At 50.4% G+C, this 71,194-nt stretch overlaps 1 protein-coding gene across 1 annotated transcript; it reads left to right on the top strand.

Annotated features, from left to right (window-relative positions):
* Positions 1-29,213: 29,213 nt before the first annotated feature.
* TGFBI (transforming growth factor beta induced) lies at positions 29,214-57,456 on the top strand. The gene is made up of 17 exons (XM_037016458.2): positions 29,214-29,387; positions 33,836-33,934; positions 41,153-41,217; positions 41,896-42,056; positions 42,405-42,569; positions 42,816-42,962; positions 44,900-45,041; positions 47,208-47,420; positions 48,226-48,363; positions 48,980-49,125; positions 49,946-50,082; positions 50,862-50,992; positions 53,245-53,369; positions 54,588-54,690; positions 55,247-55,326; positions 56,342-56,366; positions 56,824-57,456. The coding sequence occupies exons 1-17, from the start codon at positions 29,254-29,256 to the stop codon at positions 56,862-56,864; spliced, it is 2,052 nt and encodes a 683-aa protein (XP_036872353.2). The 5' UTR covers positions 29,214-29,253; the 3' UTR covers positions 56,865-57,456.
* The last annotated feature ends 13,738 nt before the right edge of the window (positions 57,457-71,194 follow it).

Genomic DNA, 71,194 nt, shown 5'->3' on the forward strand with positions numbered 1-71,194 from the left:
TCTTGTTTCCAGACTGCCGTGTTGGTGATGTCTTTCTCTTAGGGTCTTTCCTTTCTCCCACCACTTCCGAAAGGTCCCCTGAACTGTTTCTCCTTCCTCAGCATTTTTGCAGCTTCCTTCATATCTGTTCAAATGCTCCCTGCTTGGCCCCTTCCTCTGGGGACCATTCAACCCCTTTCTTTGTCGACCTGCCTTTGCAGCCCTCTGCTCTGGACCCTGTCCTCCTGCTTTCCTGTATCTCAGGGCTTCCGTGTGACACTTCTCTCCTGGGACTATCTACAGCCTCTCTCTGGCTCTCAAGACTGGTGTCCCTGCTACACAACTGCCGGAAGGGAGGACAGGCTGGGCTGTGTTGGGCTGTCACACAGTGACCACACACAGTGATCTAGACTCATCTCACAGACAAACCACTGGTCACTGCAGGTGGGGACCCACGTGCAGTGCCAGGCAGAGAGGACCCTCAAGCAAGCACTGAAAACCGTTGCTGCTGTGAGAAGATGCTATGCACAGAGCATGCCCTGGGGTAAAGAGGAGGGAAATAAGACATACAGAAAATCTGGTAAATATAACAACGATTATAGCCAATAGTTAACAAGCACTTATTATGTGCCAGGCTTTCTGTAGATACTTCCTATGGATTATCTCCTGCAGACATCATTTTTCCCATGAGGTAACACAAGTCTCATGCCCATCTGTCTGCTGAGGAAACCAAGGCTCAAAGTGTTAAAGTAGCTCATCTAAGGCAATGCAGCAAGTAAGCAGACAGCAGGGATAAGGTCCTGGACGGGACAGTGGGCTGCGGAGCCCAGCAAGCGACAGGACCTCGAGGCAAGGGGAAGGAGGCCCTCGCCTTATGTTCCACATGTGAGACAGCTGTCGCATCATTGCCAGTGGTTATTACAGTTCCCTTGGCTGCAGGGTGGGGTGCCTGCTCTGCCAAGGTCCCTCCACCGTCCTTCTCTAGCTTTTCCACACGGTGCAAACTGAAGAAGCCCCAGCTTGAGCCCTCCTCCCCTGCTGGCCTTAAAAGCCTGGAGCCTAGGGCCTCAAGCTACAGGTTCCAGAGCTGGCTTGCCTCCGTGGGAGGTAGTGCAAGGTGAGCTTGAGTTTACAGCTCCGTCACTGCAGGCATCCTGCGGGGTTAGGCTGCCTTGCCTTTCAGAATAGAGGACAATTGAATTATTCTTGCATTGACTCCCCCAGCACCCTGAAAACTATAGCCTCTTTCCCTCCTTCCTCTGTGGCTTTTCTCAGCCTATAAAATGAGAAGCAGATTGCCTTGCCAGGGGCTCAAGTCAGGCGGTGCATCCGAGGTGTGTGAGGAGAGGAAGTGTGGCGTGTGCACACATTGTGGCCATCTGCTTCGCATTACCTGCGGCAGAGCCCTGCTTGGACAATGGGCCAGTGTGCAGCCTGAGCCTGGAGCAGTGCGGCAGTGACCCCGGGCCTGCTGCCTGCCAGGCTGGGGAGGGACCCTCCTTTGCCCCACGTGTCCAGGGGTGGGAGCTTGCTTCCTAGAGTGTGCGGGTGGTTCCCCCTCATTTGGCCATTTCTTCCTTCCTTTCTTCCTGAAAAGATGAGTTTCAGCTATTTCTCCAAGACTCCTGGTAACCTCCTTATAAGTGATACTTATTGTGTGCATGTGTGTTAACACTGTAATTCGATGCAGAAAACCTAGAAGAGTGAAAAGAAGCCAAAACCAGTGACAGCCCCACTACCAAGGGTTTTAGTGTGTGTTTTGCCAGTCTAGTTTTCATGACTATTTTTCAGCATTATTTTAAAAACAATGACCTGATGCACACTTCTGAGTCAGGCAGTGTACTAGGTACCTTGATGATCTCAGGCTGCATACAGTACATCCCTCTATGGTAAATACTTTTATTAACATCATTTTTATAATGAAGACACTGAAGTTTAGAAGGGGCGTGGAATCCTTCCAGGATTGCCAGGGAAGTGGGTGGGGCCAGGACTCAGTTGCAGGCTGGGTACTGCAGATGCCAAAGCTCAAAACCACCCCCTAATACACATCTGTGTGGAATACAAACTAGTTTGTGACCTCCTTTGCACTAAACAATAGATGAGGACTACTTTCTCATTCAATTCATAGACCTGTAGTATACATTTTTACAACTGCGTATATCCCATTGCACAGACTTACCTCAACCTAGTCAATCCCCGGATTGCAGATTCTTCTAAATTTTGCCATTATAATCCTGAGACGATCACTCAGTACAGATATCTGTAAGCCCATCTCCCATGATTGAGGAGTAGAATTTCTGTGTGAATGGCTATACATCCCTGAAAGAGTTTTGAAAGATGTGGCAAATTGCTTTTTAAAAAGTTAAACTTGCAACACTGAGTATTATACAATCTTTATCAAATTGGCAAGGAGTTTTAAAAATTTATGTCTCATTTTTTAAACAAACTCATTTTCTTCAATGATCCATGGACTTTCTTGTTCATTCATTGTCAATTTCAATTTATTTGTAAATTACCCAGTTTGCTATTGCATAATTCATTTTTAATTGATTTGCAGAAGCTTATTACATTAAGGATATTAATCCTTTGATGCCTACCTTGAAAATATGTATTTTACATTTGTCTTACTTTTATTCAGTTTCATCATAATGTAAAATTCAGTTATCTTATGATATTTTTGTAGTTTTGTAAGAGAGGTTTACAAATGCAGCTGATTTATCAATCCTTTTTTTTGTACCTTCTTCCTTTACTATTTTAGTTTTTAAATTTTCCTTCTGTCTCCTCAACAATATTATATAAATATTAGCATTGAATACAGATTTTATTCTGATGTTTAGAACTGAGCTTGTTGCAACATGAATTGAAGACCTAACTTGTTAAAATGAGTAACTCAGTGATTGAGGAAAATGAAGTGAAGAAACCTTATCAGCTGATGGCCCAGAACACTGAGAAACCTGTCAATATTGAAACTAAGTATAGACTAACAGAGTTATTTTTCTTATAACACAAGTATAAGATAAATTTATTTATGTTCATGATACTACATGTTTTTGGTCTGATTTTTGAAACTTGTAAGGATGATCTTGCTAAGTCTTATCTAATTAATGAGATTCATAACTGTTTTCTTTAAATATCAGAAGGTATTGCTTAATTTTCCTCATCATTATTACAATTTCATGACTTTAAACATTTTGAGCTCTGCACTGCACCCAGTCTCTATGTGCTCAGAGTTAAGATGTGTTCTCTCTGCTGCCACAGAATCCAGAATCAAGTGCCATCCTGACCACAGCCTCTGTTCCTCAGTCCAGACCCCTCAGTGCATTCTGGATTTCTTTCCCATGGGAAGGAATAGAAATCTTATAGGTGAACAAGTTTGGGGTGGATTCCAATTTGTAAAACCTTTAGAAATGACATAATTTACTTACACACGTGGGGAATGATATCCAAAAGGCAGGAATGAGCGACAAAATGTGTACATGGGTGATCCACCATACTGCTGAGAAATACCATGGAAGGCCAGGTTGGTCCAGTGGTGCATTTCCCTAGCCTCTCTTCCCGTCCTCCCCCTGATCTCTTCCATACATCCCCACTGGCCACACCCAACCAGAAACCAGAGGACAGGAGAGCCAGGGCAACGTGACCTTTGGAGGTTACAGAGCCTGGGTCACAGAGCAAGGTAGAGAAAAGTGGAGAATGGGTTGGATGGCGAGCAGATATGTAAACAGAGAATAGCCAGGATAAATAGTAGAAGAAAATTAAAAATTACTCCAAAGTCTATCATCCAGACATAACCTTGGTTAAAACCTTAGTAGATTTCCTCAATGACTTTGTAACGTGCCATCACTTTTATACAGTTGAGATCATATTACATAATTGCTTTTTAATCTATAATTAACCAAAGAACAGTGAGAGGTCCAAATGAAAAACTATTTAAAGAACGACTTGATGACAGATCATAATTGCTTTTGAGTGGTTTGTTAACTTTCCCAGTACATTAACACACACACACACACACACACACACACACACACACACACACTCTCTGACCCAAGTCACTCAATGGGCGTAATTTTTTTCCCAGTGTGAATTTTTTGAATGCAGAAAATTATTACTCAAGCTTCTTGGAATGTAAATAGTCATTTCTTTTACTATGCAGCCATTCTTTTGTTAGGCAAAATTAACATATTTTGTTTATTAATTTTTAAGCCATAATATCCTGAGTATGTGACCAAGGAGAGCAAATAAGTGGTACATGTACCACTCTTTCCCCCACACCAGGCATCGCTCACTGACCCGCCTCATTCTTCCCCGTGCAGGTCCAATGTGGCCCGCATTCCTATGCAGCATAACAGTCAGTCCTCCGCACCGTAACTCTTAACAAATTGAGACTATTGCTACCTTTGTGCTTCACAATCATTAAGGACAGAACCACACTGCCTGTAGTTCCAGTGGTCATCGACCACGGCAGTAGATTCCTTGTGAATGGAGAGGTGAAAGACACGGCACAAAAAACCCATTTCTTGGTCTCAATAGATTGCAGAGGCAGAAAAACAGCTGAGGTAAATAGTGAAGGATTAAGCCTAAAACTGCTGAATTCTCCAATAAAACAATTCAAATGGATTTCTATTGGGATCACCATAAAAGAAGAAAAGCATATCCAGAATTCCTTATTCTCACATTCTTAGTTTGCCATCTCAGCCTCTAGTTGTAAGTCTGTTTTGAGTGCTTACATATCTAAGGATGTCTATCTATCGCCTTTGCTCTGAAGGCTACAAAATGATCAGGTCCCAAATTTCTCCCCTTCAAAACCTTCTGAACTCTGCCCCGTACAGAGTGGTGAAGGAAAAGTCTGAAGCCAACCCATTTTTGTATTCTTTGTAATAAGTATTTTTTCTTCCTCGATGTTTATAAATGTACAAGTAAAGTATTCTTAGAATTCAAACATTTTGTTAGAATGTGTCTTAAGTGAAGCCCTGTGCCAGGGGTCCCCAAGACCATCACTATGTTTGGAAATTCACCAGATGATTCACAAAACTTTGCGTAAAGTGTACTCATGGCTGAGTTGTATTAGGGCCACGTAATAAGAATGTATAACCAGCTTATAAGAGAAAGAGCGTCAGTGGAATCTGGAGAATTCAGGCACAGGCTTCTTTAGACTCCCTCCCTGCCATTGCAGGTAACACAGAGCTCGCTCTACCCCTGGCAGGGAGAAAACAACAACATCCATGCCATGCATATGCCCGAGGAAACCCAGTAGAGACTCAGTTCTCAAGCTTGTTTGCTGGGGTCTGATCATATAGGCAATCGTCTAGCATGAACCAAAATTCCAGACTCCCAGAAGGAAAGCCGGTGTTCAGCATAAACCACCGTGTTTGTAAAAACAGTTTGGGCCCAGTGAGCCACTCTGATCAGTTAGGCGAAGTTTTACGTCAGTTTTGGGAACTGTTAACCAGCCGGCTCCCAGACTCCGGCAGGCAGGCCCTGGTAAGCAGAACCGTTCCAGGGCTGCTTGGTCACCTGTCCCTGGCTCGGTCCTCTTCAGATGCGCTTTGACTTAGAATACACGGAGCCCTTGCGGGGTGCACATTAAACAGTTTTCTTAGATCTTCCCTTGTCGCTCTTGGCCCCAGTTTCTTCTTTAAGAAGTCCTGTAATTCTTGGATCTGGAAGGACAGAGAATGGGGACGCCACCTTGTCCTTTTTCCCTCCTTGTCATTTCGTTGCTTTGCCCTTATCCTCCCCATTCCCTTTGCATCCCAGGCTTGTCCTCCACTTTATTGATTCACTTTTCTATGATGTGAGCTAATGCGGGTTTTTGTTTTTGTTTTGCATTGCATTAAAAATGTTTAAATTGCAAACCCGAGTGCCCTTTTCCAGTGCTCCATGATTATGTTCTTTTTGTTGTTGTTTTTCCCCCTCTACTCATCCTCAAACAGTGAAAAATCTCTGTAGATCCACTAATTTCAAACAGAAAGGTTGTGGGGCTTATGCTTGTTGCTGCCTCTGTCATGTGGGGTGTCTGTCAAAAGCCCTGTTCAGTAGTTGAGTCATAGATTGTGGTGTGATTTTTCTGTCTTATTCCTAGTGAACAGCAGGCTTCTATTTACAGAACATCTGTTAACTGAAATCCCTCTTCTCCTACCCCACCGGGCAGCTCTCTGGCCCATTAAAGAGATGGAGTGCATAGACACGCCTGCCCCCAGGGCCTGCCATCCACAGGCTGCGGCTATGGCGCCATGTCTGTGAAGACGCCCCTCCTGGGCTACAGTGGAGCCCCTCTCCTCTGCAGCCACAGCTCCCTGGACCAGCAGAGGGGCAGCGTGGGCGCAGACAGCACTCTGCACAGAGCTGCCTTGCTGTGGATAGATCAGCCCTTGTGTTCCTGGTTTGGGGGACTGGCTCCCTGGCACACAGAATGGGTGCTCCTGAAATGACACCTTGGATCCAGTTTCTCACCTGGCATTTGGTTGACTATTGTTCCTAATTCACAGAATGACATTTTTACATTTCTCAGTGTTGTCTTAGGTATTTTCATGAGAAGTTGGGGCAGCTCGATAGAGGGCTGTTAACCGAGCGTCATTTTAGAGCTGCAGTCCTAAGGGGCCTTCTAATTAAGGGATTGTCAGGGGGATCCCAAAGAATAAAGCACTGTGAATAGCCAACAGAGACTAGAGTCCCATTAGGCAGCTAGGACAGACACGCACAGAAGATAACTCTCAGTGCCAGACAGGGTGTCGTGGTGGGTGTGCTGGGAGGGCAGCAGGCTGGGATGCAGGAGCTCTGGCTTCTCGTTCCTGACTCCAGCTTGGACTCTCTGTGTGACGGCAGACACGGCAGGGCTCCCTTCTGGAACTCTCCTGCCTTGTTTACGAATGCGGGGATTGGTCTAGACCATTTCCAATGTGCCTCCAGCTGCAACAGTCATCTTTTTGAGCTGCTGTGGTCAGTGGGCATACTGTAGAAAGGATCAGCTAACCCTGGGCTTACAGAGCTTTCCGGGCCAAAGAAACAAACTGCAGTTACTTCCCAGGGCCTGGTCTCAGCACCAGCGAGTGCCCTGCGTCCTCCCAGGGGTGCCCATCTCCAGCCTCTCCTGCTCACCTCTTTGCTAGATTTCCTTACACAGGATGGCCTATAAGTTGCATGAGTTTGCAGTGTACAAAGGTCTCATTTGTTTGAACCACCTGCCTGTGTGAATGTGCATGTTTAGTGTGGTGGAAAATGGATTTCGGGCTCTCTTTCAGAAGTGAGAAATCTGTTCTCCTTTTTATGACTGATTCATAATTAACTCTAAGGAGTTGGACATTGCTTCATTCTGACAATTAGTCCTGATCGTTTTGTTAGGCCAAGTTTAGACAAGGGTCTAAGGCACAAGTGAGTAACTTCTGATACACCACGGTGAGCAAACACCTTGGGACCTGGCCTGGAGCCTGCTGTCCTCTGGGTGGATTTTCCTCCTGTATTTAGAATTCTGTATTCTCTGTGAGTGTCTTACAGGCGCAGGTGAGTCACACCCAAGGTGAAGAACACGGTAGCACCCCACTGTCTAAGGAAGCTGGCCTTGGGTGTGAACCCCCTCGGGGCAGTGGGATGAAGACCGGGGACCTCAGGGACACCACTGGCCGGCTGCACTGGCCCCGAGCCCTCAGTAGGCAGAAGGCCTTGTTACCCTCTACTATCTCCTGTGACGGAGTAGATAGGAGGAGCAGTTAGCTGATTTAGCAGATTATAAAACACCACCAAAAACAGATACTCAGATTAATGCAAAATCCATTTGAGGGATATAAATAATCTAATTGGCTGCTGACATGCAAACAGACTAGGTAATCACAAGCTCTCCGTAGTACTTGGTGTTCCAGCTTCTCCTTCTTTCAGCACAGACTGCTCATACGAATGTCTCTCGCATATACCCGTGCTTTAGGGAAACAGAGGACGGGGAGAACTGCCTTAGTAATTCATATCCGTGAGATGTCGCAAGAGGGCAAGGGGTACGCAGCGCAAAGGATCTTTCTCTGTGGCTTTCCCCGACTTCCCTGCTGGGATTTGGTGCCCAGTGGAAAGACTGCACCCTCTTTATTTCCCTCGCTGGCTCGCTGCATTTTCCCGATTGTCCCATATTTGTCCATGTGTCTGTCTCTCCCGTCAGTCTGCACTCATGGAAGTTAGTTAAGAACGATGTCCAGTTACTGCCTCAGACGGAGCCTATGCAGAGTTCTTGCCCAGCAATGATTTGTTAAGCCAAATAAATAAGTCGCCTCTAGACTCGGCTAAAGAGCTGAGAGATGACATTCCCCAGAAGACAAGTATCTGTGTCTGTCAAACAAAACATCTTGTTGCATTCCGTTTATGCAATTGATAAATATTTACTGAGCACCTACTATGTGCCAGGCATTCTTTTAGATGCTGGTGATATAGCAGTGAACAAGACAAATAGGATTCCTACCCACAAAGAGTTTAAATATAACAGGGAGACACACACAAGACAACCAACAAAACAATCAAATCACAGCAGCTGTTAAAAGGAATAAAAAGAGGATGGTAGAGAGCAATTGGGGTCTGGGAAGACCAGTTTCCTTTAGAGTGAGATCTGAGGACAGAAAGAAGTGGGCCAGAGGAAAGAGCACTCCAATGGAGGAGACAACTAGTGCAAAGGCCCTGAGGCAGAACTAAACTTGGCATGTTAAAGAAACAGGAGGAAGTCCAGAATGTCTGAAGAGCACAGAGTGGGAGTGGTGAATAGATGGCATGGGACTGAAGAAGCAGGCAGGCTGGAGCCACATACACAGATAATCTTAAAGGCACTGTGAAGCCCCTAAGGTGCTTTGAGCTGGATGAAGGAAGGTGGCACAAATCTGTTCATTTTGAGAAGGCCTCATGATAAAAACAGTCTCATCTTCTATGGGGATGACCCTTAACATTTTCATGCTGTTTTCCAGGAAAGAAAATGACTCTTGCTACACTTTCACTACTGCCGTCCAGTGAGTGTTCAGATCTGCAGAGGAGAGGGGTGTCCTTGGCCGTGGGACTGGAAGGGAGGGAATGTCTCCCATGAGGATGGAAACCACAATTCTGGTCGTGGAAGCACTGAACAACCCTGCAACAGCCAGGGCTCTTTTAGTTGCAAGTGTCAGATGCTATGCAAAGTAGCAAAAGTCAGAAAGGGAGTTTGCTGACTGCCCAAACTGAACATTGCAGAGACTGAACTGGCTTTACAGGCTCAGAGTCAGCAGGACTGTCTATGTCACTTGTTTCCTCCACTGTTTCTCTCTTCGTGTTAACTTTTTTGTCTCCTACTCTAGGAGAGCTTCCTCCCAAATTCCCTTATCCAGCAAAGTGGGGTCTCTGTCCTAGGTCCCAAGCTTTGGAGGAACTTCCTTGACCTTTTCTAAGTCTCCTCTGGTGCCTGAGACCAGTTGGAGCCATCAGTCCCATCTGTATGAGCTTTGGCCCTAAGTTCTTCCATTTAGGGTACTCTCTGACCCCCTTCACCTATTGGGGTTGACCAGATGCTCTGAGAAACTTCAGGACTTGCATCCATGGAATTACTCTGGGGCGCTAGGACAGGCCCCAGTTCCAGGATGATGGCCTGGTGAGTAGATCACTCTTGCAGGGCATCACGGTATTTCTTTCACAGGGTCTCACAAGACTGGGCTGCCAGAATGGCACTGACATGTCGATTGCAGTGACTTTCAGTCCCATCAGACATAGGACGTGTTCAGAGCTCTGGGCTACCCTGACTCTTGGGCTCAAGCTGCTTGTGAAGGCCCGGATGTCAGTCTCCCCTGTCCATGTCTGATTGTGGTGAACCTTTAGTTTATAACCACCAAGGGTTGGTGGCACGCGTCCTTTATCCTGTTCCCTGTTGCTGCACCCCACTGAACACCCGACGCAATCCCGCATGGGGCTCCAAGCCTCACGGCCATGCCTGTGTCCTCCAAGGGTCTCGAGACCATTGCTCTGTGACCCCAGGGCACCAGTGCAATCATATATGTGCTGACTTCATGCCCTCCTGGTTAGTTGTGACCCATGCCAGACAAGGGACAGGCATTTCTTGGGCAGATCTAGATAATAATATAGCTTTGACCACTGCCCACAACCACTAACATCTTTTTAGCCTATGTGTTCATTTACCTCTCCTCCAACCATGATTGGGTATATAACTCCTATAAAGCCAGGACCAAGTGGTACAGTTTCAAGAAACACAGTCCATCTATCTCAATTCATTTCAAAATCACTCCAGTGTTTTATTTTTACTCTTTGCAAAGTCGGCAGGGAATCATGTCTATGCTCCACAGCAATCCTGTACATTAACCCAGCAGTTCACAGCTGCTCCTGCACATCTCTCTTCAAAATTCTTCCCCTTGCCAAAACTCCTAAGCCCACAGCCCATATCCTATTTTCTTGTTCATTTCTATTTCTCCTGTTGAATAATTTATTATGTATCTAGATTCATGCTGTCCAGTATGGTAGCCACTAGCACAAGTGGCTGTTAAGCACACTTAGTTAAGATGTGCTTTAAGTATAAAATACACACTGGATTTTGAAAACTTTGTATGAAAAAACATGGAAATGAGCTGGCTAATCATTTTTTTTATACTCATTACATGTGGAAATGATAATGTTTTAAATATATTGGGTTCAATAAAGAACATATTAAAAATTAATTTTACCTTTTTCTTTTTGCTTTTTTAATATTGCTACTGGAAAGTATAGAATTACCTACATAGCTCACGTTATATTTGTGTCAGACCGCGCTGAGTCTGATCAGTGAGGCCTTCCCAGTCCTCTCCTTGCCCTCCTTCTCCTGTAGTGTTTTCTTCCTTGCCCTGACATCTTGACTCAAAAACACAAATGTTCCAGTAACATTTACTCTAGAAGAGCTTCCTTCAAAATGCCCTTATCCAGCAAAGTGGGGTCTTTGTGGCCAGGCAGAAATGAAACTCTCTTCAAGATGGGAATCTTTCAAAGGCCAAAGGCCCTAGAAACAAATACATTCATCATTTCTGTCTCATCACATATATGTTACATAAAGTTTGGACTGAAATAGACATCTTAGGAAATAACTGACTTCATGCCTATTGAAATTGCTGCAGAAAACAACACTGACTAGAGGAAAGACAGTATTTTTTTTTCCTCCGGGAATGCTTACAAGTCCATATTTTGCTCTAGCGTTTAAATTATTTCATTCATGTGGGCGCTCCTCTCTAACGTCTGTTCTGCCCAGGCTCTGCCATGATCCCATACTTCTTAGTTGACACAACTCATATAAGACAATAAGTTCTTTTCATTTTAAATTGGTAGGCTGCATTTTCTCATTTTGCTTTTCTTCACTTGGATAAATGTCTAATTTTCAATCCATCATCACCAATAACTTCAGAGCCATTCATTCTTCACCCCAAGGAGACTGTCCCAAACCGTGAAAGCAATGCTACCATAACTCACGCTCCACATAAAATATGGCTGGATATTTGGGAAAACAGCCAAAATAGCGCTCAGCTGAACCCTGTGATAAGAGACAGAAAGTAGTTGGGAATATAATAAGATGATTTGCTCCAAGATTTGAAATATTTTTATTGGATAATCTTTAAATTTTTTGAAAATGGAAAAGCAGTGCACGATGACAGCTAGCAGGAAACTTCTCCCAATGTCTTAAGTGTTCACATATGTGAGAAAATTGAATGTGGGCTGAATAGATGCATTTGAAATAAATCAGGACCAAAGAACAAGAGAGGATCTTTTACTTGATAATTATTCTCCCTAGGTTAATAAGGAAGCAATTTACCCTGGGTGGTTGTAGCCAAAGATTTTAGAGCTAACTATTTATTATCAGCCTGTGGTTTTGAAAATCAGAAATGAACTTGAAAAATGGTTCCTAGAATCTTCAAAGAACTTGGGGAGGGAAGAGGAAAATTCCTCTACTTAGTCTTTTCTTTCTATAATGCCATATGCTTTTCTTTACCCGTGAAGAGCAACACATACATAATTTTAGGATTTTTTTAGTTAGTATTTGCTGTGATTTTGTATATTTAATGTTTAAGACAATTGCTTGTTCATATTGAGGAGGAAGTAGCGTATTGTGTAATTAAACGGAATCTTGAGAATTAACGCTGATATTTGGTAAGCCATTTCCTCTTCTTACTCTAATTCATGCTTTTCCAGATAAATAGCAAAATTGCAGTTCTCATCAGAAATTTTGAATTCAAAGTAAATATCTGAGTGCCTAGTTAGCTTTGAGGTGGAATTTTCTTCAAGATTTTTTGGAAACAAGGGGCAGTTCAGAATTTCGATCTTCAGTGATTGTGTCGTCCGTGTAGAGAGGAATGTACAGGCACGTGTAAACAAGTTTCCTAGTGTTTGGCCCGGAAAGCTCAATTGTTCCCCTCTGGGCTGAAGTTGCTGTGTGATCATGAGGCCCTGCAGTAGATGGAAGCTGTACAGTATTCTGGAAGTTGGAGAAGGACAGCAGCTTCCCCCAGCTCTGAATGAGGCTGGCTGCACACTTCACGAAGCGCCCACCCCTCCCCTCTCTGCAGCCCTTGTCCTCAGCGGAGTGTAATAGATGGCTGTGTTCCTAAAGATCTCCGCAGGGCACCACCTAGCAGCTTCCGCCGTCCTTTCAGAGCCTACCACTCGAGAATCTTTTCAACATTATCATAGACATTTTGCCCTGCTCTAACCTGGGACCCCGTGGAGGTATACCATGTGTCTAGGTGAGACACAGAGATAGACTGACTCATTTTTATCTGTATTCAGTATCCTTCCTCTTAAGTAATGTGTGCTAAGGAAGAACACTTTCTAAAATTTCTCTTGAGACCTGTGGTTTGTTGCTAAGAAGATAAGAATGCAAAAAAAAAAAATGCTGGCACTTTAATAAATCCTGCCATACACCTGCAACCTTATCAGTACAAGTTTTATTACCAGAGAAAAACTGAACTTTGAATGTGACCTACATTGATGCTTATCAGAACCCCATCTAAAAGATGGGTTGGCAGAGCCACAGGAAGAGTGGGTACCAAATCACTCTCTGAAAAAGATATCTGCACCCCCATATTGCTGCATTATTTACAATAGCCAAGGCATAGAGACAACACAAGCATCCACTGAATAGATGGACAGATAAAGAATATGTGATATCTATATACATACCATGGAATATCACTCAGAAAAAAAGGGAAATCCTGCCATTTGCAACAATACCGAGGACCTTAAAAGTGATTATGTCAGATAAAGACAAATACTGTATGACCTCATATATGTGCAGAATCTAAAAAAATGAACTCTTAGAAACAGGGAACAGATTGGTGGTTACCAGGCTGGGTGGGGGTTGGGAGAGGTAGTTGTCAAAAGGTACAGACTTCTAGTTATAAAATAAGTAAGACCTGAAGATGTATGTAGAGCACGTGACTATAATTAATAATACTGTATTACGTATTTCAAAGTTACTGAGTGAACCTCATCCCAAGAAAAAAAATTATGACTATATATGGTGAAGTTTGTTAACTAAACTTATTGTGGCGATCATTTCACTGTGTGTGTTGTGTGTACATACATATATGTACCTATATATAAGATCATGTTGTACACCTAAGCTAATACAAAGTTATATGTCAGTTAACAAAAAAAAGAAGAAAAAGAGTGGCTGTCTGGCAAAGGCGGGAGGAGCAGCCGCTAGGATTCCATGTCCCTGGGAGGCAGGCCAGTGGTCAGCCCTTAAGAGCACATGGATGGCAGGGGTGGTGGGCGTGGTCCTCCCACATCCTGTTGCTAGACATTAAATATCTGGTTCACTGCCCAAATTTTCTAAGAGCAAATTACTAAATGATTTCCATAGCATGAACAGAAAACAAGAGGCATCCAAGCCCAAACGCTAATGCAAGTCTCTATGTTAAAAGAACGTTTACTGTGGGCTTGAACTGAGGCCAGGCTCAAGCTGCCAGAGTGAGCTGGGAGCGGCGATTGGAGAATGCATCCTCTGGGGTTCGGTGGTTGGGTCCTGCTGGCTGTGGCCGGGAGCCTATCTTGTCCCACCAAAGGCTAAGGCTGTTATTTAGAAGGGAGGGGCCTACATTTGAAATTCTGTGTTAGCATTGCTACAAATGATAGAAAACTTTTTATTTCTAGGCGGCTTTCTTGTTGCAGAGACCAAAGCGACATACCCAGTGTGGGTTTTGCCCACTCTCCTTAGAGTAGTAATTTTAAAAGAGCTTAATTTAATGAAACAAATCGGCATGCCGACCAATCCCCAGTAGCGGTGGAGATGGTCTGCAGGACTGAATTTTCCAGGCTCGGGAATTGTCCTGGGCCTGTCCTCTGCGGGAAGAGGGTGCAGTTGTGTGTGACTGGCTCTTGTGTGCAGAGCCGAGAGTCCGAATAAACAGGGGTGGGACCCCACTATGCCCTATGGCCTAAGGAGGTGGGTGGAATGGGGAAAGAAGACATGCGAACATGAATAGAAGCAGAAAATACGAAGGGCCGTGAGAAAGTCAGATCAAACATGATGGGGAGACCACCCCAGGCAGAGGGCACAGGTAGGGGAGGCATGTTTAAGATGCACCTTCAAACATGGGCGGGATTTGGGCACGAAATGAAGCAGAAGGCAGATCGGAGGGGAGCTTGTGGGGAACGCTGAGGCATGCCTGAGGAAGGGCTGGCCGTCAGGTTTGTTTAGAAAGCAGAAGTGTGCTTGGCGGGAAGGCTGGGAAGGGTAGTCTGGGCCAGGTGGTGGAGAGCCTGCATAGGGTGGGAGAGCGCTTGGTGGCTGCCCTAGCCCCCCCACCGTGAGAGGAGATGGGCACACCGCTGTGGCTGGGGCAGAGGCCTCGCGGCGCTACTGCAGGTGCGCCTGCGACAGTGACCATCAGGCTTGGCTGCACAGGGGAACCACTCTTGGGGTTTCAGAACTGCTGCTGGGACCACGGGACCAGAGTTCTGGCTTCACTGGTCGGAGGTGTGGCCCCAGGCATCAGGACTTGTGAAAAGCTTCCCAGGTTAGTGATTATTCTAAGATGCTGCCAAGAACCACTGGTCTGTAGTAGATCTGATTCTGTGAGGTGAAGCCTGTTGGAGAAAGCTTGAGGCAAAGCCAGGGATCCTGTTCCATGAACCACTCTTTGAGCAGCAGGGGTCTGCAGGATGTGGCCATGCCACATCAGCAGGGCACTTGCCAGCAGTTCAACATTGCTGGGGAGGAAAAAGTGAGGAAACCTTTGACCTCTTTCAGCTGGTGTGCTCTGGGATACTGGGCCCCTGCTGGGAGCATCCTCATTCACAAGTGATTGCTGACCTTCAGTGACAAATGGGGACAGTAAACTGAAGTAGGCATACGCTGGGGCCCCAGGAAGGCCTTCTGGGAGTGTGCGAGCGTGCATAATTCTTATTAGAATCACTTTGTCAGCTTCCACGCAGGTACGCAGGTCTGCCGGAAAGCCCTCCTCCTCGGCGCTGACTCCCCTGCCCCACCTCCCCTCCCCAAGCTCCTCTCTCACACTGCACAAAAGCGAGGCTTTCCTCTCATTGGGCGTACCGTGGGGCCTTGTGCCAGGACGCAGAAGTCTCTGGGATCCCCAACAAAAGGCAGCTGGAAAATGCAGGCTCCTGAGATCTAAGCAGGAAGTGAGGAAAGAGCTACACCTGGTTCCTCAAGCCACACAGCCTCTTCAGTCTCTGCTAGAAATTGGAGTCCTTGACAGATGGTTGTCAGGAGGACAGGTAGGAGTATGTTATTTGAGTTAAAAAGTTAAGTCACACTTCCTGACCAAAAGTAAGGCTGCTTTGGCTAATGTTGACAATGAGGACTTGCTATGCAATTAGATCATATAATAATAATAGCAAACACATAGCTGTATGGTCCAGTCCCTATTCTAAACACTTTACATGATTAATGCATTTAATCCTCCCAACCGCCCCATAAATAGGTGTTATTATTATTCCCAATTTATGGAGAGCATTGATATATATGAGAGTAAGTAACTTGCCCACATGGCTGGTAAGGGGTGGAGTTGATATGTAGCAGACATTTTCTATAAATTGCATGAACTAAATCCATAGTTCCAGTAATTTGACAAAAATATAATGCATATATTCAAAATATAGTACTCTGGCATCTTTGGCAGTTATTTAAGGATATGATAAGAAAATTTTTAAATATCAGCCTTAAAATTTGGCTCAGAGATGATGTGGTCTTGGCCCAACCCTACCGTTTCTGAAGTTCAGTCCCTCATCTGTAAAAACAGGGGCAACCATGTCTACTCCGCAGGGTTGTTGAAAGCATAAATGAGAGGTCTGGCCTTCAGGCAGCTCTGGATGAATGGCAGAAGTTGCTAACATGGTTGGCATCTGGAAAACCACCTTGGTATGCGGCAGGAGCTCCTTGAGTATGAGTACCTTCCCCCTTACTAATGTTTTATTCCCCTGGAAGCCCAGACATCCCATGGGGGAGGTAGCATGGTGCAGCTAGGTTCTAGGCCTCCTATTGTCTGACCTTTTCAGACTTCCTCAAAGACCTCACGAAGCACCTCCTCCAACATGCCTCCCCTGACCTCACAATGACCTTTCTCTTCATCACTTGACGCTCATGCTAGGTACTCCATAAATAAGTTCATCAATCAATGAATGAATGCCAGGAATACGGCAGTGAATGAAGCAGGCATTTCCCCTACCCTCTCCAAAATTGTCTACATGTCACTAGACAATGACAACACTGACAAATGCCACAGTAGGAGAAAAGGGCCAGCACAAGTCCAGAAATAAGGGCATCAAGGAAGGGAAGGCCTCCTGGAGAAAGGGTTGTTCTAAACTAAAATCAGACGGGCAAGTGGAAGCCAGACAGCGGGAGCAGTGTGTTCACAGGCCTTGAGGTAAGAGAACATGCCGAGTTCTATGAACAGAAAAGGCCTTGGTAGACTTGGCCATAGAGATGAAGTTTTCCTAATCTTAAACTTGATTTTTTGCCTTTAGTTGGCCCTCCCTAATGATGATGTCGTTCCTGAAAATATGAAGAATCTTCTACATCTATTGTGTTTACCCTCACATTTGCTTAACCGTGCAATACCCACAGCTGACACTTTAATAAATGCTGACTGGGTGTCGAATTTACAAGAACAGGAGGCCTTCTAGAGCTCTCTGGGGCTCATCTTGTACATCCCTGGGTCAGGGCAGCACTGCATGGAACTGTCTAGCCAGGAACAGGGCTAACAGAACCAGATCTACTGAATCCCCAGGAAGCCGTGCTGTGAAATATCTTTTCATGCATTGTTCCAAAATCAGGATTATGTAGGAGCACTTCACCTGCAAGAGTTGTGCACACCCAGTGGCCTGGGGGGCAGGGGCTCTGGGCCTATGGGATGGATGAAATCTGTGGCTTGTCAAGACCTGCTTTTCCCATCCAAGACCAGAGAAGGGTACAGAGTCCACAGCTGGGATGAAAGGGCAGGATTGTCCATTTACACTCTGGTCATAGCTCTGGCAGGTCAGATCCTGTTACTGGTAGACCGACTTAAATTTTCTTGCTGCCCCAAAGTGATCCCGACCAGCCACATCCTCTGCCTCTCTCCCTCACTCCCTTCAGGGCTTTCTGTTCAAGTCCACAAAATTAACTCCTGCAAATAACTCAGGGGAACAAGCTCTGGTCACTGACAAATCAAAACCAACTCAGATCAGATGCATCCTCTGAAGCATGAAAACAGAGATTTTCTGTGATCCTTCTGAGCATTCCCAGCTGCAGAATCTTCCTGGAAATCCACAGATCTGTTTTTCTAGAGCAGATTGTTCTAGAAAGCAATGAAATTCATTCTTATGGTTGGTTTCCAGGTGGCCAGTGACTCCACCACACAGGCACACCTATTCCCTATCTGCTAGAGAAGGGCACAATTAATTCAAACTAATTTATGTGTTTTCAGTTTTAAAAGTTCTGAGTTGATTCCCTGGGGCATGGATGAGCAGGTTGGCTGGCAAATAAATATCAGCAGAAGAAGGATACTTTCCCAAGTCAGTAGAGGACTGAAGCAAAATGTGAGAAGCCTGGGCTCCATTGGCCTGTTCTCAAGGCCTTGGGCCACTTGCAGCCTGACTGGTACACTGGCCAAGGGCTGAGGTCCAAATTGAAGTTCCCCACACATGGAGACAGGCGATTTGCATCATGTCACAACTGCCATTTTCTAAGAGTGCCTCTTTTTGCTGCTGAAAGCAAGCCTGACCATCCTTTGTGAATCCTCTGATATGCATGTTTTCCAGGATGTCTTCCTGGCAAATCTGATCTGGCCCCTGCTTGTGTTTCATGACTGTGGGCCCCATCGGAGATTGTAATACCCTGAGGTCGAACTGTCTCTCATCTCTCCTCTAAGGACCTATAGAGAATTCATCTCGTCCATGACAAGGTCAGGGTCCTGGGCTGAGGACTACACGTGTAACACTTCCTGAGTAATGGGATGTTTGACCCCAAATCCAGCCCCCATTTTTCTCCATTGCTTAGGACTACTGTTATAAGTATACAATTTTCCAGAACCTCCTCTCTACAGAAGAACACAAGAACCTCTCTGTGCAAGCACTGAGAGGTTCTTGTGTTCTTCTGTAATCAACTCCATGGCCTATGCCAGCTAAATGTTCAGCAGGAGCCATGCTTCCTGCTGAGTGAGTCCTCTGAAATGAAAACACAAGCACGCCATTCTGCTGGGACCGGTAGCCGCCTGCTGTTAGCTGGGGAGGAAGGACTTTAATTAGTTCTTGTCACCCAGCTGGCACTGTGCCAACCCCCACATCTGGAAGCAGTTATGGAGAAAGAAGAGCCATGAAAGCTTGGGCCTCACAGCCCTGCCATCTTCCTTTCTGCTGCTCTATTTATGAATTTGCTGGTTTGGAGTGATCAGCTCAGGCCCCCACTGTAAGTTATAGAACCGGAGTTAACTAAAGAGGCCGTGACTGTCAAATACTCTACAGAAACAGGCCGCGGTCTTATTTGCAGGGTCCTGGATGAACCTGGTATCTAGATAAACATGTTTTGAGCTTGTATATTGTCTTGGATTTTAATCACCCAGCTAAGCTTTGTGCTCCTCCCCAACTTAGCCAAACTCTGCCACAGCCGTCGTAAGGGCTCTATAGGATTTACACTTACTGGATTTGGACACACAGAGCATGCTATTTGCACGTCGCACAGATACACACAGAGATGTACACTTGTTGCGCCCCCTTGCCTTCTTTAAAATGTAAGCAACTAGAAAGTTTGGAAGGAACTTAAACTGCACTTACATGACACCAGCCACTGGTTGTTGATGGTGCCCTGGACATGAACTGGAGTCCACAAGCCCCAGGGGCCCACCCACTCTGGTGCTTACTGGTTTTGGAGTTTGGGAAGTGCCCGCATAGAAACTGTGGGTCTGTGTTTGAGTAGGGCAAAAAAAAAAATCAAGCCTTAGGTTATTTCGTAGATTTCTATACCACAGAAAAAAAGGGGGAGAGAAAGGAATAAAGTTCTACCTATACTCTTCAATAGAATCATCAAGGTGGCATTTTCCTTGGCTATTAAGAACGGACGTGCAGAAAAGCAGTTCTTGAGAAAGCCTGAACAAGAGCCAGACACCCAGACCAGCAGTGCGCCTCTGGCACCAGCCCTGCCCCTGACTTCTGGTTTGATGAGCTGCAGTCTGCCTTGCTGACTTGGCTTCCCCTTCCACCAGGTGATGAGTCACCTCTTCTGGGAAGCATCCCGAGCCCCTGTTGCTCCTCCCCACCCTGTGGTTGGGTACTTCCCCTTGGAGTTCCTTTAGCAGAGAGCCAGATAAAAGGCACTTGTTTCATTGTATATATGCCTGGCTCTCCCACCAGACTGAGCGTCTCATGGCCAGAGAATGACTGACTCATTTCTAGAACTGCAGCAGACAGACCTCGGGCTTGCACCATGAGTTGGAATGAGTGTTTGTGGAATCAGTCCAGAATCACTTTCCGGAGCAAGCTCTTTGGCCATACATTGTCAGTAGCATTTTTTTTTTAATGACGTAGAGCAAGGACTAACTTAAACTCTAGTTCAAATGTGACTTCAGAAATGTGCTAAATAATCACCGTAGGCAAATCTTTTTAATGGACACCAGGGATCATTTTATTCTTCTGCTGCCCTGGGATTTTGTTGCCTTAAATGTTGATAAGGTGACCGTGCTATTAGTTTAAAGAATTCTCAGGTGGTGACAATTGATATTTGATCAGTAATTAAAAAGGGAATAAAAGAAAAGTAGTTTGGGTTTATTTTTTTTAATGTGCATTGCCAAAGTGTTGTCACATCCGGGGTTGTGCCAAGTCCCAAGAACTTACCTTTCACTTCTTATTTTACGTGCGCTTATTAGTACTTTCAGAGAAACAATGACCGCTTAGTGTATATTGGTCCATCCCAAGGTGAAATGCATTAGGAAAGAAAATGACCCATCTCGCCAACCGAAGAAGGCTGCAGAGGGTTGTAGGAAAGCAGGGCAGAATGGCGAGAATGTGCCAGCTCCTGCTGCAGTATATGTAAGAATCCCACCTGAGCTGAGACCATAAATTAGCACCTGGAACCTGGAAGATACTGATGGTAAACGGGGGCACCGCCAGGGAATGTTCACTTTGGGAGGGCCCAGGCCATAGGTTATCCAGTCAGTGTCTGCTCAGACCCTGGGGAGAAGACCTCCATGGATTCAGGAAAGCAATTCTCTTCAGACCCATACTAGCTGAGTAGCATTTTCATTTGTCTCACTCAAATTCTAGAGACTTCATCAGAGGAGGACCCTGCAACTGGATGGTTTGGAGGAGGCAGCAAGTCTGAGCTGCAGGAGCAGCAGGTGCCCTTGGCTGGTCATCCGTCCCCGGTGCCTGGGAAGCGCTGGTTCACAGACTGGCCGGCAGTAAACACAGCGCGTGCTTTTGTAGGCTGCGAGTGGCCACGGTGAGGTCGTTGAGGATGGCTGAATAATTCTAGTTGACCCACTCAAAGAACACTGGTTTTGTGGTAAAAACAGCGGTTCCAGGAGCTCAGTTCCCATCGGTCCAGGGCAAGAGGGGAGTGGCCAGGCTCCTGCCGGATACTTTCCTCACCAGGGCTGCTCATTCACCAGAGTGGCTGCTGGGGGCTTGTGGGGATTTGCTCAGTGAAAATCTGTGTAAGGAAGAGAAGGATCCAGAGCTTTGAAAAAATGAGCAGCTACACTACCTGCGGAGGGGCATCGTGCAGTGGCCTATGTAAGGCAGGTGCTGGGAACTGGGCTATTCAAATGCTGGCTTTTCTGCTTCCTAGCTTTGTCACCCCTGTGGAAAGTTCCTTCACCTCTCCTGGCACCTTCCTCATCTGTAAAGAGGAAAAATAATACCCAACTCCTAGGATCATATTAAGGAAGAAATGACTTGACACAGGGCAAGCACTTAGAGCAGTGCCCGCTGTTGGTGAGCTGTGATCATTCTTTAATCGGCTAGTGTTCGTGTGCACACACGCAGGGATCTGCTTTCCTCTTCTGACTGCCTTCCTGTACCATCGAGCTCATGGCCTTTCCTGGACATCATCTGGGGGAACCTTGAAAGCTAATCCCTGCTTTTTCTGGCTCCAGAAGCAGCAATCCAAGCCCCTTTATGTGCCCAGGTGAAACATTAGGAGCCCCCCAACCCCCCACCGCTCTCATGGAAGACTGAGGAAGCAAATGCTGGGGAGGGGAGGCATGTTGCCGCCAGTGGATGCTGCCAGTGCACCCTTGGGCCCGGGCCTCTGGATGGGCCCAGAGCCTGACCGCTGGGTGACAGGGAGTGGAGGGCGCAGACAAATCGGGCTGTGCATCCTGGAGCTCTCCCGTGGGGGTCAGTGCTGTCCTTTCCTTCCAGGGTAAAGGTGCTGATCTAGAGAAGGAGCATGTTCTACAACGTGAACACCAGCAGGCAAAATGCTGTGCTCTCATCTCGTGAACTCTCTGTTCTGCACGTATCTCCTTCTATACCATGGATTCCGATGCCCAGGGTTCTTCTGGGTGAGGCAGGGTGGTGTCAGGATCAGAGCATTTCATAGACTCTTTGAACATGGCTCTCAGAATGGCTGTGCAGAGCTCCCTGTCACGGTGGTTGCAGCCTCTTCCCCTTTCTGCTCTTTGTTGCTGGCCCAGAACTGCAGCTGAGGAAGTGGAGGCTTTCTTTGCACCTGGCATGAAGGGACAGTCAGAGAATCAGGATGTGATGTTGGGAGCACCCAGACCCGCAGAGGCTGCCTCCTTCCCATTAGGTCTGAGCAGGGGGGTGGAGAAGAGACCCAGGACCAGTGTTCCTAACGCCCTTCAGTCCCTGCCTGACCCAAAGGACCACCTAAGTCAGTCTGGTCCGAGGTGTGCTGTGGAGCAGCCACCAAAGGCAGTGCCAGGCTCTGTCTACTCCAGACCAACCCACTGGGGTAGGTGTGAATTGCACCAGAGGAATTTAGGCTAGACTTTGCAGACACAGACGGCCGGTCAATTAATGAATCCAAAAATATTAACTGGGCTCAGTGCTGAGTTAATATGAGGCTATAAAAGCAGCACATGTGTAAACACGTGGGCTGACTGTGATGACAGACCCAAGGGCTAAAAGCTAACTTAGACACGGAAAAGGAAAGCCTGCATAAAGAGCCAAGGCTATGGAAGGGAGACCAGCTGAAAAAACAGCAGCCCAGAAAGGCTAAGGGATTTGCCTGAGGGCACACAGCTGCTCAGTAGCAAAGGTGGCCTTGAGGAGAGCGTGTTACACTTGTAAGTGGAGTCAGAGAGGAGTCCAGGGCTCTGCACAGGGTTAGCGGAAGTGGGGCTGTGTGGGCTGCAGGCAGGGACATTGGAGGAGGCAATGCCCTGCAGGAGTCAGGGCAGATGCCCGGACGTAGGAGAACGCAGGCCAAATGGATCAAAAGGACGAATTCTATAGAGGACTTGGAGGTCAATCACAATAGGACACAATAATCCAAAGTACCTTCTGGTATGGGGATTATGGATGGATCATTTTTATCCTCTTATCTAGCGTTTTCTGTGTTTTCCAAGCTTTGTTTAATGTGCATGCATCCCTTTTGTAAACGGGGAAAAAAAGAAGATAGTCCATTAAAATGAAAGAAAACAGGCAAAGAAGTCTGGATTTTCTCTCATAAACAATAGACGCCATGGGAGTGTCCTGCGAGAGCTGTGCTTTGGTAGAGGTGGTATTTGGAGAAGACGAAACAGGCAGTATTGGGGAAGATGGATGGCTGAGGGTGGGGGTAGGGGTGGGACCTGATATCAGGAGCCTGGCTGGGGGCAGTGGGGAGCCAGGGTATTTGAGGGGTAAATGGGGGCGTAGAGATATCTAGGAGAAAGAAAACTTGTAGGGTCGTGGTGACTGTGTGTGGGCAGCCAGGAAGGGAAGAGAGGCAAAACTGGCTGCAAGCTTTCCAACCTCGGGCGGTGCCATTGGCTGGAAGACAGAAATGAAGCAGGGCTGGACAAAGGAGCCGCTGTAGAGCCGGACTTCGGAATGCATTGCCGCTGGGTGTGGTCTATCTCTCTGAGGCTTCTGCCCTCCGTGCAAGAAAACTAGGGGAGCAGAGGAAAGGCGTGGGTAAGCTCTGCCTCTCCAGCCAGCAATTGCCCAGGAAGTTCGCTGCTGTGGCATCACTCCTCGAAAGTATTTGAGGTCAGGCAATTGAAGCAACCTCAGAAGTGCCTCTGGATCCTTCTCTTTTAAGATATTTTATCTGAGCCAAATCAATGCAACTCTCTTGTGAAAAATCAATTTCCCCGGAAAATACAGTTGGGTTCTAACCAACAAGTAGCATTTGGCAAGCCCTGATTAAGAAAGCCAGTGTTTGGAGAAGTTGAGAAAACAGCAAGTCATTTAGGAAAGTAAACACTGGGGACCTTATGCCATTTTAGGGCCATGATGGCTGTTCGTCTCCATCAGTTATGGAGACTGAAGCTACAGGTTTAAGTTCTTGGTGTTACAAACCTGTGGACATCAGGCCCTCTTTGTAGGCTTTGGGAGGGGAGAAGAATTGAAAGTGACCTGGACTGAATACAATTTCCTTCTCCTGTTCAATCTGTGGACCTAGAGAAAAAACCACTTACCAGTTATCGAGGCATTAGACCGTCATTCACACGGTGAGCTGGGCCTCCGAGCCAGCCGAGGTTTCCAATGTGGTCTCTCATTGGAGTAAATTTTCAGGTTTATTTCTTTTTTGTCAATGGCCATATTTGTTTAAATTGAATCCTAGCTCAGGATCCAATACCAAAGGATAGAACTCTGCTGAGCTTTAGCTATTTCACATAAATAGCTTTTAAAACTGACACGCACGCAAATGACATGTGATCTTGTTACAATGCACAGTCAGATTCGGTCTGCATGTGCGTTGGGCAGGAGCGCGTGTATCTGAGACTCCGCATCACTAGGCAGCCCCAGGTCGGAGCTGGTGCTGCCGTTGCAGATCACTTTTTAGGTGGCAAAGTTATGGAATATCCTTGAAAGACCAAATCCAAATTCCCTAAATAGCGCCACAATCACCGCTTCATTTTAGTAAACAGGGATGTTTCTTGCACTTGTTTTTTGGGTGAATGGATAATTGCTTTGTGTCAAGTGCTGTGTATTGTACAAAGAATGGAATCAGATATGATTCATGTGCTCTTTTAAACTGTACATCTTACACCAAAACCCACCCTTCTTTCTCCCTAGCAAGTCTTAGGGAACGAAACTTTAAAAGCTAATGTACTACCTGGCGGCCGGTTAGGAAGGCCAAGTGTCCTGTGGAAATTACTTTGGCCATATTATGTATCTTCACTGGTGTCCAAACATCACCGGGAACTTGGAGGAGGATGGAAAAAGGGAGGCATGAAGTCGGGCAGGCTGCAAAGGCCAGCGCCCCCACCGACAGACCCAGAATCCGTTTCTTTCATAGTTTCCTTTGTGGGGAACTAACTTACTGGAGCTACTAATTCATCCTGATGTTTAAGGCCTGTTGTCAAGCGCGACAGGGTTATTTTCAAAATTGTTTTTAACGATCTTGTTTGAGCCACAGAATATGAAAATAGTCATTTTTACAAAGTGCCTGAAAAAGTCTAGTAATCATTGTTCCAAACAAGCATCTCTTTCTCTTCAGTTTGTCTAACCTGGAAAGAAAATGAAAATCCTTCCCAAACACAGTCTTTTAGTGAGCTGTGCCAGGCTGGCTGGCTCCTGGTCAACAGGGGACGGAGCACCCCTGCTCCTTCCCCAAGCGGCCTCTTATGTGCAGAGCCAGAAAAGCCCCAAAGCAGCGATCTGTGTGGAAGAACATGTTTACATTCACAGGGTTCTGCGTTTTATGGCTTTGGAGAAGGGGCAGGGGTGGGGCATGGAGGTGAAATTTTTTTTACATCTCAACAGTAAATGAAGTATTTCTGTAATCTCTTTTCTGAGTTTATGGAAACATCCATCACGAGTGTTAGGTTTAGAGATGAGGGAGGTTTTAGAGTGAGATTACCATAAATCTAGCTGGAAGGAGAACTGGGCTGGGAGGGCAGGGCTCCCAGTGATATCTTACCCACAAGTGGTGTCTTCCCTAAAACTGTGATGCTGCCACTGCTCCGGCCCCAGGGGAAATTTCAAGCCGAGCTTGATTGAAACTCTTTGAGTGCCTCCCAATGTCTTTTGCCAAAGGTGATGTTGAAACAGCCGTGTTTTCTTGCAATCAATTAAATGATCATTTTCAGATGATTACTTCCATAGTTGCTAAACTATTACATCTTCCCAGTGGCCTCTTATATGGAGCAACTGCTGGGAAGACATAAACAACTTATATTTCTTGGCCACTTTACTTGAACTATACTATGTAATCTACCCTAGAGTCCTGTAAGGTAGGTTTTAGTATCACCTCTATGGTGATTAGTAGCAGCAGAGGTTCAAAGGAGTTGATCTGTGTGCTCAAGGCCACACAGCTTATAAGCAGTAGAATTAGAATTTGAACTCAGGCCCTGTCTCCAAAGCCTGCACTCACAGCTTTGCTATACTAGTGTCATTGCTCAGGCATGGCTGGCAATCTACCTGGTGGATCCTGACTGGGGGTCCCAACCTACAAACCTTATCCATCAAGCAAAATTGCCAGAAGCTGCTCCTCCCCTCTCAGGACATAACCTTCCCAGAAGCTTCCTATCATTTCTCACCCTTCCCTTCTGGTCATGACCCCCTTGATTTTATAAAGGATTTATTTTAGAACAGCTCAGACTCAGATGTGTACTCAGACTTCAGCCTGGGCCAATGCAGGTTTCCCAGCTCGTGATCTTAGCAGCCATCCATATTGACTCACTGAGTAGGGCCGTTGCCAAAGGCCTCTCTCTTTGCATGAGCACTGGCTAAGCAGAAAGTTAGCAGATAGGATTTTTCGATGTGGAAATCATCAAAATAGTTATTCCTGTCCTGTTGTCTGGATTTCCTCCCAGAAGCTCCAGAAAAAAAAAAGAAGAAGAAAGAAAATGATAGAAACACCACAGTGAGGAAAAGAACTAAATAAAATGGCACTAAATCCCAAGCCTAGAACCTCCTCTCTCAGAAAGTTGTTCTCAGGAAAGTCCACTTATTTTAGACTGAACCATGTGCTTCACAGTCCTCACCAGTGAACAGGCTGAGCCCTGTCTGGTTAGAGAGGGCAAAGGGCCCTCAGTACTGGGACTGGCCCCCACAGCAGATAGGCGAGTGCATGTCCCACCCCTCCCTTCTGGGGAGACGGGGAGGGGAAATGGCAGGGAAAGCATCACGGAAAGGCGCCTGGTCAGACCACCCCAGAACATCCCTTAGTCTTCAATGCAGAAGATCCAGGTGGGGTTAGAATGTTCCAGGAGGCTCTCTGAGCCCTGTGGTCTCTGGTTTCCTGAGCACCAGCCACAGGCTGGGAACCACTCAGTGACGGATGCAGCTGGACCTCTGCCCCACCTGGCAGTAACTGTGGCTCTCTGAAGTCCCCCTCTCCACCGGCCTCCCCTCAGGGTTCCTTCTCTGCCTGCCCCTCACCCTCTCAGATGGGGGTTCTCCAGGAATCTGGCCACTCCCTCTTGTCCTCTTCCCCTTGTCCTTCCTCTTCTTTTCCAACACATGCCGCCGAGCGAGCTCACCCAGCCCCTGACTTCGGCCCCTGCCTGCTAGGGCGGTGACGCAGCTCCGCACCCCAGTCCTCACACCTGCCCTGAACTCCAGACCGTGAAGGCGGCTTCCTCCTGGGCAGCCCCACCTGGAAGTTGGTGGCTTGTCAGGCATGAAGGGAGCACACCCGAATCATACCCCGCACCCCGCAGGCCCCCCAGGGTGCACCCTCACTGGTGTGCCTGTCAAGCACCCAGTCATCCTGGCTACAAGCCTTGATTACCCCTGACTGCTCCCTTCCCGTCCATGCCCAGGGGCTTTTCAAGTCCAGTCAGCGCTGGCTGACAGCTCCTGAAACCTGCCCGCCCCTCCACTCCCTCTGCCTTCCCCCAGGTCAGGCCCCCAGCAGCTTTTACTCCCTCCATCCTGTCCCTTCCCCAGCCCCCAACTGCTCTACTCCACGCCTCTCTCCACCCCTCACTCTGCTCATCCCTGGCCAGGTGGCATGACATCCTCCTTCCCATCAGCATTCTAACATGTCCGAGCTGCTCTCGACTCTGTGCTCCCTGTCTTCCGCCCTGACTCTCCCCTTCCCTTTGCAGACAAGCTTCTTGAAAGATCATATACCTGCTACCTTCATGTCCCCCCTGCAGAAGCTTTCCATCAAAACCCCAGGGTCTGGCTGCAGCCCTCCCGCTCGCCACAGCCAAGTCCTCCGTGGCTCCCTGTCTGCAGCACAGCACGTGATCTTCAGATCTTCCTTCCCGTTTCCTGCTCCCCTGTCCAGACCTTCACCTCCTTTGTGACTGCTCTCTGCCCTGCCTCCTCACCGTCACTGTCACCACCTGCCCCTTGCTGCACATGCCCTCCCCAGACCATTCACCTACTCGCACAGCTTCACCTTCCAGCAGGCCTAAGGGGACTCCCATGCCTCAGCCTCTGTCTCAGATCTCTCGCTCAAGCTCCAGATGCTTGTATCCATGTGTCCCAAATCACTGCCCACTCCTGCAAACCTGCAGCTCCTCCATGTCCCACATTCTACAGGTGGTACCACCATCCAGCGAAGTCATCCCCAGTGCCTCCTTTCCCCACCCTCGCGTACAGCCTCTAAGTTCTGCTGAGTCTGGTACCACCTGTACACCCCTGGAGTCTGCCCATCTCTGCTACCATCCATCCAGCTCTCCCCTGACCCTTCCTGGTCACCTGACCATCCTGTCTCCAGCCTTGCCTGCTTTTATCGTACCTGATCCTCTCATGGCCTGTTCCCGACACTGCTCACATCACTTGCCTGCCTCTCCATCACCTGCAGGGCTCAGCGTGGGTCTGAGCGTTCCCTCCATGGACTCCCCGAATGCACTCCTCAATGTGTCTGCTAACTCTTTCTCTGCAGGCCTAACAGCAGGCGTCACCTCTGCCAGCTCCAGGTGACCCCTCCAGCTTCTAGGGCCGCAGCTGGCCCCTCGGTAGCACATTGCTGGCTGGCCTACGGATCTCTCCATGTGAGCTTTTTCAGAAAGCTCATCCACCTTTGTCTCCCCGTGGGCTAGGAGGGCCAGGTAACTGGTAGATTGATAGGTGCCTGGGCGAATACTTACCTCCCTCCCATGTGACTATTTGTTTACTTGCTCTGAGCTCCTGAGGGCAAAATCTTGTCTTTTTCATCTCTTTGCAGCATCTACCTGGCCACAGTGCTGCAGAGACGGTTAGTGAAAGAGAAAACGGGTGTGTCCAAGATGATGAGCCCCACCCTCACAGGTTTCCGCGAGTTGCTTGGAATCTAACAAAATCTGTCACACGTTTGTTTTTTCTTTGGCTTCTGTCGGTCATAAGATTTCCTCCTTTATCCATCTTTCAGCTGGCAAGGGGGCAGGGGGTGCTTCCGGAATGCAGAGGCAGGGGTGAAGGCAAAGTGTGGTGGGGACGAGCATGTCTCCCTCCGGCCCCCAGAGTGGGGTGCAGCCGCCGCGAGCGAGGGGACTGCGGGCTCAGGGCCCTGAGGGCGTCGAGCTCGGGGCGAGGCGGGAGGGGAGCCTGGCACCGCCACCCCTCACCCCCGGCCGGCCTCGCCGTGCTCCCCGAGGGCCGCCGGGGGGAGGCGGCCGGGCGGGAGACGGGCGCGGGGCGCCGGGCAGCCCGCCCCCGGCGCCTTCGGCGTCCCCGCCCCTCGGGCCGCTCCCTCCCGCGCGCTTACTTAGCCGGCCGGCGGCGGAGGCGCCCTCACTCCCCGCCGGCCTCTCCATGGCGCTCCTCGTGCGGCTACTGCCCCTCGCCCTGGCGCTGGCCCTGGGCCCCGCCGCCGCCCCCGCGGGCCCCGCCAGGTCGCCCTACCAGCTGGTGCTGCAGCACAGCCGGCTCCGCGGTCGGCAGCACGGGTAAGCCGGCCGCGCGGGGGGCACGGGGCACAAAGCCTGCAGGGAAAGCAGGCCGCGGGGGGCGCTTTGAGGGCCCGTCCTGCACGTGCGGAGGAGAGGGACGTGGGGGACCCGGAGGGAAAGCTCTGCAGGGGGACGGGGAGAGTTCACCGGTGACCGCGGACTCAGGCCAAGAGCAGAGGGGATCCCGCCTCGCAGCTTCTCCTCCCAGCAGATGAGAGGAAGGGGGAGTTGGCAGCTTTGCCCAGAATCACCTGGGAAGGTGACCAGGGCAGGCAGGAAGCCCACCCAGCAGGGCACATATTCCAGTCCAGCCGGGCCTCCAGATGTGACACTGGGGCCACACGAACTGGCAGCATCGCGGGCCCCCAGGCTGCTGTTCACCTGGCCGGGCGCTGCGCCCGCCACCTGGCACCAGACAGTCTTTCTGGGCACAGCAAAGGCAGTGTGGCATCTTCTCCCCTGTCGGATGAAGAACTGGAGAGTCCACTGGGCCTCACACATCGTACAGATGGGGAAACCGAGTCCCGAGAGGACACACCGCTTTCCCACAGTCCTGCAGTATGCACTGGAGCCAGGATTGGAATTTCTTTTAAAACAAAGCTTGAGTTTGTAAATTTGGGACATTGATGTTCCTTTGAGACACTGAAGATGTTCCCTTTAAGATGCAGACCCAGGCAGGGGGTCTGACCTTGTCAAGACCCTGGCACAGACGAACTAGGCCATCCGATCTGCTTCATAGCCAAACTTTGCTGCAGCTTCCAGCCCACCTGGCTGCACCGACCCCTCTCTCACAGCTGGGTAAATGGTATGTGCATAGAGTTGTGTAGCAGCCCAAAGGCTCTGGGTCTCAGGCGGAGCCCGAATGTCACGGGATCTGGCATTCGCACACAGATGGTGCCCAGGCTGCCCGGGAGTGGGCAGGTTTGCACTCAGGTCAAACCTCCCAGTCAGAGGTGATGATAGAGTCAACTTCGTAGGATCCTGCCAAGTCAGCTCCCCACCCCTTGGAGTGCTCTGGGCTGGTGCAGGCTGCCCCCTCATAGGAAGGGATTGTCCTTGTTCCCTCTGCCTGTGACCTCAAGGGCTTACTGGCCTTCCAGGTGCCTGAGGCTGCAGGGAGTGAGTCTGGTCTCACTACAAAGTGAAATCAAGCCAGGTCATGCCCGGCCTCAGAGCCCTCCTGCCAGGAGGCAGCACCTGGGGGTGTCCTAGGGTTGTTAGGGAAGCAGGAGAATCACCTCTGACAGCCTGTGTGCAGGAAAGGATGAGGGGGCAACCAGAAAGATGGGGAGGCATGAGGCAGACAAGCCGGAAGTTAGCACCTTGTGGTTTCATTGCCTCTGCCCAGCTCACCTGTGTCCCTCTGTCTTTCTTGCCAATGAAGCATATTATGTTTGTGTGCCTCAATCTGTGTTCCTTCCGTATCTTGGCCACCAAGTCAGGAGGAGACCCCTGTAGCATGCCCTGCTGCAGTGTCCCCCAGAATGGTGTCCCTGTGTGCACCCCAGTGACGCTTTCCCAAGAGTGTTGAGGAGGGTCCACCAAGAGCCGTCTCTGCAGCAAACCTCCTTCCCTCAGGAGCTCAGAGGAGACTCCACGGAAACAGGAGTGTTGTTAAGAATGCAGAAGCTCTTTATTATGCATTTCAGATAATAGATCAACTTCCTCTCCACCATTCCTCCCAGACCCCCACAGGCTAATCTTGCTTCTTGCAGTGCAGTTAAAAGGCCTGAGTGATCTGTGGTGGGCAGAATGGTCTAAGAAGTCACGTGTACACCCTCTCCCCCCCATAAAGTCTGGAGGCATGGGCACATGAGCTGTGACACAACGGTTGTAGGCACAGTAGCGTTTACTGTGGTCTGTCCCTGAAAATCGCACAGAGCTGCCTAGCCTTGCACATGAGTGTGGTACCCTGTGCAAAATGGGTAACCTTGTTCAAACTCCAGCCCTTCATTCAAAGTCAAAACTTGTGAGAGGGAAAGAGAGCGCTGTGCTGTTTGCAGGAGACGCAGCATGCTCCCCGAGGAGAAGAGAGAAAGTAGTCAGTGGGCCTTTGCTGGCATGCAGCACCTTGTCACCCACCGCTGCTTGTGCCCCCTTGTTTGCCGGAACTCAGTGAGACCTGTTGTTCGTGTTCCCGTTTCACAGATGGAGAAACTGCAGCTTAGTGAGAAGAAGTGACTTAGACCAAACGCAGAAAGCTGCCTGGAGAGCAGTGACTATGATGTGGTCTCTTGACTCCTGGCTGTGTCAGTGTTGCTATAGGGAGGGGTAAAAATAATCCCGAAAGAGAAGTAAAAATGCAATCGCACTTCCGAATATCAACAACCAAAAGTGGACTGGATTTCCTGAAGCACTTGATTTCCAAATCCAAATTGAACAGCAAAGCTATTGTGCTTGAGGCAGAAAGCCCAGAAAAGGCTTGCTCATTTTGCTTAACATCAGCGTGAGTTTCCTCCATGCACAGCCCACCCCTCACACCCCGAAAGAGAGGGAGCAGGTCACAGCCTCTGCCTCTGTCTCAAAGGGCAGCAGCAGTGCAAAACCACTCCGCGAAGGAATGTTGGAGCCACATCCACATGAGGCTCACTGAAGACCCGCCAAACGCCTACAGGAAGTTGCAGGGGATGCAGCGACGGCCATTGTTTCCTGCCTGGTCAGAGAGAGGACCTTCTGAGACTGCTCAGCATAAACAGCGCCTAGGGCTGGAGTGTGGCCATGGGGACTCTCCAAGGGTTATCTGGGGACGTCAGTAACCCGTGAGTTCCGTGCAACAACCAAGCAGCAAGGTGGCTTCTGTTAGACTCCTCAGGCGGAACTGCTGGGACAGAGGGGACATGGGCTGTCCTCCCTGCTGGCCTATGGTTCTTACATCGACTCACTAATAGTTACTGTGCCTCCTTGGGCCACTCACCTTTGCCCTTGAATGCACAAAGTGGGCACGTGGTGACAGCCACGTGGTATGAGAGACAGGGTGGAGAAGCGAAGGGCCAGTGTGCCCCCCACCCAGTAAGCTGACTCTGAGCATTTGAGAGTGGACCGCGTTCCCGCTGCCGCCATGGCGGGGAAACAGGCATGGCCCCCACTGCAGCATCAGAGTCTTCAGGAGAAGCACCTCACATGATGGCTATTGATCACATTTTAAAGCGACAGAGGAACTGACACTTAAAAATGTCACCGAAGTTCCTGGCCCAGAGGATCTGTGAAAGCCCTACCCTGCTTTCCTGCGCCGCACGATGCAGCCGGATGGATCCCCCCTCTCTGGCTCAGGAAGACCCCCTCCCAGTTGTCCCCACCCAGCCACAACTGCCTCCTTTCCCCAGGGGTCCCAAGGAGGGGCCTTCCACCACAAGGCCTGAGCGGTGGTTTGGGTCAGGACTTTACACTGAATAAAATACACAAACATGAACAAACGCCCATGGCCCTGGGGGAGAAGGCTTCTCAGCAGAACCCCGGGGCATCGGCATCCGGCTTTTCCACAGAGTTCCTGAGAGCTGTTCTCAGCTGGGTGGTCTGGGGAGCAATATTTTCAACAAGGTCGCTCCAGGCTCCCTCTTCACCCTGACCTGGCACGAGGCCCCATCTAGAAAGCAAAAGAAAGAATAAGCCAGATCATCCGCCCTCAAGCTTCTTTGGAGGGTAGTTGACAAGAGGAGACACACACACCCTGATCAGTTTGGGGTTCTTCTGTTTGGTACCCAGCATCAAAAAAGGGCTGCATCCCAGGTCGGAGGTGGGTGGGAGCGTGTCACCTGGCACTGGCAGGATGCTTGCTTAGGGAACTGGGGCTCAAGCTGAGGCCTAAGCAATGAACAGCTCAGGGTTCAGTGAGAGGTCATTTCCTACCAGGACCCTGACAACAGCCAGCATAGTCGGAGCCAGGGCACTGGCCGAGAGATGAAGAGTGTGTCTGTGTGGGAAGTGGGGCCAGGCCTTGGCCTCCCCTCATGGCAACAGGGCCAGCGATGTGCTCTGGGATGCCAGGTTAGAGCCACTGGGCATTCTGGCTCAGTGTGGGGTGGGGATGCAGAGAGAGGCTGGGGACTTCTCCCAAAGCTGCTCTGCTTAGCAAGCACACCGCCTTTACTGAGCTAGGTTTCTCAGTCTGCAACATGCAATCTAAAATTTTAAGATGCTTTTATTCACACTTACCAGATGTCTGTGTCAAAGAAGAATACTTAACATGAAATTACGTCAGTATGTGAGATAGACTTTGACAATGCTGAATGTAGAGAGAAACTTTTCAGGGTTATTAATGGAACTCTAGGTCAGGAGGGCCCCGCCAAAGTCTACCCCCAAGCCACCCCTGGTAACAAGGCTGAAATGAATGTATCTTCTCTCTATCTAGAATGTTCTACTGACCCAGATGGGCCCACCTGGTAGGAAGGCTGTAGAGGTGGGGCAGGCCTGCTGGCATCTCACTGACACAGCTGCTTTGTTTTCAGCCCCAATGTGTGCGCTGTGCAGAAGCTCATTGGCACCAATAAGAAGTACTTCACGAACTGCAAGCAGTGGTACCAGAGGAAAATCTGTGGGAAATCAACGTGAGTATCTGTAGCCACACCAGCCACCAAGGAGGCCGCGCTGTGTGTATGCTGGCTGCCGGTGCCCCAGGCCTGGGCCAGCCTTCTGAAACTCCAGGCTGCCTAGGGAGCCGTGAAGATGGCTGTGCAGACATGTCAGGGAGCTCTGCACTCAGGAGTGGCAGGCCTAGTAAGCCAGCCAATTCTGGTTTGCATCTGTAAATCTCCTGACAAGGCTTGGATACATTTTTCAGGGTTGATTGAGGATTAGAAGAAGCATGAAACGTGTGTGTGTGTGTGTGTGTGTGTGTGTGTGTGTGTGTGTGTGTGTGTGTGTGTACAGGGTGCTTCTTAATCTTCACTACATGGTACAAATATTCAGTAGAGAAGCCTTACCAGCCTGTAACTCTGGGGAAGACATGAAATTATGTCAGTATGTGAGATAGACTAATATTTATATACCATTCCTGCTCTGCAGTCATAAGGTAAACACCCCAAAAAGACTGAGAGTACCTAGAGATATGCATGTTACAAGGTACCATAGCATATTAAGAACATAGGCTCAGACATCCTGATTCAAAAGCTACCTTGGCCATTTACCTGGGAACGTTGCTTGACCTTTGGAACCCACAATTGCCTCATCCGTGAAATGGGAACGACAATAGGTCCATCTTACAGGATTGTTATGAGGATCGAGTGAAATAATTCACAGGAGAGTCTGAATAAGGTGCCTGGCATACAGTAAGTGCTTAGTAAATGCTACCTGCTATTATTTGCAAATCTAGGCCATGCAAATGAAAGCTAGAGAGCCAGTGGGGTGTGGACCAGTGTGGTTAGATAGGGCTTGTCGGTGCCTCTATCAGCCTGGAGGGAGGTGGTGTTCACCTCAGCTGCCCTGTGGCTGGGGGCAGACAGGGCAGTGTGCGTGTTCCAACAGAATTCTGGGCAAGTCTAATCTGTTTGGGCACCAACCGTGCACAGATCTCAAAGCTGGCTTTCTCCTACAGTCAGGAAGATGTGCTGTGCAAACCTTCCTGAGCCACTTGTGAGGGCCTGACTTTCCTCTTGTCTGTGTAATAGGATTAAGGGACTCTAAGCCACCCCCATGAACCCTTGCCCATGTTAGGGATTTTTCAATGTAGTGCTTGTGACATTGCTTTGGAGCAGACATCTCTCTCAACTTCGTAATTAACTGATGCAAGGGGAAACCCTCTGTCCTTAAAGCGTACATGGAAATAAATGTCGCAGCTTGTGGTCCTGATTGCTGTAGGCAATTTTCAATCCTACTGAATCAAGAGAAATTAGGGATCATGGCAGAGAATTGGGGAGAAGCCAGCAGCTCCCTGGAAGCTTATGGAGGGCAGATCCAGGACCGCTGGCTCCCCACTCAGCCAAGCCCAGCCTCAGAGCTAAGGGTTGAGTGGACAGTGATAATTCTTGCTGCTATGGACAAAAAAAGATTTTGCCAAGTCTATGTATGCCGCATAGCCTTCCACAGTGCCCAAGTTAAAAAAAGAAAAACAAACAAACAAACCAGAATGCCTTTACTACTGTTTGATTTTTGCCATGGTATGTATATTATCTATCAAACTAACAATTAATTACTTTATTAAATGCAGAACTAGGTCCCACATAACTGCCTCTTGGAAGGTGGCCCAAGTGCCTGCACCAAGCAAATAGCTCTTCCACATCTCACAGCCCTGGGTTCTAAGAACCCCACCTTTTTTTTTAATTCTGGTTCCCCTAAAAATGGGACCCACTTGTGATGTCAAGCTGGCAATAGAGTGGCATTGGTCATAGTATTTCAGGTGGCTCTGTGTAGAAGCATTTGCCTGACTAGTTAACAGTAGCTCAGTAACATTCCTCAGCACCTCCAGGCTGACACTCCGTTAGTCAGTCACCTCGGCTCATGGGCTCCTGGTACCCAAACCTTGTCCATCCACATGCCAGGACGAGGGACAGGCTGCACAGCTGTGTTTTGGCAACATGTTCCTGATGACCCACTTCCGGGCAGGTTTGGCTCTGAGAGCGTGATGTGATGGGGCAGCCCCCTCACACTGCTGAGCACGGGGGAGCCCAGGCACTGGAGCAGAAGCGGATGGCTGGGGTGTGGATGGGGAAAGCCAGGCACAGACAGAGTCAGGCAAGTCGGTGCCCAGGCCCAGCCGCTGACGGGCTCTTACATAGCCGGAGGGGAGGGGCTGCACATTCAGCTCACAAAGGTGGCTGTTGCTTTGTGCAGCCTCAGAAAGAAGAAACGAGGTAGGAAAATGAGTTGACAGAAGACTTCATGATCCATGACAAGAGGGTCCCTTGCTGGAATATCACATGTGCTGTCAGGAAGGTGGGGCTGACTTGGAAGAGGCCCAGAGAACTCAGGAAGGGAAAGGGGAGGCAAGGGACTCATCTCCTTTGTCCCCCAGAAAGCTGAGAATAGCCTTGCATCTGACTTGTGTCCCCAGAGCCCATGAGAAAGCTGCCCAGTGACCCCCAGGGGCTCAGAGCTACTGGTGGTCAGGAAGGGATGGGAAGTGTTGGCTGGAGGTGATGCCATTCTGGTGAAAATGGGTCCCTAAGTGTATTTACTTGGGTGAAGACCATACTGGGAAATGGGGAAGAAAGCTGGTGCTGGGACAGAGAGGACTGACTCAGCATGAGGCCAGTTTAGGCAGTGGGAATTTCCTCAACAAGACTCCAGGGCAAAAGCTGGAGCAGAGGTACGCATCGGGATGAAAGGAGCCGAGCGCCATGGGGAAGAGGGTGACACAGGTCAGCACGGGGCCCAAGACCAGAAGGAGAGTTTGAACTTGAAAGCAGGTAAGTGGCACCAAGCTTGGGGCCAGTGGGTGAAGACTTTGCAGTGTCAGGTCACACAGGGATCCAGGAGCCCAAACTCTGCCTCCTGGAGGGAAGGGTGGCCTGGCCACGCTCAGCACGCAGGTTAAGGGACACTCCACTGTCCTCAGACAGTAGCTTTCCTGCATTTCCACAAAGACCAGAACCTCAGTCTTTGGTGCTAGTTACCAAGCAGAACATAATGGATTTTATTGCACGAAGTGGTTGCCAGTGGGCCCCTATTTAGTGACTTGAGGGAATTTTATTACTTGGAAATTCAGATCCTGAAGAGTGCCAGGGTGACACAAGAGCTGATCGAGCAGAGGGTTGCGGGGGAGGTGGCATCCCACGCTGCGATTTCAAGCCCCGGTCTGATCAGTGAACCATTTGTACACGCGCGGCTTGAGCGATGGAGCAGGGAACTGCGGTCCGGAAGCCTCTGCCTCTGACAGGCCTCCTTTGTGCACCTTGGCAGGGGAGAGACCTACTTAACAGCCAAGTTGGTGTTGACATCTTGGGGATGAAGTAGTCATAGCAGGAGCTCAGACTCACAAACGTGGCACAGGGAGGGCCAGAGTGGGAGCCACCACCAGGTCGGGGTGGCAGCTCACCGTTCCGAAAGTCTTGAAGTTGTTTTCTCACATGACACATTTCACAAGCGCATTAGCCATTCTCCGGAGCCAAGATGAGCTGGCAGGGTGCCCCCTTTTCTCTAGTAGTGAGCATTACTTTGCCCAAAGGCAAATACTTGTATTTCATACAAGTATGAAATATCAATACTTGTTCAGCACTGCGTTAAAGCTTTGAGAGTTACTTTGACTGGAGCCAGCTGGTGTACGGTCCGGCTTTCCCATCAGCTGGCGGGGCTCCCCCCAGCAGGCCTCACTCTGGTGGGGCAGCAGAGGCAGGGCCCCCCTTCCCCTCTCTTCCCTGTGTCCCTCAACCTGGTCTCAAGAGGAAAAAACAAGAGGATGGTGAGCAGCCATCTAGGGATACCAGGCTGTCCACAGACCCACTTCATCATATCTCCCCGTTTCATGTGTCCTGTGCAACCACTTAGGGTCTCATGGATAATCTGCTCTGAAATAACCGAGATATGATATACACCAGACACCTCTGTGTGCAGGGCTTCCTGAAGGTTCTGTCCCATTCTGTGAACTCCTAGGAGGCAACTTATGTACTTGACTCCATGTGCCATCTGCGGTAAGGTCCCGTGATAGGCAGAATAATATCCCCTGAAGCTGTCCACATCTTAATCCTGGAGCCTGTGGATATGATCCCTTACAGGGAGAAAGGGACTTGCAGGTATCAGGGAGTTAAGGATCTTGAGAGGGAGAAATTACCCTAGAATATCTGGTGAGTCCAGTGTAATCAGAAGGGTCCTTATAAGAGGGAGGCAGGGGAGTCAGAGTTGGTGTGATGTGATCACAAGCCAAGAAATGCAGGAAGCCTCTAGAAGGTGGAAAAGACAAGGAAGAGATTTTCTCCTGGAGCCTCTAGAAGGAATGAGCCTTTGATGTTAGCCTCCTAAGGCCACTTTCTGATGGAGCACCCAGAATTGTAAGATAAGTTAGCAGCTAATGTGTAGTTTGAAGCCACTAAATTTGTGATAATTTGTTACGGCAACAATGGGAAACCAATTGAGTTACATGGATATGTTATGGGGGGTTATTTACTACCATGTGATTCATCAGTGGTCTCATGCAGAACGTTGTTTTCAATGAAGTCATTAACATAACTCAACTACTGAGCTCTTAGTAAACATCAAGTATCCATTAAGTGTGTCTCCTGTGTAAGTTCCTGCAGATCCTACCGTCATCCTGTGAGGTTGGTATGACTACCAGCCCTTTTACAGATGAGAAGGCTGAAGCTCAGAAAGCCTAAGCAATGCTCAAGGTCATCCACCAGGAAGCAGGGAAGGTCTAGATACTCTACTCTGCTGGCCCAGGGAGAATTAAGCCGAGCAGCTAATGTCAGTGAGCACCCATGCAGGGCCTGGGTGAACTGCAACAGATCTCTGTCCACAGCCGTACACCTCTGGCTGTGGGTCCCAGAGACCAGGCCTCTTCCGGGGCAGCAGAGGCCCTTTGGCCCAGAGTCACAACCTTCTGGCTGCTCAGCCCCCATCTGGGGGTCATCCTGACCCCCCGCTGCAAGGGGATGCCCCAGGCTCCCTGGTCAGATGAAGGGACACAACTGAAGAGACAGTCAGCCTCCAGGAGCCCCCAGATGCCCTCACACACTGCATGTGAGCAGATTGCCACCAAAAAACCTAAGTACATTTCCTAAGGGCTCTCTCATCAGCACTAAGCAAGCTACCCCTGGTGAATGGGGTAGTGGTGGGGTCTTTGGCGGGGGACAGTGGGTTAAAGCAAGCCCTTCTTCACCAGGGGGCTCAAGATTTTGTTTTCTACTGGGAGGCCCAAAAACACACAGCTGAGTTCCCCAGGCCAGGAGTGCAGAAAATAAACCACTCTGGACAGGCAGTCTGGTTGGCATGGCGCATGTCTAGATGATACGGCCTGTGCTTGCTTGCTCTGTCTCGCCTTGGAAATCATGACACACTGAATGGTTTCCTTCTGTCCTGGGAGACTGGCCCCCAGGCTGCACTCCTTGGTCTGCCTGCTTCCAGAGCTGCTCAGTCCTTGGGCCCTTACAGCCAGAATATCTGGCCAAAACCATGGAGTGCCCTTGGGAGAGTGAGGGTTTCAGCTTATTATATTAACTTCTTGGAAAATTACTTCTGGGAGAAAAATACCAGTGCTTCTCTCTTTACCCAATCGTGAGTAAAGCCTTAGAGGGGAATGAAAGAGAGCTTCCTAAACTTTGTAAATCTTAGACCTTGGATTGATGCTCTTTGTGACGGAAATCAAAAGCCGATGCTTGGAAGAAGAAGGAACAGGATGCAGTGAGGTCTAGAGAAGGGAGGAGAGAAAGACAAGAGGCCAGAGGGAGCAGAGCAAAGAAGGGTGTGCGTGGCTTGTGGCTCCGCAGCCGCTTGCTGGGGGGCCGTGTCTGGCACAGCAGCACCTGTGGTCTCTGCAGCCTGAGCATCCCGGCCAGTCTGTTTCTGAAACACATCCCAGGATAAAGGATGAACCAGGCTTCATCTTCTCATGACTCACCAGGGCTTCCTGAGATGATTCCAGTTGAACTAATAAGAGCAGAATGTTCCGGGCACATGGAAAATGCCCCGCCCCACCCCCCACCTCCAGTGCCCATATTTCTTCTGCTCTGCGTGCCTCTTCTGGTGAGGTCACCGAACATTCTAGGAGAGCTCCATGGTGAGCTGTTCTGTGGTAAAAACCTGACGCAGTCGAAGTCTGAGTTCCTCCAACCCAAAGGGCATATCCATGTATAGGAAAGGAAGGGAGAGGACGTGGCTCCCGGGGCGCGCGCACTGCCAGAGCAGAGGTGACCTGGGGTAGAACCTGGGGATGTGATACGAGGCAAGTCTTTCTTAGATGTAGGCTTTTAGCACACCTACTTCCTTGCAAGGTTACTTGAAATTCTCAGTCTTCTGGGGCTTCACCAGAGTATTAATTGAAGCCATGTGTTTCAGCCCTCCAGAAGGTGGTAAATGTTCCGTGCTGGACCGGTCTGCATTGGGAGAACAGAAAGCTTTTAAGTTTTTCTGCCAAATGATTTCAAAGTTTCAAACTGTCTAATGCCAGTCTTGTTTTCATCCAAACATAAAGAATCTTGCAAACTGGCTATCTTGGATGCCTCCTGGAAGAACGATGGGATGGTGGAGGGATGAGGTTGGATGGGGAACACTTGGCTGTCTAATCCTTTGTACATTTTCAAATTAAAACCATATCAAAGTTTTTATTGATTAAAATTTTGTTTTAAATCTGTAGAAAAAAAAATCTTGCTGCCCTCCTTGGTCATGAAATCAGAGAGCTGGGAGAACATGAGCGATTTAACCCAATGACCATTGCACAATACATGGATACGTTTCACAGATGAGGAAACAAGACGCAGCGAGGAGGCGAGGTCCCAGCCAGTCAGGGCGGACTCAGCCAGAGCTGCCCCAGGGCTCCTCTCGCTCCTCGGCCTCTGAGCAGCGCTAACCACCGCGTGCCCCGTGAATTACGTGGGAGCCAAATCTTAGTAAATGGGTTTCCAATCCCACTATTGAATATGCCACCTCTGTCCTCTCTGTCTGCTTCCCTGTTGGATTGCTGGAGGTGAGAGCAACCTCCGGGAACATTCTGCAAAGCTGAAGAGTGACAAGCTCCTCGCCACTGAGAGTCACAAATACAACTTAGCAAATGGTCTCCTCTGAGAGAAGGATGCCATTTCCCTTACTCACCTGTGGAGGCCATTCTTCCTGGAGAGAGGGCTGACGATGCGTGAGGGGGAGGGATGCCTCGCCTCTTACGCGTGTGTGTCTTGTTGCAGAGTCATCAGCTACGAGTGCTGTCCTGGATACGAGAAGGTCCCGGGAGAGAAGGGCTGTCCTGCAGGTGAAGGAGCCAGGCCCTGCCCATGGAGGGATGGGGAGAGAGGAGCACCCGTGTAGAAGGCAGCAGAGTCTGCTGGGGGCTGAGGGGAGGAGGCTGCGTGCACCCCATGTGTGCTGGGCCGGGGAGGTCCTGCCTTCCGCAGAAGGATGGGTGGGAAATCCGGAATGGGGAAAGGAGATGGCCTTAGAGGGGAAGCTCAACCTCTGAGCCTTAGTTGCACAGTCCTTAAAAAGAATGCTAAGCTGGCTGTGAGAGGGGAAAGCCCTGCGCAACTTCAAGCTACTTTTAGGAAATAATGTTTTATTCTTTGTAAATATACAAAGGACCTCAAAGGCTTGTACTATTCATTCATTCTAGTGAACACCAGTAGGAAGCCAGTTTCAACAACTAGATACATCTAGACTCGTTTGTAATCAGGATATCTTCCTGCCTGTATTATCTGAATGTCTAGCAGAGCAAAAGCTTTGCTCTGCTGTGGTTAAAATGACTTAAAATGACCAATTGGTTGCATGCATGTTGAGAAATATTTGACCTATGGAGCTGTTTTAAGAAGCAGGAGACAAGCTTTAAGCTCCCACACACTTCTGCACATGTGCCGTCCTCTCCACAGATGAAGGGAGGGTGTGGTGTGCTTGGGTGGGCCCCGCAGCCCATCCTCTCTGTCCTCTGGCCCCGCAGCGCTGCCACTCTCAAACCTTTATGAGACCCTGGGAGTCGTTGGATCGACCACCACCCAGCTGTACACGGACCGCACGGAGAAGCTGAGGCCCGAGATGGAAGGGCCCGGCAGCTTCACCATCTTCGCACCCAGCAACGAGGCCTGGGCTTCCTTGCCAGCTGTGAGATGACCTTCTGCCCACGGGACTCTCATGGGGGCTGCCTTATCTCCCAGAGGGGCGGCTGGTGGGCATGAAGGATGAGACTCCATAGTGATTTCCCACTGTTTCATGAAGATTTTTCTTATAAATTGCCCAGGAACTTAAGCTAAAATGTACCTCACCAAGTTACTTCCAATGCCCCTCCATCCAAGTGGACAGATGGACTGGTGCTCACTGAGGAGGGGTCCTTGACAGAATGGAGGCCTGGGGCCTCTGGGGCTTCAGAAGCACCTTCCCCAGGTAGCAGGGACCCATGTCTTGAACGTGGGGTCTGCAGCCCCCTAACGGCGACCCTGACCCTCCCTCTAGGAAGTGCTGGACTCCCTGGTGAGCAACGTCAACATCGAGCTGCTCAACGCCCTTCGCTACCACATGGTGGACAGACGGGTCCTGACGGATGAGCTGAAACACGGCATGGCCCTCACGTCCATGTACCAGAACTCCAACATCCAGATCCACCACTATCCCAACGGGGTAGGGAGTCCCCGGTTGCATAGCCTTGACCTGTGCCTGCACTCGGTCTGCTTCTGTCCACATGTGGGGCTGGTTTCTGGGATTTTGTCCTGCAGGTGAGATAAGCTATAGATAATCTTCTGCCCCCTGCACCTGCCGCTCCTCGGGGCCTCCTTGCAGGTCCCCGTTCTATACTGTGTTTCCCCCCCTGGGGCTTCCGACTGTGCCTTCCACGTGTTAACCCGTCATCCTCACTTCTCTGGGCAGATCGTGACGGTCAACTGCGCTCGGCTGCTGAAAGCAGACCACCATGCGACCAACGGCGTGGTGCACCTCATCGATAAGGTCATCTCCACCGTCACCAACAACATCCAGCAGATCATCGAGATCGAGGACACCTTTGAGACCCTTCGGGTGAGGGGCCGCCCTGGGAGGAGGCCCAGCCTGGGGACACACCACCTCCCAAGAGGGGCTGCTTCTGCGGGAGGAGGGGAGGATGTCCCTGTGGAATCTAGGGACCTGGGGCAAGTTCCTCTGAATGCCCAGCAATGTGGAGAATCCACTCATCAGACCCTCAGCTTGACCACAAGGAACACAATCCTCCCTCTGCTTACCTTCTCCTTTGTAAACTTCTCCTTGTCTTGACTCCTCGGGAAGTTCACTGGTCTGCTACAGCAGCAGGACTAGGGCCTTTGCGCTGGGGCTGCCTGGCGTGTGCCTCCCCCAGGTGGCAGTTCCCATGCGTGGGACTAGAATAAGTGGCCTGTCAGGCTACATGGTCTGGACCACATGCCCCCACCGTGGGATGCCTGCGCCAGCCTATACCCATGTTTTCTCACAGTCCAGACCAGCAGATAGACCACCAGTGTGCACTGGGCCTGGCCTCTGACTGCTCTGGGGGCCCCCGCCCCGCGGACGTGTCTCAGAACTGGTGTGGAGCGGGTGGTTCTCTTAGCAACAGCTGCTCAGAGGAAGTGAACACAGGCTGCCCCGTCAGGGTTTTTGCCCTGATTGGAGGAGAACTTCCTGACCGCAAAGGATACCAGTGGGAGGGGATGGCTCCTCACCCCCCCCCCCGAGATCTCCAACAAAGATAGACAAACACCCTCAGGCCGGGCTGCCACTCAGGCGACTCGAGAGCCCCAGGGACACTCATTCCTGAGCTCTTCCCCACCTTCCTTCTGGGTCACTCAAAGGTCAGGGGTCTGCAAGGGATGATGCCCCCACAAAGTGGGCAGCACGTCTTTGGGTTAACAGGAGTTGATCCGCACTGAGTAACTCTTACTGTTTAGGTTTGGCGACTATGCCTTCCTTTCCTCTTCCCCTTTGGGCCCTCCTGATGCCCATCTTTCCTTCTGCCACACATGCTCATTAAGCACCTCTGCTTCCCAGGTATTGTTCTATGTGCCAGGGGTAAGAGGTCAACCAGACAGACATGTTTCTGCCCTCAGTGGCACTTATATTCTTTCTGGGGAGACAGACAAGAAACGAACAAGGCAGTCACTGGCTGTGCTAAGCGCTGTCAAGCCAGTAAGTACGCGGTGAGCAGAGGAGGCCAGTTGGAACTGGATGGTCAGGGAAGGCCTTTCTGGAAGAGGCGACTCATGGGCTGAGGCCTGAAGGACAAGAATGGCCAGTTATGCAAAACTCAGGGTGGGAGCCTGGCCAGCAGAGAGGAGAGCAGGAGAAAGCCCAGAAGCAGGAACAGCAAGAAGGAGGCCAGCAGGTAGCCAAACCGTGAGGTGGGCGCAGCCAGGCCGGCGGCGGCCGGGTCCTGCAGAGAGCGTGTCTCCATCCTGAGAGCAGTAGCGTGCCAGTTACTTTTAGAAGATGGTGCTGGCTGCTCTGTAGAGAACGGGTTATATGGTCCTTGCGCTCGTGGAGCTCACGGCAGTCATTGTTACTGATGACCGATCATAACAAAAAGGACAGCAAGCTGCGAAAGGACATACAACAGACTCACTTTCGTCTGGGGGCAGTGGGGGACAGGCGGACAGTGTCAAGGTGACTCCCTAGAGAAATGGCATTTTAGACAAGACCCAAAGAAGTAATAGGAGTCAGAGAAGCACAGAAAGGGGAGGGGTACAGGGAACAGCAGGGGCAGGGGCCTGGAGAGGGCAGGGAGGAAGGCACACGCGTAGCTGAGGGACAGCCAGCGTGGCTGGCACTCAGCTGGGCAAGGCCCGGGAGGCTGTGGCAAGGGGCCAGCTTTGGGTGGGCATGTCTCTTCGTCTTGGGCTTCTGTCCAAGCCTCGGGCTCTCTGAGCGAGGACTGGCAAAGCCGTGTGCGCCTCTTGCCTTCGGAGAACCCCAGAGCCTTCAGGAAACATTCCCTCCCTTCCTTCCCACAGGCTGCCGTTGCCGCTTCGGGGCTCAGCACCCTGCTGGAAGGTGAAGGCCAGTTCACTCTCCTGGCCCCCACCAACGAGGCCTTCGAGAAGATCCCTGCTGAGACTTTGAACCGGATCCTGGGTGACCCAGAGGCCCTGAGAGGTGAGCACCCCTTGGCTCCTGCTGCCGCTGCATTTGAGCAGACAGACTGAGCCCAAGGCCGGCCCTCGTCTGACTTAGACATGCCGCCTGCCATCCTGTCCAGTTGCCCCAGCCAGCCCTGTCTCTGCAGAGGCCGGAGCAGAGCCCTGGTCAGAGGGGCAGGTACAGAATAAAGCAGCGTTTGTCTAGGGACACAGTGGCACTGAGGAGGGGGGCAGAGCCAGAGGTCCAAAGCAGGCCCTGGCCAAACTCCGGGAGAGCTAGAGGCCCAAGGGATCAAAGCCAGAGCAAGGCTGTCAGACAGGCAGCAGCTTGGAGGAGTGGGCAAGGGAGGGCAGGGCCTGGCATCCTTGAAATAGAACCATCATGCATACCCTTGAATTCTTTTGTGTCTGGCCAGGGGCCTTGTGGATAATTCAAAATTACAGTTAAAAACCAGTAGCAGTCAACTCTTGTCTTCACTTCTAGGTTCTTGCTTACCTCCTCAGTGAGCTGCTGAGTCAGGAGTTGCATCGATTATTTCTGGCAGGAAGAGAAGGACCAGCCTGGGGGGATTAGGAGGCCAGGCTGTACTCTGCCCTCTCCCGACCTGCCCCCTTCAACTCTGGGACAGCTGAGATGCTGCCTGCTGACCCTGGAGTCCCCAGCAAAGGGAAGCGGGCCCCAACCACACTTACTCCTCCCAGATATAATCCAGGGATGACTTAATTTCTTTTGAATGTATTTAAACTCACCTTTGAAGTATACTTTATGAAACCCCTGATGCATTTCAGACACCCTATGAACATGCGTGTTCTCCTTGCAGCCATGCAGGGATGGGAGAGGGCAGACTGCTGAAAGTGCAGCTGGGGGTCTGTTGTGTCCAGATGTATGGTGCCTTCATGTGCCTGGCCTGGGTGGGCAACCGAGACCAAAAATGTGGACCTGGTACCGCCTTTGCCTTCAAGGAAGTTTAAGCCTACTTGGGACACAGGCTTAAAATCAGGTTGAGGGATCCAATGCGGTGAGCGCAGTGACAGAGATGCTGCCACCACCCTGGGGGGTGAGGGTGGGGGTGGGGCTCATGTCGCCTGCCTGTGGGGTCCTAAAGGCCTCCTGGAGGAGATGAGATGGGTGCATTTCACTATATTTAGCTTCGCATTTAGAACCATCTCTAAAATCTGTTTGGCACAGAGCACATTTTTTTCTTTGTAGATATTAGAACTCCTTACTATAAAATCAAAGAGAAATAAACCCTAATATATCCCTTTCGCACATCTGCCTTTCTGACTCAGTAACCCATATGCTCAAAGCAAGGGCCCTCCGAGCGGGGCTGTAGCTGCAGGCTGGAGGGCAGAGGGCCACGAGTCCACCCGACAGTCTGCTGGCATTACTAGCCAGATGGCAGACAGGTGAGAAGTGGTCCTGGGCTGGCCCCATTTGAAGACCAGCTTCCCGCCCTGGCCCTGCTGACCCTCCAAGCGGCCCTGGCAGGTCACCCCACCCCATGCCAGCTTGCAATGTCCTCCTCTGAGAAGCTAAGTCCCCGAGGCCTCACTCCCATACTGTCTTGCTGTCCTTCCCCGCCAGCTGAATCAGGTCAGCTCTGGTTTTCAAGGCCCTTGACACTCTACTCTGCAAGAGCCAAATGGCTCTGCAAGGCCCCAGAGCTTCCTCCTGCCCGTGACTCTGCGGGTTTGGTTCCCACACTCAGGACAAATTGAAACTCATCTCTGTGGCGAGACTGAAAGACAAAAGGGCCTTGGTGATGTGGGTGAGCAGTGGTCTGGGAACCAGCTCTGCCCGGCTGGGGCTGGGGACATGTCCCCCGAGTCTGCCCCTTGCAGCTCCTCAGGGCCCTCAGCCAGCCCTAGGAGGTGAACGCCAGCTCCATTTGACTGACAAGGGAATTGAGACTCAAAGAGGCTACATGATTTACCCGGGTCCCACAGCTGCTCAGTGGCCAAGCTGGGACTCAAACTCAGAGCACCTGAGTGCAGAGCCTCGGCTAGTTCAGAGAGCAGCAGACAGGAGGAGAGGGAGGTCCAGGCTATGCAGTGCCAAGCCTCGCTTGAGGGCCGGCATTGGAGAACATAGAACCCTCACTGCCAGCGCAGGCTGCAGGCTGGCCCCTGGGCTCAGCCTGGAGCAGGCACCGACTTGCTCTGCATCCTGTTTGGCCCCCAGACCTGCTGAACAACCACATCCTGAAGTCAGCCATGTGTGCCGAGGCCATTGTCGCAGGGCTGTCCTTGGAGACCCTGGAGGGCACCACGTTGGAGGTGGGCTGCAGTGGGGACATGCTCACCATCAATGGAAAGCCCATCATCTCCAATAAGGATGTCCTGGCCACCAACGGCGTGATCCACTACATTGATGAGCTGCTCATCCCAGACTCAGGTAAGCCAGGCCTCGGTGGCCTTGATCCTGCCAGTCCCACTGTCCCATCTGCTGTCCATGGGGGAACCCAGGGATCCTGGGGGCCACTTCCCTGCCTGCATTCAGCTCACGGCCTCTTGAGAGGGAAGGCCTGGGCCGCCAGTGGATGATTGCAGCCAGATTGGGAAGAATTTTGAACCACAGGCATGAGAGTCTAGTCCTTAAGGCAGTGGAGAGCCGTGGAAGATGGGAGGGAGCAATCAATCACAGAAGTCTTTTGGAAAAGCTGCTGCTCTGGCTGGGCATGCAGGGCCATTTGCTGACCTCAGAGCATTAGCTTTCTCAATAGGGCCCAAGCATCCAGGGTCACTGAGCCTGGGAGCAGTGACCAAATGGACTTGGGCTTGGGCTTCACTGAGGGTTCCAGTCCCATTCTGGACGTCCAGGGAGTACGCATAAGTGGAGGAATTTCACAGGAAAAAAAAGCAAACCAGAAGAAAAGTCCTTCTGTGGGTGTGGTCGCTGGCATTACCTACTCTTTGGAAGCATGACACAGACAGTGCTGCCTCCCCAGCATTAGACTGGGCCCTGGCCAAGGGCTGGCACGGAGGCTCACCTCTGCCGAGGCCAGCTCCACCTTACCTCCCCGTTGTTCTGGGTGACCGTTGCCCGATGACACAAACCTGCTGCGTCCCAGCAGCATTCAGAGGAGTTGTTGACTCAACAAGATGGCATTCCTGCTGATGTATGTCATGCTCTGGACTGGACACATGATAAATGAAAACAGCACTTTTGACTTGCGAACGTCCTTTCTCCTTCCCTGTAGCCAAGACGCTATTTGAGTTGGCTGCCGAGTCTGATGTTTCCACGACCATTGACCTTTTCAGACAAGCCGGTCTCAGCACTCATCTCTCCGGAAACGAGAGGTTGACTCTCCTGGCGCCCCTGAATTCTGTATTCAAAGGTAACATGGGGAAGGCACCCCTGTGACCTCGTCTCGGGGGGCAGCTGTGCCACTGCCGTCACGTCCACAGCACCCTTCCCGATCTCCAGTTCCCCGCGGACTCTTAGGGCTTCCACCCAGCTCCTCCGAAAGCAGATGTGACTTTGCCAGAAACTTCAGAGGCTCTGCTGTTTCCTTTGGCACAGCGAATGCATTTGGGGATCTGATCCTCAGAATTCAAGAGCCTGCATCTGTCAGGGAGCCCAGCGCTCCTTTTTTATTTGCAGGGTTAATTGCCGGTGTGAGAGTCAGAAGGTCAGAGTGAGGAGACAGCTGCGCTGTGGCCACAGGGGAGGCAGAGAAGGGGAGCAAGTTGGGTCCATGCTTTCCCCTCCCACTTAGGGCAAAACTCCAGAAATACCCTCCATTATCTAGACCTCTCCTTCAGTCCTTTTTTTTTTTTTTTTGATTTTTTAATTTGCAGAGAATGCCAGATGTTAAGGAATATTGGCAACCTCACTTGATTTCTCAATCTCATTTCCAGACTCAAAGAGGGGCAGGCTTTTCCCTGCATTTGTCTCTCATTCTCTTCATTTCCAGAGCATGTCTCTGGACTTCACCACACCTTGTCTTGCAGATGGAACCCCTCGCATTGATGCCCGTACAAAGAATTTACTTCTGAACCACATGATTAAAGACCAGCTGGCCTCCAAGTATCTGTACCACGAACAGACGCTGGACACCCTGGGCGGCAAAAAGCTGAGAGTTTTCGTTTATCGTAATGTAAGTTCTGGGTCCTGAATCATACTCCTTCCTTGTCTCAGTTTTAAGAAATGGAACTATGTTTGTGTTTCAAATATGTGTATATATATATCCTCAATAATCAGGAGCTTGCCTGACAATGAGTTTCTAATAAGAAAGAAAGGAATTTCTGGAAAGTCTATTTGATATCCAAGGATCAAAATGAGTTCCTGCAGAAGGATTAGAATCTCCTTTGCTGGAGCCCTTTGGGAATAGACCCCGCACCTGTCTCAGCGGCGGGGTAGGCAGCAGTCCGCCTTGAACTCAGAGTGAAGAACAGGGATGGAAGATTGAGTCCTTTTTAGCTTATGGGATGAGAAGCCCTCTGAACTGAAGCACTGCCCTCCTGGGCCCAGAAGGTTTTCTTTTTATCTTCTGCTGTAGTTTCTCTGCCTTCAAAGCCGACAGTTACCTGGAATACCAAACAGGTAGTGCAACACAACATAGCCCTTGCTTGGGACCAGCCAGCACCATTTGGCTAATGTTGGTTGTCATCTGTTAAATAAATAAACTGATAGACTCGATCTGTATATTTGATCATTGTCTATGGGCCTCAACCTGTGACATGATAGTCTCATGATACGGCCTCTCTGTAAGTTTATTGGGGTTTCTATGGCCCTTTTCCTTAAAGAAGGCCTTTTTTTATCTTTCCTGAAGAAAACTCGTCATTGTATCCTAGTCTCAAAGACCTCTTGCTCTCTGACAGATGCAATCATTGATCTCTGTGGATGAAGCCATCAACATATGCCCTGAACAAAGCGGGAGCCCTGATAACCTGCCCCTTCTCTACCCACTTTTGCAGAGCCTGTGCATTGAGAACAGCTGCATTGCCGCCCACGACAAGAGGGGGAGGTACGGGACCCTGTTCACCATGGACAGGATGCTGACACCCCCGACGGGGACTGTCATGGACGTCCTGAAAGGGGACAATCGCTTCAGGTAACCAGTCCCATTCCAGCAGGACTTCTGCCACGTGGTCATGATGGGGCATGACGCTGGGCCTCCGCTATTTGTCCACCCCGTACTTCCCTTAACGCTGGTGGCGCACTGGTGTGCCCTTCAAGTCTTGGGATTTGGAAAGCAGGAGGCCCACCTCAAAGGCTTATGTTGAGAAGGGTTACTTCCAGGAGGGTAATCCTCACATCCAGGGCAACAAGAAGGAGACTGCATTTTCATTAGGAAGTGCCAGGGACACCTCATACCGTCACCGAGGCCGCAAGCGCGCTGTGAGCACCTGGCTCCGAGTGTGTGCCGAGCCTCCAGCTGTGTAGATGCGCACACCCGCACCTGAAGAGCCCCTGCTGCGCCTTCTCCGGCTCCCCGTGTCACATGGTCTTCTTGCCCTACTCTCTCCCTTTCTGATTTGCTCACTCACCCCTGGGTGCTGTGACACAAGCTCCTGAAGGCGCACCCACCCTCAGGCCCCCAACAACACCCCGGTGGCTCAGCCAGTCTCTGGATCGGCCGTGCTACCGGACCTCTCCCTTCCTCCTTCCCCCTCCAGCCTCTGACTTCCGGCCATTTAACTCAGCGTTTATAGAGAGAAGGTGCAGACTAGAATCGTTCCCTCTTTGGGCACAGAGAGAAGGTGAAAACCAGCAAGAGATGTGGATTCCAGTGCTCCGGGCCTCATCTACCCACAGCGGGGAGGTATTTGGGGAAATGACAACTCCCTCCCCGCAACGGGCAGGTGATATGTTCTGTGTGCTTGTCCACAGCATGCTGGTCGCCGCCATCCAGACCGCAGGGCTGACAGAGATGCTCAACCGGCAAGGGGTCTATACCGTCTTTGCTCCCACAAATGATGCCTTCCAAGCCATGCCACCAGGAGAACTGAACAAACTCTTGGGTAAAGACCAACTGAAGTACAGTTTTCAATTTGTACAGTAACTATCGGTCAGGAAGCACTTGGCACCTACAAAGTCTCTGACTGAAAGGAGGTAAAGGGTGTGGGCAGGGCTGAGGACCCAGCAGGGGTGCCACCCAGGGCCAGCCACACAGCCTCTCAGGCCAGGAGGCTGGAGGAGCAGGACCGGGGGCACCGGGAGCCTTGGAGGAAGGGCACAGGGCAGTGGCCCCATGGCCAGGGGGCTGCTGTGTGCCTCAGCCCCCTCGCTGCCTCTCCTCCACATGCCCGTGGCCACCAGGCCTCCTGTCAGCTGATTACAGGAGGGCAAGGCAGCCTGGATGAGGCACTTCACAGCAGTCAGCCTCCTGGGCACCAAGCAGGGCAGAGAAGGGTAAGAAGGGGTTGAGAGTGGGCATCTACCAGCCCAGCCACTGAGGGCCTGTGAGAACATTGAGAATGAAGCCATCGACCTGCATTAAATGTCCCTTAGCATAAAAGCTTTCCTGAGATGCTAGTCGCCCTGAGAACTCTAGCTGAGGACGTTTGAGAGACAGTCTAGGGGTGAAGAGGTTAGGTTTCGGGATTGCCAGAAAGCAGGCTCAAATCTCGGCTCTGGCATTTACCAGCTGAGTGACCTCCAGCAAGTTACTTAACCTCTCTGAGTCTCGGTTTTCCTGTTAAAAAAATGAGAATGGTAAGAGTTCCTTGCGCAGTGTGTTGTGAAGATTAGATGAGGTACTACCCCCAGCGCTGGGCATACATTCTCCATCAATAATGGCTAAGCTGATGGGGGTGCAGGGCAGGGTTTTGGGGGTTTCCCTCTGATGCATACCCATGAGAGACACTTGGGCTCACCACAGGAAGGTGAGGCTGCAGAGGAGGAGGAAGGTCCTTGGTCGCACGGCGGGGCCCAGGTTCACACCTCTGCCCCTCGCTTCGTACACTGGGGCAGCAGAATAGAACATTCAAGTTGTGAGCAGCTGTGAGCTGAATTTGTGTGCTGTTTAATTTTCTTTGTTGCTAAATGAAGGCCCATGTCTGTGATGCTGACGTATGTTCCTGAGAAGAGGGGAGAAGTTCAGTCTGCACATAAACTTTCCAGCCTCTCTCCGTGCAGCAGGAACAGAATATTCCCCCAAGTGGCTTGAGCCTGCAACTTCCCATTCATTTCTAGTTGTACAGGGGCACAGGCACAGCTTTCTTGGCACCCCTGGAGGGTGGAGGCCATCCAGGTGTGCGAGGTCCCGAAGAAGGAGGCCCCTCACACCTCCGGCTGGCTTGGCGCAGCACCTGCAGGCAGCATTTTGTGGAAGGGGCATTCGTGTCAGCTCCAGGTTGTGAATGTTTAGAAATCCCTTAGGGCCTGCTGGCTGCGCACCATGGCACTGATGTGGATCCATCTATAACTAAGTGAACTCGCTAAAAGGCTGTAACGTTTTCTATTTCAAGATGCTGGAAATAGCCATCCGTACGCCCTGGGAAAATGCAGCCGTTTGGCTGGTAATGAGAGCGAGGGGGTGGTGGGGACAGGGGGGAGCCCTGATGGATGAGAGGGCAGCTGGCAGCTCTAAGAACTGCCTCCCACACTTAATTTGGGCAATGCCTGAGCACCTTTATGAGCAATCGGCTGCTCTCCCCCGTTGGTGGAGAAGCTGATGTGGGCTGGAAGGAATGCCGAGACGTGACAAGGAGGGACTCGCAGAGGGAATGCCCCCCTCAGCCCTGACCTCATCGGCTCCGTAGCTCCTCCGGATTGCAGCTGTCGACTCTTTTAAGTTGTCCCTCCAGGAAACAGCCGTCTCAGAATATGCATTTGAGGGCAGAATGTGTAAATATTTCACTACTGTGTTATAGCCATCGGGAGCCGCGTTGATGATGAAGCGTCCCAGATGTCGGTGCTGGAAAGGTCCCTAGCTTTCCAAGCAAATATTTAGCTCATGGAAACATGAGTCATACTCACAGAGTGGGATGGATTAACTCCTCAGCATCACAGAGAGTGTGTGCCTTGTTCAACCCAGCCGCCTGCCCAAAGCAGGGGCAGATTCACAGCCACGGCCGTGTGCCTTGTTCCCCTGACCAGTAGGTGCATGGTGGGCCAGAGGGCTGAGCACACAGTGGATGCCCAGGGAGGGCTCTTTCCCCGGGCAGCATGTTCTCTGTCGCCGGGCTGACCACTTGTGTCTCTTCCTCACAGCCCTCCTTGATCGCCAGCCTCGGAATGAACTTTGCTTTCTTTTCCCACAAACCTGCAGGCAACGCCAAGGAGCTCGCCACCATCCTGAAATACCACATCGGTGATGAGATCCTGGTCAGCGGAGGCGTTGGGGCCCTGGTGCGGCTGAAGTCTCTCCAAGGCGACAAGCTGGAAGTCAGCTCAGTGAGTGTGTCTGAAAATGGAAAGGCTGGCTGTGCCCTGCCACTAGGCTCCGGGCTACATCTTGCTCCCAGGATGGCATTAAACACACACACAGTCTTTAAGATGCTTCTTGAACCTCTGAGTACATTTTATCCAAAATTAAGAAAAGAGGAAAGAAAGGGTCTTAAGGGAAATCAAGTACAATTATGGTTGGACATGAACAAGACCTTGCAGATTTGCAGGGGAGTAGAGCATCTGTTTGGCATCTGGGAGAGATCTTCCTTCCCACGAGGAGGTAAAAGGCAATCACGTATGTGTTCTGGGAGGTCAGTCCCCACCCCTAAACCCGGGGCTCCCTGAGCTATACCACAAGCCCATCCCGACCTTGGTCTGTGAGCTTCCAGGGCTTGGTCTGTGAGCCTTCCCTTGCTCTGCACATTAACGATACACAGTCCCCTTGGGAGCTTCCCCGGAGGGTTGTGGCCTGGAAGAGAGCCAGCCAGCCCGCCTGCTCTGTGACGCTGCTGCCGTGGCCTCTCTGCCTGCCCCGGCAGGGGCCGTACGCCCACGCGGTGGAGGCACCACTCTGCAGCAAGTGGCTGGCCCTGCTTCTGCCCCCTGCACCCTCTCCTGACCCTCAGCTTTCCCTTTGCCCCTTGGTTTCTCTCCGAAGCACAGGAAAGGTGGGTCGGGAGGCAGGGATATGATGAGTTGCTTGTTTTCGGCAGGTCACCTGAGAATCTCCCGGCTCCTAATTTTGGGTGTGGGGTCCTTCGGTCACGGGCTCTCTCCCCCTCCCTCCTTGGTTCTGATACACAGGCAGCTGAGGAAAACTTGAGACAGATTTACCCTGGGTGCACTTCCTGTGAGAAATTTTTAAGTAGGGCATCTAGGAGAGGTGGAAAGAACCCTTCACCCAGAGCTGGAGGCCTGGCTGCTGTTCACAGTGGCCGCACCTGCTTAGCTTAAAGGAGGCACTTGGCCTCTCTGGAGCCTCGGTGTCCTCTTCTGTTAAGTGACACAATCATACCTCCCTCCTCTCCATACACTGCTGTGAGGACCAAGTGGAGAGCAAGTAAACTACAACGTGCTGAGCCCACAGGAGGGGTGAGAGTACATCCCTCAGAGCATCCCCAGCACTTAGTGCAGGATCTGCCATCTAGAAATGCTTGGTAGACACCGGCTGAATCAGTGAAATCAATCTGCTCTGTGTCCAACAATTGTCTCTTTTTCTCCAAGAAAAACAACGTGGTCAGTGTCAATAAGGAGCCTGTTGCCGAAGCTGACATCATGGCCACGAACGGCGTAGTCTATGCTGTGTCCAGCATCCTGCAGCCTCCAGGTGAGGCCCTGGGTGTCACGCTCCCACTCAGTCTATAGCTGGCCCTTCTCTGTGCGAAGCAGGTGGTCGAGAAACTGTTATAAGAAAAATGCGTGACATACAAACTGAGCCTTCGGGCACAGCATGGCTGTTGCGGCCGATTGAAAAGCAGATCGGGAGCTATTGGTCTCAAATGTGCTGCACCAGAGATTCAAGGACACATTTCTATTTGCTGAACTGCCTGGCTTTCTCGGCCCCACGTAGACACAGCCCGTTGTTTGTTACACGCGGATGCTGCGGTCAGGGTTCAGAGCGTCCCTCGCAGCGTCTCACCGCCTGTGTGCTGTCCTCACCTCTCGCGAGGGTGTGCCGGCACCCACCTCTGTCCTCATTTATGCCTTCCTGGGAACACTCTTCCCACAGGCCAGACTCCACCTTGAGTTCTGGAGAGCCATAAAGAAAACCTCATTTGACACTGTGAGCCAGAAAGCCCAACAGGGCCCCTCCGTCAGGGTTGTTCTGAATGAATGCTACTAGTTTCTGTCTCACCTAAGGTATCTTTTTCTTTCATCTCCAGCCACCAGGCCTCACGAACGAGGGGATGAACTCGCAGACTCTGCCCTTGAAATCTTCAAACAGGCATCAGCATTTTCCAGGGTAATACGCCTGCTAGGTCTGCCCTGGGCCGGAGCAGCCTTAGGCCCTCGGAGGGGGCTCTCCGGGCCTTTATCTTCCTTGGCTTCTCCCCCAGGGCTCTCCTTCTTGAATCTTCTTCCCACTCCCTTTGGGGCATCCTTAGCCCTGGCCTGTGTGGAATTGAGAGAACCCCCGGGAGCCCCTGCTTTTGTGTGAAGAAGCCCAGGCCTTTGAAGCAAGGCCTCTGAGCCACAGTCCGTGGGGAAGCTGCTGCTGGGGTGAACAGATGCAGCTCTAGCGCCCGTCTGCCTGAGGAGGGCGGCCCATCCCAGATGCGCCTTACAGGGGCCGCCCTGCGCCTGGGCCTCCCGGTCGCCGTGTTGTTGTCCGTGACATGCTCCGTCTCGGGCGATGCCAGGGGCTGTCTGCGGCAGAGCCACTACCTGTGTGGGGCCTTCCTCACGTCAGCCCGCCTCCTCTCAGAACCTCTGACGCTCTGTGCTTCTCTTCCTCCTCCCCGGCTGCCCAGGGCCCCAGGGCCCTACCCACACTCCTTTGTTGCCTCGGGGCAGGTGGAGCCCTGGGGGAATATGGAGAGCCTGCAGAAGGCTTACGTTTCAAGGGAAAAGGCCACAGTGGGTAGTCCTTCACCCAAAGGCCTGGAGCTGAAATTCGCCACTTTATTTTTGGACAAGGGGGGCACCCTGATGCCCCTCGAGAAGGGTTCTGGGTGCTGGGCTCCTACTCCTGAGAGCCACCCTGTGCGGTCCCAGCTCCCCTGCTCTAGGCTGCAGTCTCAGTGAAAGCGTGGCTTTGGGGTATCCCAGGAATGTCACCTCAGACTCTGCCCAGGAGGGGCTCACACCTCATTTAGTGCTGCCAAGACCAGCTGAGGGGCTCTCAGGCGCAGCAACACGTTTCCCTTCCTCTTCCGCACCCCTGGCATTTTTGCTGAGTGGGGGACAATGGGCAAAGCCACGAGCAGGTGTAGGTATGACTTTCACCAAGAAACCTGACGCCTTGTGTTCTCTTTCAGGCTACCCAGAGCTCTGTGAAACTAGGTAAGTCTGGGCTGGGTCGCAAATCCTCATGGATGCGATTGGGCCTTATCCCCAGGCAGGCCCAGACCTGCCATTGGCTGTGTATAGATGAGAACGTCCCAGTGCTATTCAACAAGCTGGCCTTTGGGGCTAGATGCAGAACATGCTCCTTCTCCATCAGATGGAGATAGTGAGAGTGCCAACCTTTTAGGGTTGAATTTTTGGCTTTGGGAGCCAGGAATATTGCACAGGGGCTTGGCAGGGGCCCACGGTGAGGATGTGGTTTCAAGCTGGTGGCTGTAGAAGATCCCAATTCAGAATGCCACTGAGAAAGCTGTGATGATTCACAAACCAAACAGCACCCGATAGGTGCAGGGGAGCATGGCAGGAGCCGGGCCCTGAGCTCATGACTCAGGCAGTGCCCTAAATGCATGTGGGGAGGCTGCGGTTTTTCACCTGCCATGCTGCTCTCTTTCAGCCCCTGTCTATCAGCGGTTACTAGAGAGGATGAAGCATTAGCGTGAAGGGCCGCGGGATGATGCACGGCCGCAGCTCCCTGCCAGTTTCCCTCAGTTTGCCAAAGAGACTCAATGTTCCTGAAACCAAATATCACATTTCAATGTATATGGGCTGCACCATAATAAGATCTGAGCCTTGGGTGGGTGGGGGTGGAGGGAAAGAGATGTACTTTTAATTTTTTTCCCCCTGAACATGGCTATTAACCTACTACATGCGAGACCTGGATGTCACCGCCTCATATGCACTTCCAGAAAAGACCTGTCCCAAACGTGGACTTCCCTCCCTGTGCCAATTGCTCTAGAAATGGGAGCTGAAGTTTTGTGGTGCCCACAAAACATGAATCAAGCAATCCAGCCCCATGGGGGGATCCTGGCATGTTTTTTATAATGTTCTTCACAACTGGAGAAATGGTATCATAAGCTATGAGTTCAACTGCTCTGTCAAATGTGTCTCATGCCTACACATGGCTTGGACACTTCTGTGTGACCCTGTCCAGGTAGAAATGAGAGAGTAGGTAGACCTTGTAGAGCCCAGGATTCCCCAGGTGTGGCAGAGCCATGATGTGTTTGTAATAATAAAATTGAGAAATACATGCCTGTGTGGATGGGAACTGTGTGCTGGTCCAGGTGTTCCCGAGGGATGGGTTTGTGTCTGTGGCTCTGATGCTCCATCATACACAGATTCCGCCCAGGAGCAGCTCAGCAAGGAGCCCTGAGGGGTGGTCTGCGGGAGATGCCAGCAACTGCTCCTCAGATACACACGTGGCACATGGAGGTTAGGACCTAAGTCTTTGATGAACTTGCTTCCATTTCAGTCCCCACCACCAGCCTTGGGGTCTCAAGTCCTCTGTGTTCACAGCACTTTACTCCTCTTACTGGTCCCATGCACGCCCATCCTTTGCAGCATCGTGACCCTGCCTTTGCATTGGGTTTCTGAATCCTTGGCACCACCCCGTGTACTGGTTGCCCACATGTTTCCATCACACAGATGAGGACAGTAAGGCCTGGGAAGGGGAGAATCACCAGTAACACGAAGGATGGCCAAGCTGGGACTGGGGCCCAGGTGTCCTGACTCCCAGAGACGGCCATTGGGCAGGTGAGCAAGCTCAGGTTTTCCTGGCTTATCTCCATGCGGCCCACATCTGGGTCCCTTCCCCTGCTCCTTTTGTGCTCTCTCCATCTTACGACGTCTTCAGCACTGAGAGGCCAGGGCTGCGGTGGCATCAGCTCCCCACCTGTGTGGTCTTGGGTCCATCACTTAGCCTCCAGTGCCTCCATTTCCTCGTCTGTAACAGAGATGCCCAGAGCATCTCCTTACAGGTCCAACATGAGGACAAAGTGAGAGGAGCCCTCCGCCATGTGGGTGCAGCATCAGGTGCCTCATTCTTAGCATGCCATCCGGGACTGCCCCGGGAGCCTTTTTTGGTGTCTTTTCCAAAGGCAGGCCACCTTCCTGGAGTGCGGGGCCTCCTGCCCTGTTGCACGTCACTCCCAGGGGTGACTCACTCCAGCAGAAGGAGCTCATTTCAATTAAAAGGGGACCCAGTGCCCCGAAGCTGGTGCTGCCTACAACAGCACTTCAGGCTGCCCCCCACTGCTGGGGACATGATGGAGGAGCAGTCAGAGCCCCTCCCTGACACAGCGACCCGTCTGGGGAAAGACAGACATCACGTGCCATCTGATAACGTCATCCATTCGTTCCCAGATACAGGTGCTAGGCCCTGGGGAGCAGACAAGGCCCTGTTCTCAGGAAGCTCCCCTGCTCATGGGCAGAACTGCCAACCAGCTAATGGCAGGGCTGCCTGCATAGCCATGTGGATCTGAAGGACAGCATTGTGGTTCTGTGATGGATGATGAAGGACTCTAGAAAAGTGGGGGCCAGACAAAGGGACCCCCAGGAGTTCCTGGGAGTGCAAGGAGATGAGAGGAGTTGAAAGAGTCCACCCAGAGGGCGTGGTCAGGCTAGGGGAAGGCGTCCTGAGACATGAGGCTTGGCGGTCTGTGTGTGCTGGTCCACTGCCCCGCCCTGCACACCTGCCCCGGGGTCACACCCACCCAGTGGTGGCCTAGCTCATGCATGGTGTGCCGCGGCTAGGCTTCACTTTGAGCACCCAAAATGCACACACCTGGACTTTCCAAGACAGCATCAGGACACAAAGAGGTGATTAGTGTAATGTTGAAGATCCCCTAATTAAAAATCACCGCGGCTCCTTAGAAATGCCACCATCCCTCCATCTGGCCCTGTGACCACTGCCTTGCCCCCATCCCAGCCTCCCCAGCAGCGGGGGCTTGACTGTTTTCTCAGCTGGAGAGCCCTCCTTGTGACAGAACCGTGCACAGCCAGATATAATCCTGCCTTCCCCTCATAGCCCAAGAGCGTCTAGTTCCCTTTCTAGGTTCCTAATGCCTCTTGCCTCCTACTTCGGTTCTCCTTGGAGACCCAAGCTGAGCATTACGATCTCTCATCTGAGAATATGCTCCCAGGGCCGAGGGGTCAGCCACTGGATGTTTCCAGATACATGGGTGATTGCTGGAGGGAAGTGTGTACCCCCGTGTCAGAAGGCCAGAGGGCAGTGCAAGCCAGGATGTTGCCCAGGCCTTGTCTGAGCCCCAGCCAGGAAAAGGAAGGAGGGGGGGAAAGGGAAAGGGTTCTGCTGGCACTCTGGGGCTACCAGACCTCTGGGGTTGAGAAGCCTGCAAAGATCTTCAGCACTGGGGTCCGAGGGCCTTCCAGGCTGGAGTGTGCCTTTCCCATGCAGAAGGCAGAGGCATGTGGCCTCATTGGCTAACTGAGAGGCCAGCTCAGCTATGGCACCGGAGCTGGGGCCACTGCAGGGGGCTATGCACCTAAATGCATCATCTTTTCCGTTCCTTGCATCAGTCCTATGAAATAGGCTGGTAGTCAAAGAGTCCTCTCTGAAGCTGAAAGCAGTGAAGTAGTTTGCCAGGTCATAGAATAGGCAGGGGCTAGAATACAAACCTGCCCTGTGTGTCTCCAGACCCCACGTTCCCAGCTACGTGCCCCTTCAGTGCCCCATCCTCCACACCCGGGCCCACGGACGCCCCAGCCACTCGGCTGTCAGGAAAGGAGAGGGAAAGGATTTCTCACGCAGAGGAAATACCTCTCTGCTTGAAACCATAATTCAGTGTCATGGACTGAGAGGAGCTGCCTGGAATATTGTGCTCAGAATCTTTCCAAAGCCAGGAGAGGAGGCCATGGAATGAGGGACGGGCCCAGTGCCCTGTCCAGAGAAGTCAAATGGGGCCACCTCTGGCCATCCCTGCCTGGCGAGGGAAGAAGGACGTCCATTCCATGGGCTCCTTTGGCCAAGCCTAGGAGGAGTGGGTGGGGGCGGGAGGATCTGGGACAACCCTCCACACACACACACACACACACACACCCTCCACAGACCCTCCACACACACACACACACACATACCCTCCACAGACACTCCACACACACACACACCCTCCACAGACCCTCCACACACACACACACACACCCTCCACAGACCCTCCACACACACACACACACACACACACAGACCCTACACAGACCCTCCACACACACACACACACACACACATACACTCCACAGACCCTACACACACCCACACACACACACACACACAGACCCTCCACACACACACACACTCTCCACAGACACTCCACACACACACACACACCCTCCACAGACCCTCCACACACACACACACACACACACACACACACACACACACACACACCCTCCACAGACCCTCCACACACACACACACACACACATACCCTCCACAGACCCTCCACACACACACACACACACACACACAGACCCTCCACAGACCCTCACACACACACACACACACACCCACACACACACACACACACCCTCCACAGACCCTCCACACACACACACACACACACACCCTCCACAGACCCTCCACACACACATACCCTCCACAGACACTCCACACACACACACACCCTCCACAGACCCTACACACACACACACACACACACACACACAGACCCTCCACACACACACACACCCTCCACAGACCCTCCACACACACACACACACCCCCTCCACAGACCCTCCACACACACACACACACACACAAACCCTCCACACACACACACACACACACACACACACACACACCCTCCACAGACACTCCACACACACACCCTCCACAGACCCTCCACACACACACACCCTCCACAGACCCTCCACACACACACACACACACCCTCCACAGACCCTACACACACACACACACACACACACACACACACACACACACACACCCTCCACAGGCCTAAGAGGCCCAAGACAAAGCCAACTTGCACTCCACACCCACTTGTCGGGGGGGCTCTGGGGGCCTAGGCAAGAAAGGCCACAGCGGAGGTGTGGTTGCCCTCTAGGAACCTTCCAGCTCTGGCCTGGGGCGTGTTCACAGCAGGCCCCACAAAGCCATCTGCATTGTCCCTGCCGTCGGGGAGCTAGCCTCCGGTGAGAGAGGCGGTGGAGTTGACGCTGAGCCCTGAAGAATGAGAGGGCTGGGGAGAAGAATTCTGGCTGAAAGAAGAGTGTGCAGAAAGTCTCTGAGGCAAGTGCTGGAGAGATCTGGGTGGCTAGAGGGGGGACAGCAGAGAAAACTCCCCTGGCAAGCTGTCTGGGAGCCAGACTGTGCCCGGCCTTGTATACAGACATTATCCTTAGGACGATGAAGCCAGCGAAGGGTTTAGCCGAGGGAGATGGATCGGAAGAGTGTGCCATGATCAGATGATTTGTTATTGTGGCAAACTATGCATGTCATGGAATTTGCCATTTTAACCATTTCTAAGTGTACAGTTCAGTGGTGTGAGGACATTCACATTGTTGTCTCCAGGATGCTTTTCATCTTGCAAAACTGAAGCTGTACCCATTAAACACTAACTCCTCATTCTTCCTTCCCCCTGGCCACTGAGAAATGCTGTTCCACTTTCAGTCTCTGAATTTAACGACTCTAGGCACTTCGTATAAACGGAATCATAGTTCTTGTCTTTTTGTGACTGTCTTATTTCACTGAGCATGCCTCTAAGTTTCATCTGTGTTGTAGTGTGTGTCAGAATTTCCTTCATTTTTAAGCCTGAATAATAGTCCATTGTTTGCCCATTCATCCATCAATGGACAGTTGAATTGCTTCTAGCAATTAGCTATTGTGAATATGCTGCTCTGAACATAGGTGTACAAGTATCTGTTCAAGTCCTTGTTATTTTGTTTTTTGTTTTTGTTTTTTTAGGGGGGAGGTATATACCCAGAAATGGAATCGCTGGATCATATGTTGATCCTATTTTTCACTTCTTGAGTAACTGCCGTACTGTTTTCCACCATTTTATATTCCCACCAGCAGTGCCTCAGGGTTCCAATCTCCCCATGTCCTCGCCAACACTTGCTACTGCCTATTTTTTGATAATAGGCATCCCAATGGGTGAGAAGTGATAGTTTATTATTGCTTTTGATTTCACTTCATTCCTTCATAACTAATAATGTTGAGTGTCTTTTCATATGCTTACTATACCAATAAGGTCATTTGCGTATCTTCTTTGGAAAAATATATATTCAAGTCCTTCACCCATTTTTGAATTGGGTTGTTTGCTTTTTTAATGTTATAGAAATTCTTTATATATTCTGGGTATTAGTCTCTTGTAAGATATATGATTTGCAAATATTTTCTCCCATTCTGTGGGTTGCACTGTGGATAGTGTCCTTTGATGCATAAAAGTTTTAAATTTTGATGAAATCCAATTTATGTATCTTTTTATTTTGTTCCCTGTTCCCTGTGCTTTCTGTGTCATATACAAGATATCCATGCCAGATCCAATGTCATGAAGCTTATCCCCTGTTTTCTTCTAAGAGTTTTATAGTTTAGATCTTTGACCTGTTTTGAGTTCACCTTTTTATATGGTGTAAGGTAAGGGTCCAGTGTCATTCTTTTGCATGAGGATATTCCCAGCACCATTTGTTGGAAAGACTGTCCCTTCCCATTGAATGGTCTTGTCATTCTTGTTGAAAATAATTTGGCCATATGTGGAAGGGTTTGTTTCTGGGCTTTCTATTCTATTGGTCTAATTTATGCCAGTACCACACCATTTTGATTGCTGTAGCTTTGTAGTGAGTTTTAAAAATCAAGAAAACCTTATTTCTCTCTGAAAAGGAAGAGAGGGCTTCCCAGACACTTGGGGGTACCCTTCTGGGAGACCCTTGTGCATATGGGGTGGAGGAAGCCTGCATCCAGCACTTTCCAGGTTGCATCCAGGTCTCTCCCAGGAAAGCAGAGGGTGGCCCTGTGGGCATCACCATCCCCAGGACAGCATGCCTGTCCAGCTCTGCTGCAGTCCACTTCTCCCTACGTGAGGTAGGGGAGCAGCAGATCATGTATCAGCAGGAGCATGGGCCAGCAGGCCCCAGGTCAAGGTGAACATCTAGGTCCAGAGAACAGACAAATGACTGCTTAATCACAGCACAGAATGGGTCACCTCATCTTGAGCAGGTGATGCAACCCTCTTACCCCTTTGAAGGGAAGGAGGTTTCATGCTTAGACAGCTTTCCTCCACTTCCAGGATCCTCTTCTTCCAGTTCTCTTAGAAGGAAGAAGGTCTGAGATTTGCGACCAGCAGAGACAGAGGGAAAAAATTTCTGATTAAATACCCTATTTGTGCAGAAATGAGGTTTCGAGTGAACAAATGGAAAACCACTGTCCCCTGTCAGTGGGGCCAGGGAGTCCCTACGGCATCTTGGCAACAGCCCATAAACGATTTGAGTTCAAGGAGGCCATGTGCATGTGGGGACCTTTCCCTGATGACACCTCCATGTCTCCCAGAAGTGGAGGGCAAGGGAAATTGCCCTGGGGAAGGAGGAGGCTTAGTCACACCACCATGCAGGGAGGAGGGGGTAAGTGGGGTGAGGTGTAAGCACACATGTCCTCAGTGCTTCAGTCCTGAGGGGCAGCTCCTCAGAGCATGCCTGGGAACAAAGGAAAAGGGCCTCTGAACTGCCTAGATGCAGCCTCAAACCCCAACTTGAGAGGAGACACCTTCATTCAGATCCTAACACCCAGCCTAGAGCAGCGTTCCTAATCGTCCTTAAGGCAGGGATTCCTGGTAAAGGGTAGGGACCCTCTCCTCAGGAAAATGCACAGGTACCCCCAACACTCAGTTTTGATGACCACTGCCACTGAACCCCACCCAAAATCATTCCATGGCACTGAGTGCTTCTTGAGGGCAGCAAACCAGTCAGTCCTTAGCCCCCACAGCATCTGGCTTGATACACATTATTAGGTGTCCTTCATTAGTAGGTGTTCAATAAATTAGAACAAGTAGGCCATCAAAAAGCAGCAAAGGGCATAAAGGTTGCCCCTTCAAAGGCACAGTGGCCGCATGCCAGCAGGTGAGGAGAGAAAAGTCATAAGCAGGTGTCTGTGGAAAGAGTTCCCGTAGCTGTCACCTCGGCAGATGCACACGGTGGGAAACTGCGGAGGCCAGAAGCGTGGGGAGACCTTTACTCAGAACACAAAACATTTTCAACATGGGAGAATCCACAGTGGTAGGAACCCCTGGGCATGTGAGTCACGTGTGGCTTATAGTTTCCATGCTCGAGAGTGTTCAGTCAGGAGGAACACCACCTACAGGAAGTAAGTCTTTGGAGGCATTTATCACTAGCTTATATACACCCTTCCTGGAGATCATGGAATTGATACCAATGACTGATTAAAAATAAAAGCCCGGTATCATCTTTCTACACATATTTTTAGCTTGAGAAAAATCTTACCTGTGAATTTAGTTTCTATCCTAATGTGTCTATCATTTTCTTTTTAATTTTTAAATCCAATTTGATTGTGATTTACTCTAAGATGGGAATGTAGGGTCTTAGTGAATTAATTTCACAGCCAAATTCTCCCACCAACAGGAATTCAACAGGTCCTTTCTTCCCCATTACATTGTTTTCCTTATTGGAGATACATTTGATTTTTATTCACCTCAGCTTGTGTCTCAGGGCTACATTTTATCTTTTCTTTTCCTTTGATCTCTGCTTGCACCTGTTCCACACCACTTAAAGTGGTGTTAATTTAGTATCTTTTAACATCACAGTCATATTTCTTTGCTTTTGAAGATAATTTGTTTTCTTTTTGCAAAATTAACACTTTCTCCTTGCAAAAGTTTTAGCAACTGTAGAAAAGCAGAAAGAAAAAGTAAAGATCAACTATCATCCTAACAACCAGTGACAACCTTTGTCAAATTCCTGGAGCAAATTCTTCCAGATTTTGTTTTGTGAGCATATGTAACACCTTGTAATCTTCCTTTACTGTGCCAAAATAAATTATCAGTAAGTTTCGAAATAAAAACAAAACAGGCATTGTGGTAGGCCAAATTTTAAGATGGACTTCTGTGGGGAAGTTGGGGTTCCTAGGGCCAGGATCCTCACTGAACTTAAGCCACCTGATGATGTAACTGGCCTGTTGCTAGGCTACCACTTCCACACCTTTACGGGATAAGCTATTATCGTGCTATATAGAGAGTTCGGCCCAGTGCTCTGGGCGGAGGCAGAAATGCTACTGCTCAACCTACGGTCAGGAGAACAAGTCGGGTAATAAACCCTTTCACCCCAAAGAATGTTTTGCTGTCCATTTCTTTGGTCACACTGAATCCATAGCGAACTTGCCCAGGGCTGAAACCCATTGGCAAGACAACTCCATACCCTTTGCCCCATAGTGTTACTCTCGTGGTGGTAAAAGGAGAATTTTCCAGGTGGTCCAATCTAATGACATAGCCCTTTAAAAGCAGAGTTTGCTGCTGCTGGCGGCAGAGGAGGAAGTCAGAGAGATTCAAAGTCGGGATGCAAGTTGCTGGTTTGGAGGTGGGGGCGGCCAAGCGAGAAGGGATGCCGGCGGCCTCTCGGAGCAGCCAGCCAGACCCTGGTGCCTCGGACCTACCACCTACCTGATCAGCTTGGAAATGGATTCGTCCCCAGAGCCTCAGGTAAGAGCCCACCAACCCCATAATTTCAGCCCATGAGACTCTGAGCCAAGAGCATAGTCAGGGCCACCCCAAATTCTCACAGAACTGGGAAACAGTTGGTGTTTTAAGTCACTAAGTTTGTGGTAAATTGTTACGTGGCAATAGAAACTAATACATTTAAAGCAGTGAACGGTTAACAAGAAAAGCCCATTTATCATCTTTGTAACTATATTTTCAACATTAGAAAAATCATATTTGGGGAAAATTCTGGGAATTTATTTTCATTTTCTTCACTTGGCATCTGTAGAGGCCTCTGAGTTGTCCTCACTCCACAGACAGCCTGTGCTCTGGGCCAAGATGGAGTCCGGGGCTAGGATTCAGGGCCAGGCCCTGGGAAGCCCCACCATGCAGATGAAGGAGGCTGACCTTTCTAGACACTCCTTTGGGTAGCCAAGGGGAAACGAGCATTCAGCAGGAACCCACGGAGCGGTGGCCCTCAACCCTACTGCATGCATCACCTGGGAACTTGTCAGAAGTGAAAACGGGGCCCCAATTCAGACCTATTGGATTTAAAACCTGGAGTGGAGCCAGCAGGTGATTCTGATGCAGGACCATTATTAGAGAAATGGGCCACATCTGCTAAGACAGCGGCTCAGGGCCAGCAGAGAGGTGGGGGGGGGGCATCTGGCTCTCCCAGGTGGCTCTGCTTTGGGGTCCAAGGGGAAAGCTTTGTTTCCCCAGGGGCCAGGTCAGGTTGAGCTGGAAGCAGACTAGGGTCCTGCCAGCCACGTCTGGAACCCAGCATGAATAAATCCAGTCTACTGGCAAGATCTGGGGCAGCTGCACATTGGCATCATTATGCAAATATGCAAAGAGCAACAGTCTTGAAAGAAAGCCATTGACTTTGTGATTTCAGTGAGATCTGGCTCAGCCCTCTCTCCAGATGTCTAGTTATTGGTTTACCAACAACTGCCAGGGAGATGAAATACGTGGTTTGTTTGGTTAGGTTTTTCCCCCTCCATGTAATGCATCAGTTTCTGGAGCCAGAACACCCATTTCTGGAAAGCAACAAGATTTCCCTGGCATGAAGAAATAGGGAAAGTTGGCATCTCCCTGAAAGGAGGGGATGAGATTATCATTCTGAACATTAATTCTTTCAATAAATATTTATTGAATGCTCATTGTATGCCAATGCTGTGCTAGGAAGCATGAGGGAGAAAGGATGATACCGTTTATTGTGTGTGAAGACCCCATCCTACCAAGCCCCATGCCCATCCCAGAGTTCAAGGGCCAGGATCCCTCTGCAAGATCACTAGATACCCTTTGAAGGACATACAGCTGCATACTAGGGACTTCTGGCTTCTAGACAGGGGTCTTTGGGAGGACTTTTGAATGTTTCCTTTCTGCAGTTATGCTTCTCTGAGCTGCAGCCCTAGGCCCTGAAAAGAGGAGGCTCAGTTACAGCTGAAGGTGGAAGCAGCAAAACAAAAGAACGAAGGGGATGAAGTAACCCCTTCTTTCCTGGCCAGCCGTCCAGCTCCTCCCAGCTGGTCTTGAGTGATCACAAGAGGCTCCCATTCAAAGTCCAGCTGTTCTGCCTGGCCCTGCACGGAAGTTTTTAAAAATCAGGACACCAGCAAGATGGGCCAGACATGCAGCAGGGTGGAGCCCCCACGCTGAGGTCCCGTGATAAGTATCTCATGATAGCTAAGCAATGGGCTTTTCAGAGAAGAATAGGCTCTGTGGTGCCCGGATGCGGTTGCAGGTCAGACACAGAGCCAACACCACCGTACAAGGCGCATACACCACCAGCCACAGAGAGCAGAGCAGAGTCCACCTCACCCTCTGTCAGATACACGGATTTTTCACCTTCTGCTGGTGCCTGCCTGTCTCTGACACCCCCTGCCCCCGGGGGCTGCAGGGCCTCCCTGGATTCAGGGTCAGGCCCCGTGACGCCCCACCGTGCAGGTGAAGGGAGCCGACTCTTGTAACCACCCCCTCGGGTAGCCACGGGGAAGCGAGCATTCAGCAGGAACCCACGGAGCGGTTCTCAGCCGTGCTGCGTGTAAGACACCTGCGGGACTTTTTAAAATCCCGAAGGCTGGACCTCAATGTCAGAGATTCTGATTTTAACTGGTTTTAAGGGAATTCTGGTCACAGTAGTTTTTAAACTTACTTTGGTGATTTTAACGCTCAGGGATTTCCTCCCAGGGGAGTAAAGCCCCCCTCCCCCTAACCAACCTGACCTCTCCAGAGGGAATTTGAGCAACGGGTATCTAAAGCCCTAAAGATATGTCAGCAGAAGCTCTGCTGACAGGCATTTGCAATGAAAAATCCTTGTGCGTGTCCGTGTGCTTTAACCCAGCAGATGCTCAGTCTAGCCTCCCAAGTGCGAGGTGCCGCGGGTGCAGAGCCGCCTAAGCTCCCTGCGCTCCTGTCTTTAATCCAGAGGGGAGCCCCACATTAAACACAAGCACATAAAACCGTGCGGGCGCCATGAAGGGAACCAGGAAGTTGGAGGAAGCCTGAGCGGGGTGATCTTCTTTTCAATGGGAGAGAGGCGTGCGGAGGAACGTTCCACTTGGGTAAAACTGCACTGGCTGAGAACTGGGGGCATTCCAGGGCCTGAAAGAAAAATCCAGCAGAGAGCTGGACGTGGGAGGGGCAGGTCTCACTACCTGTGGGCTGTCAGGCAGGTCCTGTGGATCGCCGCACATGGGAGGAAAATTGTTTATAGGATTAAATAATAAGTGGCAGAGATCGTTAGAGTTCCGGAGATGCTCTCTCGCCCTTGTAATGAAATCGATAATCCACACTGCTGCCTGACAGTCCCCGGGATCTGACCTTGACCACGAGTCTCCTGTTAGGTGCTATTTTTTGGCTCACACATACCTGACCTCGCAGCGGAGGCTGGTCAGCCCGCACTATAAGGACCAGTCAGATTCCGGGTTCAGGGGTGACCCTCTGGGTCAGGCCTTCAAAACTATCTCAATGTATGTTATCAATCGATTATTTATGTAATTGGGCAAAATGGAGTACAATAGAAGACATTTAAAATTCTCAGAGGGAGTTCAGAGGACAAAAAAAAAAAATGGGCAAAATGCAATGCACTGAGGACACGTCTGAAATTCTCAGAAGGAATTAAAAGATTGCGGAAGACAAAAGGGTCAGGAAGCGCCCGCGGGCCTCGAACCCCAGAAGAGGGATTGGGAGTCAGACATGACTTAACGCGAAGTAACCGCTGAGCTAAAGCCGACCCGAGAAAGTGGTGCTACTAGAAACCTCTAAACTATAGTGGAGTGACGTAGAGGGGCCGGACTGCAGATGCTCCACGCCTCCAAGCTGTTTAGGTCACCCGGTCCGCCTGCTTCCTGCTGCTGCGCCCCTGATCGGAGCTGGTCGGAGGAGTCACGGAAGGCCTCTCGGTGCCGCCGCCCCAGCTCTGCCAGCACCGCAGATAAAAGGGACCGGGAATCCTTGGCGGGAGCAGAGAACTCTAATCGTGGTCAGAGTTCCCCTGAGCAGACGCGGGTAGTCCAAGGCCTTCCATAAAATCGCCCACGAGCAGCTGCGTGCTTGCCAAGGGCTGAGACCCGCTCACTTCATTACTGTGCCAGGCCCTGAGCTGGGCCCTGGGGACACAGAGTTCGTGATCAACAAGTGGTTGTTTGGATGGGGCGGTGAGTGAATTAATGAAAAAATTACCAGGATGCTGAGGTCCCGGGGGTAGCCCGGGATGGAACCTCCAAATTTTAAAGCCTTATACCTCAAAAGAAAATCCCTAGCAAGCATTCCCCCTTTTCCCTACCCGGCCCCCTTGTCTACATGTCTGTCTTTTTAGAGGATTCAGGATCTAGATGGAGAATTTACCCATGCAATTGCTAACCAAGGGACTGAGACCTCAGGGAGAATACTGTCCCTTTTACTGAGCATACACCATAGTGTCAAGCTTTGGATTAAGCATTTCACTCATTTAATGGCCAGAAAACTCAGTGAGGTTGGTCATGTTGCCCCATTTTTCAGATGAATAAACTGAGTCTGAGGGTTTAACTAAAACATTAGGAATTACAAAAAGTAAGGATTCAGGGACAGAACAAAAGTTAAGGAAGGGGTAAGGACTGTCCATCTGCCTGCCTGTCTTTAAAATATTTCAAGTGACTAATAAGCCCTACTAGACAGAGCTCTTCCATTTTGTCCTTGCCCAGGGGACATTCAGTAAACATGTGTTGAGTGAGTGACTCATGGGTCAGTACTATAAAATGCTGCCTGCAACAGTTGAATCCCAGCAACCCTTCTTCCTAGCTGCTGTGAGTTCAAGTTCAAACTTTTCATCAGTTGTTTTTTATATTTATTTCATATGAAACAAAAATCACATGAAAAATAAAAATCAGTACAAGTAGTGAAAGCCATGCAGGGAACCAATCCAGACCCCTCCCCAGACTTAACAGCTAATTTTTTTTAAGTTTGCTGTGCCTCCTTCTTGTCTTTCTATATAGTTCACATGTAAAGGTGAACAAAGATATGTAGCTTTATTTTGGTTATGGCGTGTTTTGTGTGTTATAATGGGCCTGTACTGCACCAGCTTTGTGGGGAATTCTACCATGTGTCTGGGAAATGTTCCTACAACCTCATCTGGACATCTCTCATTATTTATAATAGTTCTTTAAGAGTCCATGATTTATTTTGCCATTCCCCCGGTAGGACTGGACATTGAAGTTTCTTTATTTTTTAGCCAGTTTACAGATAGTACTCCAATGCACATCTTTACTCAAGGTACTTCATTTACATGGACAACTATTTCTTGGGGATAAATTCCCAAAAGTGGAATTGCTGGGCTGCATAATAGACACATTTAAAATTGTCATTACCAAACTGCTTTCCAAAATGGGGCTATTCATAGTATATGCCTGCGGGCGGTTTGGGAAGTTATTCTGGTAATGTGCCTCATTCAGGCCAGACACATAACAGGCTCCATAAGCAATTACCGAAGTAATTGCCTATGATCATTACCCTCCTATCCATACCCAACTCCCGATGAAGCCCTGACTCTGGGGCCTGGAGCCTGCGTTTAGAAATGAGAACTGGCCAGCAGAAAGGCGAAGATTCAGCGGGTGTGTTCCAGGCGCTCCCCCTGGTGGGCAAATGTCCCCGGACAGTAAGGAAATCCCCCGTCTTTGGAAACCTTAAAGCAGGTCACATCCATTCTTGCTCAGAACCCCGAAAGACTGCCTTTCCTTCTTCCACTGCACCCCAGACTATTTGCTGGATGACCTGGTGCTTGCCTGCCTTTCTGATGCTACCTGGTGCCCCTCTCCTTTTCCCTGTTTTGTTGCA

The sequence above is a fragment of the Manis javanica genome, chromosome 14 (genome assembly GCF_040802235.1).
Source record: "Manis javanica isolate MJ-LG chromosome 14, MJ_LKY, whole genome shotgun sequence".
Taxonomy (NCBI): Eukaryota; Metazoa; Chordata; class Mammalia; order Pholidota; family Manidae; genus Manis; species Manis javanica.

Coding starts and splice junctions, on each gene's coding strand:
- TGFBI (XM_037016458.2), top strand. CDS start 29,254: ATGGCGCTCCTCGTGCGGCTACTGCCCCTCGCCCTGGCGCTGGCCCTG. Junction 53,370..54,587: donor ACAAGCTGGAAGTCAGCTCA/GTGAGTGTGTCT, acceptor TTTTTCTCCAAG/AAAAACAACGTGGTCAGTGT. Junction 54,691..55,246: donor CAGCATCCTGCAGCCTCCAG/GTGAGGCCCTGG, acceptor TTTCATCTCCAG/CCACCAGGCCTCACGAACGA.